Raw genomic sequence first — 72089 nt, forward strand, 5'->3', positions numbered from 1 at the left:
TGACTCCATTTGTTAATTTTTCATACATTTACTAAATTTTTGTGAGCTAAATGACCCTAAAATTGAAAAGCATTTTAAATGAACTCTGAAAAGGTTGAAAGTTGGCATGGTACCATCATTTCATCCACATAGCATGTGCAAGAAAGTAGGGAGGGTTATGGCAAAAACTGGATGCACTTCGTGTACAAAACGGATAATATCTTTCGAAGTATGAGGGTTTCATACGAAACTCGTCTGTTACAAAGGGATTTCATTTTTTTGAACTTATTTGAACTCCGGAATGTTTCTGTCTTCAAAATGCACCATTCAAAGCCACATCATCAATTTTCAACCCTTTCTGACTTCATTTGTTATTTTTCATCCATTTGCTGATTTTTGTGTGCTAAATGACCCTGAAATTAAAAAGCATTTCAAATAAACTCTGAAAAGGTTGAAAGTTGGCATGGTATCATCATTTCACCCACATAGCATGTGCAAGAAAGTAGAGAGGGTTACGGCAAAAATTCGATGCACTTCGTGTACAAAACGGACAATCTCTTTTGAAGTATGAGGGTTTCATACGGAAACTCATCTGTTACAAAGGATGTCATCTTTTGAACTTATTTGAACTCCAGAGTTTTTCTGTGTTCAAAATGCACCATTCAAAGCCACATCATCAAATTTCAACCCTTTCTGACTTCATTTATTATTTTTCATGCATTTACTGATTATTTTGAGCTATAAGACCCTGAAATTGAAAAGTATTTCTAATGAACTCTGAAAAGGTTGAAAGTTGGCATGGTATCATCATTTCACCCACATAGCATGCGGAAGAAAGTAGATAGAGTTATAGCAAAAACTGAATGCACTTCGTGTATAAAACGGACAATCTCTTTCGAAGTATGAGGGTTTCATACGAAAACTCGTTTGTTACAAAAGGATTTCATTTTTTAACTTATTTGAACTCCAGACTTTTTTTGTGTTCAAAATGCACCATTCAAAGCCACATCATCAATTTTCAACCCTTTCTGACTTCATTTGTTATTTTTCATGCATTTACTGATTATTTTGAGTTATAAGACACTGAAATTGAAAAGCATTTCAAATGAACTCTGAAAAGGTTGAAAGTTGGCATGTTATCATCATTTCACCCACATAGCATGTGCAAGAAAGTAGAGAGGGTTACGGCAAAAACTGGATGCACTTGTATACAAAATGGACAATCTTTTTCGAAGTATGAGGGTTTCATACGAAAACTCGTCTGTTACAAAGAGATTTCATTTTTTTAACTTGTTTGAACTCCATAGTTTTTCTGTGTTCAAAATGCATCATTCAAAGCCACATCATCAATTTAGTACATATAGCTCTCATGAATAGATAAGTGACCAAATTAATAAAAGTTCATCATCACATTAAAAACAAAGTACATACATAGTTCTCATTGAACAACATATAGCTCTCAAGAGCATCTAGTTAAACCATACATTGAAACTATGTAAAACCTTTCAATGCAACAACAAATGCGATCATAATCACAACCAAGGTAAAAATTGATCCAACGGCATAATGATTCCAAGCCTCGGTATGAATGGCATATTTTCTAATCTTTCTAATCTTCAACCGCATTGCATCCATCTTGATCTTGTGATCATCGACGACATTCGCAACATGCAACTCCACTATCATCTTCTCCTCCTCATTTTTTTATTTTTTCCTTCGAGTAATTGTTTTCTTCTTCAACTAAATTTAACCTCTCGACAATAGGGTCGGTTGGAATTTCTGATTCCACAACCTCCTACATAAATAACATCTATGTCACATTTGTTGGCATAATTGTCAAAAACAATAAATGAAGCAAATAGTTATAAAAAGATAATATATACCACATCTGAATCATAGACAGGATGAGGGCCGACGGGGGCGGATACCAAAACCATCGCACTATATAATAACAAGCAATAATGAAAGTTAGAAAATTAGACAAGTATCTATCTAAAGTAAGAATTATTTTCTTTCAGAAAGAAGATAAGAACAAGAGGCTCACCACGGTGGTGCCGGCGACGAGATCGGCGCGGGCAATCGACGGCCGTGAAGACGGGGACGGGACGGGACGGACCGCTAAACCTATGCAAATCTCAGGGAAAATGGAGCTTGGAGGTTGAGCTTCGAGAGGATAAAGCTTAACTAGCGTAGTTCGGGCATTTCATCAAACACCTCATGTGCATAGGAGGTGAGCTAGAGCACCCAAATGCCCTCTCCACGCCGGCCAGAAAAAACAGAGCACCGTGGAGTGCTCTGCTGCGGCGATGGGGTATATATAGGCAACTCATTTGTCCCGGTTCGTGGTTGGAACCGGGACTAAAGCCCAGCCTTCTGTCCCGGTTCGAGCCAAGAATCGAGACCAATGTTTGTGGGCCAGAAGCGAGGCCCATTGGTCCCGGTTCGTGCCTAGAACCGGGACAAATGGGTCCATACGAACCGGGACCAATGCCCACGAGGCCCCGGCCGGCCCCCCCTGGGCTAAAGAACCGGGACAAATGCCCCCATGGGTCCCGATTCATAACTGAACCGGGACTAATGGGCTTGCCCTGCCCGAACCAAAGCCCTGTTTTCTACCAGTGTCTATGCATGTGTTTGCAGGACAATAAATCTTCCATTTGTGCATTGCTCAATGGAATAGATACTGTCATACTGATATGCATGCCTGTTTTTCTACTGTAACCAAGGCAACGATAATATTGCTCTATCACCGGCAATTATTATTTCATTAAATAGATCCCAGTTCAACTTTCTAACTCATTTATGTGGTGAGTTAGTTGTGTTCTCGCTCATTGGCTCCTTATAATTCGGGAGAGCTTCTGTACAGACGAACAAATATCAATATGAAGCAAAAATAATCCTCCTGGCAGAGTTCCCGAGAATCCTTGCCCAACCACACGGACCCATCCGTCGGCATGAAAGAGCCACTCACAGACAGTGCGACATGGCATATGCGTACATTGTGCAAGGAATTTCTTGTTGTATTACTTAGAGATTTTTCACTCGGCGTATTCTCCAGTAACCAGCTCTACATATATGTCCCACTTCCCCCTAGAGAAGAAAAACGACATGTATTTACAAATTATTATTTTTAGAAAGTTTGCTCGAATTCCGTAAATTTAGATACAGTTTGGCAAATTTGAAATTCCTTTGAATAATACCAGGTGTTATTTTGACTAGTATAATTGGTAGCTGGTCCCACCGCGGGTCACCTGTTATTTTTCCCAACCCCGCCCCCCCCCCCCCCCCCCCCCCCCAAATGTTTGTATTACTTACATAAATTTCCATGAAAATGTATTCAATTTGTTTGAGGTCAATGTGATAGATTACTTGTTTATCTGATGCGGGGCTTATAAAAGTTATGTATTGACATGGCTCAAGATAAAATTCACAAGTTTGAGAAGAAAAACATAGAATTAATTCCATGGAAAAAAAGAAGATAAGCTCAGTACGATCCAAATTTATTAGTACATGTGAATTCAATACAATACCAACATACCAACTTAAGGCAGTGAACAAATCCACCAAAGGAAGTACAAACTATAAACATGCAATAGATTGATACATATTTCTGTCCACCTCTTAACTTCTTACACACTATATTAGAGTCTTCAGTATACGAATCACCTCGTTCTTCTTCTTCATCCATCCAGACGAGAGGATTAAAATATATATGTGAATCCCGAATTCACCGCTGAGAATAATTTGAAACCTTGCCTACCAAAATAAGATTTCAGCATGTCAGGTTTCTGCGGAGCCACACGCACAATATATGCAATAATTATAGTTCGTATACCTAGGTTGGGTTGTTTTGTTTTGTGCTGCTTGATACCTTCAGCGGCGGAGTGGAATGACTTGTAGCTTTAGCTGCTGCACCTGCACACATGCAAAATCACAAGAGACAAACATTAGAGAATCCATTGACTATTTGGTCATGGAAGAAAAGGATTAGCTGAAGTCTTTTGGAGAACAGGGATGCGAAAGCTAGTTCAAAAGGTGGGCAGGGAATCGAAACAAGTCCGACGTGGATGATGGGGCATGCATGCATGCACACGACGATCGAGTATGTAGCTCAGTAGCTGCTCTTACTTGGAGACGTAATAGTAAGCTTGAGTGTTTGAGTAGTTGAGTATACTAACCAGTAGAAGATGCCTCTGCCGGCTGTGCAGGTGCGTTATGTGGTGTCACAACTGCACGGCAATATCAATCAATTAGAGAGTAGTATACGGATACGATCAGTTTAACCAGTTGCATGCATGCATGGGATTAAGATGTTAGGGGGCTGGCTATGCTTATCAATGTAACATGAGGCAAATTTGGAGAGGCTAGCGATGGTGATAGTATCCAACAGGATGAATACCTTTCTTCCCGGCGTCAGAACTTTTCGGTCGGCACATCAGTATGCATCACTGCATAACAAATAATTGATATGAAATTTAATTGGTTAATGAACGGGACTGGGATAGTACTACTCAAATGAGCAATTGAGATCGGATTGACTACATCCGCATCTGCATCCAAGGTCTCACATTGCCGCCAATGGAGCAGAGAAAAAGGAGGAGGGCGACACCCAGGGAGAGGGGCGGTAGGAACACGAGTGAGCGGCTGTTTTAGATGAGGAGGAGCGGAGGCAGCGATGACATGGTGCAGGTGACCTTCCATCTGTTGCTGACCAGTGGAGGAGGAGCAGGAGGACGTCGGCGCCGTCGGTGAGCACTCCTCTCTGTAGATCTGATTGCTTGCCGCATGCTTGTTGAGTATTGCAAACTTGCTCCTCACTGATGATGATGACACAAAGATCTAACTGAATTTCTCGCATGCCTAGTCCTGAATCTTGATTATGTCAATGTTCACAGGAACGTGGAGAACAATCAATTTGCAGGATCAATCCCAGAGAAGATGCTCAGCGTCCCAAAATTAGTGCAGAAGATAGGACAACCACGTAACCATTCAATTTCTACATAAGAAAGGACAACCATTTAACCATTCTGATCCACGGTTCCTCTCCGACGACAGTGAGTTGCTGTTTGTACTCCATGTTCTTTTGCTTGTACTGCTAGTGGTTATGCTTGTGCTGCTATATCTTCTGGTGCTGCTAGATTAATATGAGTAGGAGTAGAGTACATGCAGTAGTTAGAGTGCTTGCTTAGAGTAGGATTTTTGTTAGGAGCAGTTAGAGTACTCTACTGGAAGTCTGAAAGTACTCCTTGTAAGAGTAGTTTTTTTTTAGAAAAGGAGGATGACCCCCGGCCTCTGCATCTAGGAGATGCATACGGCCACTTTATTGATTATTCTCGAGAACCTTACAAAGTATTACAACAATATGCCTGAATTCACCATCTTGGCAACATATGCCGCTATTCCTATCCATACGATGAAGGGGTGCTAGCTGGGCCACTCAGACCACTCACCTAAGCCTAACATCAAAAGCCGGAAGCCCCAGCCGAGCCACATACCGGGTCTGGGGCACAATTCGGTCAGACGCACTCGTGTGTCGTCGCCGCCATCTTCCACAGGTCCATCCACGCACCCCGCCTTGTAAATTCAGAAACTTCAGTAAATTTACAGTAAATTCAGAAACTTCAGTAAATTCAGTACTGTAGGAGTACATTCACTGTTTTTTTTTTGCAAGTGAATAGCATGTGTTTTCCCCGTTGACCATGTGTCATTCTAGAAATAAAATTAGTGCATATCTAATGATAGTAGATGTGCTTAGCTGAAACTTTAGGAGTGATTTTTGTTGATGTTAATGTTAGGAGTGATTTTGCTTGGAGTACTTGTACTACTTGTAGGAACATGGACTAGTTCTTGATCTGGTGGAGTAGTACTGCTAGAGTAACTTGACAAGTTTGGATGAATAGTCTCCTCTCCTTTCCTTGCCTCTCATCTCCTTTCCTTTCCTCTCCTTGCTTTTCCTCTCGTTGCCTTTTCTCTTCTTCTCAAACAAACAAACTCTCCTTTAGTGTACCATAGCTAAAATACAACACACACACACACACACACACACACACACACACACACACACTCATGCACTCACGCACGCACACAAACTTTCCTTGCCTCTCATCACCTTTCCTTACCTCTCCAAACACTACTCCAAAGAACAAGACAACTTGCATATTCCAGAAATTATTCAGAAACTTTCAAAAATTATAAAATTCATATAAATTTCAGAAACGTGCATATAATTTCAGAAACTTGCATAAAATTTCAGAAACTTTCAGAAATTATAAAATTCAGAAACTTGCATATAATTTCAGAAACTTTCACACTCCATTTCAAACAACACATATGGAGTACTCCATTTCAAGCAACACAATATAATCCATTTCATACTTTCTTACAACACATATGGAGTATAATCCATTTCCACAAACAACTTTAAAACAATATAATCCATTTCGACAAAAAAGACTCCATGGATGCATTTCCACAAACAAGTCTCATCATAGCACTACAAGTCTCAACATACTCCACTGCATGCTCAGTCGACATCTTGTCCTAGAATCTCCATGGCATTATCATAAACTTCACGAGGGAAATGTATCATAGGCGGTAGCATTCCTTGCCTTTCCGATCTCTCCTTCCGCAAATGTGGAATTTTATACGAGTTTCCTCCTCGATAGTTCATCACTTCAACCATGATGGTCTGAAGTGTTAGAAATATTCGGTTGAGTTTGTCGACATCATACTCATCGAACTCTTCCTGCACACCTTGAATCAGTTCTTTGATAGTCGTAGGGGCTCTGCAGTCGGTCAAAGACTCAAGGGATCTGAAATATCCAAGATCAAGTGCATTCAGATCTGGAGAATTTGGAGGTTGTTGTATTATTCTAATGTCGAGACCAGTTGTAGCCACAGCTTCTGCAAACTCTGCATCACCGGGAAGAATATGTGTCTTCGCGTTGTCCTGTTGGATCAATATTGGGCCAATATCATCTGTGGGCCACACTTCTTTTATTCCCGGAACCACTTTCTCTATCATATACTGCCGCATTACGTGTCGGTTCACAGTGACGTTCTTGATTTCTAATAATGCCACCTGCTATTGATACTGCTGATAGTGCTGTTGTTGTTGCTGGTCCTCTTGATCAACTGCTCCTCTTGATCAGCTGTTGTGTTAATGATGCTCTTAATGCTTTTGTTGTCCTAATCCTGAGCTATCGATCTCTTGATGTGGAGTAATTTGAAGATCTCTTTTGTTGTCCTACTCCTGTACTCTTGATCTTGATCTGGAGCACACCTGATTCCTTGATCTGGAGCACACCTGATTCCTTGATCTGGAGTAATTTGAAGATCTCCTGATCTGGTGTTGTGCTATGATGAGAAATTATTGCTACTGTGATTTATTGCTGCTCTCGAAGCTACTCCTCTTGATCTTATACTCCACTGTCAAGCACATGGATCTTGTACTCCACTATAGTGGAATTGATTTTGATCTTGTATCTTGCTAATGTATTGCTTCTCCTTGCTCTGGGCGACGCGAGGAGTACCTGGGCGAGGAGCACCTGGGCGCGAGGAGGAGGGCTAGGGCGCGAGGAGGAGGACCTGGGCGCGCGAGCAGGAGGGCCAGGGCGCGAGGAGGACCTGGGCGCGCGAGCAGGAGGGCCAGGGCGCGAGGAGGACCTGGGCGCGCGAGGAGGAGGGCCTGGGCGCGAGGAGGAGGACCAGGGCACGGCAACGGCAAGGCTGGGCGCGTGGAGGGGCCCGGCGGCGACAAGGCTGGGCGCAGCCAGGCGACGGGGACGAGCGGGTGACGACGGGGACCAGCTCCTGGACACAGCCAGGCGACGGCGACGGCAAGGCTGGGGGCGTGGATACGGGGACGACGCGAGGAAGAAGACGACTGGTTCGAAATTCAAAATAAGGGCATAATGGTCTATTTGCACTTTTGTCGGCTGTGTCTGAAAATCCCTCAACGTCTTATAAGAGCATGCTTGGATACGTTTTAGTCCCATGACTAAAAGTAGTGGGACTAAAACTTGCTAGTCTCACCCATGCTTGGATCCAAATACTAAAGAGACTAAAATCTAGTTATTGAGCATTTATTATCCTCCAAACCCTCCAATCCGGAACTAAGGAGAGGAATTAAATGAGGAGAGAGAGAGCTAATACATATTTTAGTAGGTTTCCCATGACTAAAAGATTTTAGCCTCAAGACTAGTCCTAGCTTCTTTTTAGTCAGGGGTGCTTGGAACTTTAGCCTCTAAAAGAGACTATTTTTAGTCAGACTAAAAATAGTCCCTTGTATCCAAGCACCCTCTAAATCTTTCCAGAGGGAGTAATTGATATGAAATTTAATTGGTTAATGAATGGGACTGGGATAATACTACTAGCAATTGAGATCGGCGGCCGGTACTAACCATCGTCAGAAGGCGATGCTGAGCCACCTGGTGGTGGAACATAGGTTGGACCGGTAGGTGATGCAGTTTTCAGTAGAGGCACTGCATGTATATGGCGTGTCAGAAAATATAAATAGAGCTAGTCTGCATGCACGCAATATACGGTTATGATAAGTGGAGGTTAATTAGCTTACCTTCCTTGGTGAACATGTTGTTTGGACTTGGACAGGCCTTGATTCTTAACTGGGCGTCTGCAGCAAGTTTGAGCTATTGATGGCCAAACGTTTGGGAAAAGTTCGTCCTTTATAGGCTTATAAGGATTGTGAAATTGTAGAAATTGCATGTAATTAGGACGATCATGACGTCTCTTGTGGAAAAATTGTATATTCCACTCTATTTGCAGAACTAATTAATTGCGCCGATGTATACATTCTCATCGGTGGCAGCGTCATTGAATCTTTAATTTGACCTAGTTAGATTTGCTAGGATGTGCTCAGTCAAGAAAATTTATATCGCGTATGCAACCAGAAATTACACAGAATAAAACGGATAATTATTTGAAAGTATATTAACAGTTTTTTCACCTTTCAATAATGTGCCTTATATAGTTCAGTTCCATGACAAACCAAGAGGGAAATGTACTATTTTCCGTCACATGTGGAGGTGATCCTCGTGTCCATGGTTCAGGATAGCAAATGTCCACCATATTTCACCTAAAAGGCAGACACCTTTCCAAACTGAAGAAACATGTACTACTCCTTATACGCATGGACAAGAGGAAAAACAGATACCATGGTATTGGCTTTTCATAGTTTAACAAAACATAGTAGAAACTGCGGGTTCATTATTTAGGAAAACCATGTATTTCTCATGGTGTGAACATAATATCCTGCCATAAGGGTCTGGTCGTGTGTAATTTCCTTGATCTTGCCATCAAATTAGCACAAGTCTTAATGTAATAGCTCTCTGGCTAGCTAGGTCTTGATATTCTTCATGGACAGCTATTGGTATGCAGATGGTATAAATAACTGTCATGGCGCAATTTTTCTTGATTTGACTAGATGATGTGTATATATATGGTAGATGTTTCCTTGGTCGTTCCAGATCAGAGTAAAATTTAATTTCTCAATACATCAAGTCAAGCCTTTTACGTGTAGAATTTGGACGATATATGTTCATGATCATTAATTGGTCAGTTAGGGTTTGTCAATGTCGCTATCTTAGCAATGCCCCACAGGAAAATAATTGAGTTGGATGAGAGAGAAATGAGAAAAGATTTGCCTTCTCTTAGTTAAGAGATGATCTCTCACTTAGAAAGATAAGATAGTTCCATCTGTTGTAAAAGATGGCATTTTTAGCTATATATATTTCTAGTTCAGTTTTATTCATTCCACAATTTTAGGAGCATGAAATATTAACTGCCAGATATAACACTAAGAGATAATTCATTGTACAATATGCTTCTATATCTAAATGACATACATGATGTAAGATGAGACAAGCGGTGACCTACCTAATGCCCCAAGTTTAATTAGTACTTCCACCGGTAGATTGCGACCTCCTTGAACACACCCGTGGATGGAGCCGGCGGAGTAGTAGATAGTCTAATATGGTATCATTCTTCCACTCAGAAATTGTATGCAAAGTACACACCATGTTTTCTAGATACACATGACATGATAGTGTCCGGTGCAATGACGCCCCCCCCCCCCCCCCCCCTCCCAAAAAAAAGCTTGTTGGACTGAAATGTTGACATTTCGATTAATAATGCGATAACAGAAACTTTAAATATATATGATTTACTATATGCCTATAAAATATTTATTTAATACAAGTGGCATAATAGATTGAAAATGACTAATCCTTTTTCAATGCATGATGACATATTGAGGTGCCATCTTTACGCGTTAGTATTAAGGATCACCTACTTTAGTATTGAGTAAAATAAATTATGAATGATAATAATTTAGGCTTACAGCCGATGTCCCATTTGCATCGTGGGTTCTGATCTAGTGGCCTTTCGCCATTTCGTTTCACCGCTTCCTCCAACATCGGCGCCTTTCTTGAAACACCTGGACTTCCCGCGCATCCACATCATCGACGTCCCCAACAACAAATTGCCCGCTCGGCTCCCTAGCCTTGCTTACAGGTTCCAACTCTGTCATTGTCTCCCACCATAGCACACATTGTTGACGACGCACGCAATACTGGAGCAAAGCAAGAGGTAGCAGGGCTGCAAGAAGAAGGTGATTGCAACTCTGCAACGGCATCGTTGCCTACCTTCCCGACCACCCCACCAAAATCGCCCTCATCTTCTTCTTCTAGATTGCGCGTATCTAGCTCATAGGCCTCTCCACCACACTTTTACATAGGTCGGTAACCTTTGCACATTTCCATTCGTGCTTGCTGCTATATGTGCGTGTCAGGTTGGAGAACTCGTCACATCAACCTCCCCCAAGGTCCACCTTCCACCTTCCATTTCTCCTCCTATCCATGGAATGTAATAGGTACAAGGGTGTCCCAATCTTTCAAAGAGAAAAACATGTTGATTTGGATGGAGTTGACTTTGAAGATCCGACTAGAATGTGAGACGATGTTGCGCCTATGTAATCGCTAAACTAACTCCATAGTTTTTATTGACCGGGCCGGAGCATGATCAACATCACCATGAAGGTCTAATTTCTTGAAGCAATTGAACTATACTATGTAATCTGGACATTGTGAATATAGATAAAATGGTCTTGGTTTGTGTTAGGCACAAACAAAGTACACACAGTTGCAGTTGTGTCGAGTCTTAAATAAACAAATCCAACCTAAACGAACGTGTGACAATATTTATGGTGGGGCAGGAAAAATTTGGCTAGTCCTAAGAGCGGTCCGAATCCAACCCGTGGTAGGGTTTCTTCATTAATAAGGACTCTAGAAACTGCCTATGGTCATGTATTTCGACAAGGGTCTGGTTCAAATCTAAGGTGATGCAATACCTACAGAAACTTCACTCGACAACGAATCTAAAGATTTTTTTTAACATATAGCATATCTTTCGTTAGTCAAAATGAAGAAAAAACCCATCATTCGACTTATAAACCCGAATGGAGACAGTACAATTGTGCGAATATTTTCAGATTTTTTGACGCACCATATAAAAATATGGAACACAGCCTACTGCCACAACCTCTATATCCATCAACTCCCTTTCTATGTAGTATTTGGCGTCTTAGAAGACGAGAAGGAATAGTATGCTCGGCAGAACGTTCCCTAGAATGCGAGTGGTCGATGACTCCTTGATTAGTTGCATACATGTGACTTCTACTCCCTCCGTTTCTAAATATAAGTCCTTTAAGAGATCCCACTATGGAGTACATATGGAGCAAAATGAGTGAATCTACACTCTAAAATATGTCTATATACATCCGTATGTAATTTGTAGTGGAATCTCTACAAAGACTTATATTTAGGAACGGAGTGAGTACAACTTATTATTACGGTTCATTTTTTTTTCCATTTCAATAATGCGACATGATCGAGTCAATGCATGCTTTGTTGGACAGGGAACCATCCACTTGTCCATGGATCAATGGAATAAATACTGATTTGCATACCTATTTTTCTACTGTAATAATAATCAGGCCAATAATAATAAGATTTGTCGGTCATTGGCAATCTTTGCCCCATTAATTGATCTCAGCTGAACTTTCTGTGCTGAGCTGGTTGTGATTTCACTTGCTGACTTCATACTCCACGGCTGTGCACACGTACACACGTCGAATTTGATATACATTCCACTTGAACGTGAGATACATTCCACTTGAACGTGAGAAGATGGAGTTTTCTAAGTGGCCTCTACAACTTTGGGGCGTAAAACCAGGTGGAATGCATATGTATCTATTTGGACGTGTGTACGTGTGCACAGCCGCGGAATATGAAGTCAAGCGAGTGAAATCACAACCAGCTCAGCACAGAACGTTCAACTGAGATCAATTAATGGGACAAAGATTGCCAATGACAGAGAAATCTTATTATTATTGGCTTGATTATTGTTACAGTAGAAAAACAGGTATGCAAATCAGTATTTAATCCATTGATGTATGGACAAGTGGATGGTTCCCAGTCCGACAAACCATGCATTGACTTGAACATGACGCGTGTTGTTTTTCTTCTCCTATGAGGCCTGCCCTTCGCTCACATCTCAAAAGTCCAGAGGAACACAAAGATCAGCGCACCAGCCGTCAGCAGCTCAAGTTTTTTTTAAGGGAAACAGCAGGACTCTGCTGCGTATTTTTATTAATTTTCAAATAAAAGAATACAAATGGTCCAAGAAAGAGAAAAAAACTATACATGAGGGAAACAGCCGTCAGCAGCTCAAGTTCACCGACTCAGGAAAGATATATGGGCACCAGTGCAAATCAAAATAGTGTTTCTGGCTGTTGCTATCATGATATTGTGATCAAGTAAAGGCTGTATTCCCCCTTCCGATATGGTTGAATGGCTGGAGGGGGCAACTTTGTTTGTAGGTGCCAATATTCATGTGTCCCTTTGCTGAGAGCCTGAGAGCTTGAGCTGGTCATCTGTCGTCTTGGACATGAGCTTCATAGTATTTTAGGATACTTCCATGACGCCAAATATCTCCGGTAGTCAATTTACATGGCTTTGCTCCCTCCTCTCCTTTTACATGTTGCTGCTGTACATGTGCTCTTCAGTGACGCCAAATATCTCCGGAAGTCAATTTACATGGCTTTGCTTCCTCCTCTCCTTTTACATGTTGCTGCTGTACATGTGCTTGCGTATTTTGTTCGATGTCTTTCCATTTTGCCATGACCAATTGCATGTGCTTACAAGGACAGGGAGTCTGTAAAAACATGAGTTTTTTTGAGGTTGTAAAAACATTACTTTGTGGCAGCGTGTGGTTGAAAAAAGTTGGAAGGTGCTTATGGAAACAAAGGTTGTCCTGGTATATGATCCGATTGCTTCTCTTGATGATGGCAACGGGCTGCGGCGGTAGGCGCCCTAGCAGTGAGGCACATAGACGTGTGGTTCATATAATCAACCGGCGGTGGATCTGTATGGCTAACGGCGAGGACAATGTTTGGTCTCGCAATTTTTTGCGTGAGACTGATTATCATTCCAGGTTTTCTAACGAAGCTACAGTAGTACATGAGCACAGGGAGTCAGTTGGAGAGGCTCATAGCTTAGTTAAAGCTGTTGGAGCCTTATATGTGGCTGAGTGGTTTACCCGATATTTGTTGTAGTCCGTTGAATGTTTTGAATGAAAAATAACCCTGTTCTACTAAAAACATGAATTAGTCTTCCCGTTAGGGCACATACACAGGAGTCCTTCTATATGACACGCAGGCGTCAGGTAGACAAGGAAACACCCACATCGGCCAAAATGGGCCGGAAGTGTAGCAGCTCATTTACGTTGTGCAAATTTTCGTGCAAATATATATATCAACTAAATATAATTAAAAAATCGATGCAGTATATTTATACAAATATATACTGATGAAATAGTTTAAAAAATTATAAAGCATATTTCAAAAATATATATTTATAAATTCTTCACCTTGTGTTTGAAAAAATGTCAATGTGTAAGAAAATGTGCACCGTGTATTACAAAATCTTCATTTTGTGTTTCTTAAATATAAAAAGTATTCCCATACATTAAAATAAATCCATTGTATGTTACAAAAATGTTCATCATACATTGAAAATAGTCCGCCGTGTTTAAAAAAATTGTTCATGTACAAAAAGTAGATTTATAAATGAAAATAAAAAATAAACATAAAAAGGAAATTAAAGAAAAAACGCAGCAAAAAATCGAAATGAACGGAAAGGAAAAACACGGAAATGAAAATCCATGCATAGAACCTTCTAAAATATTCAAAAAAACAGGTTGGACGAGTATAAAAACAAAGGAGGATAGGGGAGTACAAAAACAAAACCAGAACAAAAAAACTACAAACATAAAAACAAACTCTTAGTTGCTGCGCACGAGCGGAACATGATGAAACCTGTTATTCGTATGCCTCAATTCGGTTGCTTGCGAGCATCGCCGAAACAAAATAAATGCAAACAGATAACTTAAAAAACGCTGCAGTTGCTGTGCATCAACAAAACAGTACGAAAATTTGTACTGCACCAGCCCAGTTCCGTTGCCTGGGAGCGTCACGTTCCCCATTTGACGCCTACGGGCGTCAAATAAGATTCGCCCATATACAGCGCAATTGTGAGTGGGAACGAGTGCTCGCCTACACATGCCAATTTTTGAGCTGCGGTCTGTTAAGCCACTTCGTTCATTTCCTTGCGTGTGGGCCCACTTTGTTTGGAGTCGGGGCCAGATTTAATCAGCTGCGATGGCGTTCCACACCTCTTTATGCTTTTAGTATTTTTATTTACTAGCATTCTGTTTCGCTTCGAGATTCAAAGAACCACAGATGCCCTGTGAGACTATTATGCCCAGAATTAGCGAAGAGCCTAAGACATACTAAAAACATTTTTTAGCTAAGATAGTTACGAAAAAAGAGACTTTGTTAATCAGTACTGAAATGCATAACATTGATGCTAGAATCTTATTTTTCGTTGTATATAATATGAACAACATGATTTTTTTTCTAGGTCATAGATTGCTTGGAAAAATGCAACATTGATGCTAGAACCCGAGGAGACTATGGCCGATGATGGAGATTATTTTGTATGCTCATGGTGCCGTGGCGGCTGCACAGCGGAGGGCTGCACGCTCGACTTCGACATCGGCGTCTTCAACAAGGAGAAGATCTCCCTCGCCAGCCACGACGAGGTCTGCACCTGCACTCCCGTTCCTATTCCTTCTCCCTCTCCAGATATTGGTTTATGATGTTTTTGTTTTGTTTTGTGTGTGCCTCTGCAGTATGTGGTGGCGGGCGGGTGCAACCTCTTCCCACTGCCCCCGGAGGCGTCAAGGGCGTCATGTCCTCTGTCGTGATCGGATGGGGCTCCCAGGTTCAGTCCCATCTTCGCTTCGCTCCCTCACTGCGTAGTTTCTCTCCTATCTGTTGAGATTTGTCTCTCTACTGCTATTCTATTGAATATTGTTCTTGGAGCATCATAGCTGATTGCTTTACTGGTGAACATGTGTAGGAGGATTTGTGGTTTAGCGTTATTAGACCTCTGTAAATACATGTATAGGAGGATTCTTGGAGCTCTGTACAATCAATAAGGCCATCAAAGCTAATTGCTTTACTGGTGAACATGTATAGGAGGATTCATTATTAGACCTCTGTACATACATGTTTGCTCTGTGCTACAAAAAAAATACTCTCCTTTGGTGGTGAGAATAAAAAGGAAGAAATTTGCTTCTCGCAATAAAATTTAATTGGGTGAACTGTAGAAGCTGACTTTGCTACAGAAAGGTTCAGAACCCACCCTTTCTTTCTTGCAGGATTGAGAAGATTGTGAGTTTAGAACCTTTTAGATGTACGGAAAGAAAGCAGATTGTGCTTGTAGATAATGATGGTGAGAAGATCAAATTTATGGTATGGGGAGAGTGGTTTCACATATTGTACTTGTACAGAAAGAGAGCAGAATGTGTTTCTTTTCAGAAGATAACTTTTGCCAGCCATTGTGTTGCTTGTAAGCAGAATACTTACTGATTTAGTTCTCTCACCACTGATTCTGCTGAAGCATTTGTATTGAGTTATGTATATTGTCAATCCTAACATTAGTATATGCAACCTAACATGATGAGCAGAATGTGTTCCATGCTTTTCACTCTCTTTTAGTGATTATTTTGTGATTCTGTAAATAAAGGGAAGCTGTTTTCGGACCCCTCCCCCCCCCCCCTGCACCGCACTCATCATGCAGTTTGATACAACTTGTGATATACTTTGCACGTTTGAAACCATTATATTGTACTGTTGAATTAATGGGTTTTGTTAATTCTGTATGGTTGTCTGCTTGAGAAGTCCACTATGTGCATGCTAGATATGAGATAGTTATGTCTTAACTAGAATGACTCAAGAAATTTCTTTCTACGATTATACATGCGTTGCACGTGCACGCTTACTAGTAACTTAAAAAACGCTGCAGTTGCTGTGCATCAACAAAACAGTACGAAAATTTGTACTGCACCAGCCCAGTTCCGTTGCCTGGGAGCGTCACGTTCCCCATTTGACGCCTACGGGTGTCAAATAAGATTCGCCCATATACAGCGCAATTGTGAGTGGGAACGAGTGCTCGCCTACACATGCCAATTTTTGAGCTGCGGTCTGTTAAGCCACTTCGTTCATTTCCTTGAGTGTGGGCCCGCTTTGTTTGGAGTCGGGGCCAGATTTAAGGTGTGATGGCTGGTTCGTTGGAGCAACTAACTAAGGCTTTGTACGATGAAAGATGTTTAGGGAGATGCTTAGAAAAATAAACCGAGTTTTTCTTAAGCATTGGTGTCTATTTCTACAGGACAGACGCTTAGTTAAGCGTATATCCTGTACAAATAAGCACCGGTGCTTAAGAAAAACCTGATTTATTTTTCTAAGCACCTTCCTTAAGAACCTTGCATTGTACAAGGCCTAAAGGTTACGCCTTTACCCTGGGAGCACCCCAAGCAGTGCACCGAGCCGCCGCCATGTGTTGGGCACTCCCTCTTTTTATTGTTTCTATTTTATTTTTCTACACACCTTTTTAGTATTTTTTGGTTTATTCGTCTTTTCGGTTTTTGCTCAGTTTTGGAGTAAAAAAATTGTTTCATAAGAAATGCTTCTCTGCAAAAGGCACAACATGTGTTTCTACGAGAAACATAGTCGTGCTTTCCGTAAAAGGAAAAAGCAAATCCCGCGCTTCCACAAGAAGCACAACCTATGCTTCCTCGAGAAGCACATACTAACTAAAATTTAACAAACAATAAATATTTTGGAAATTATACTATGAACATTTTTAAATGTATGATTAAAAAATATCAACACAAGATCAATTTTTAAAAAAATATACAATGATCATCTTTAATACATCATGCATAAAATTTAAAATAGACATCAAACATTTTTCAAACACACAAGAAAATAACTTTTAACACATGCATTTTTAAAATTTATATACATTTTAATACACGGAATTTTTTTGTACATTTAGTAGAATAAAATAATTATTTTAAAATAATTACTACATATAAAAGAGGAAAATGTTTTTTTAGAAATGCTACATCCTTTTAGAGCTAGCAAAACTTCACATAGTATTTTTAGAGCTAACAAAACTGTACATACCCTAAAAAAACAGTTTGTAGCGTATCAAACTAGAGATCATACTCGAATCTTCGTTGGAAGAAAAACTAGCGATCATACGCCATGCTCGGCCGGCCCACCCTGTCCGATGTGGGCAACCACTCCCTCTAGAGGCGAGATACAGACATTGCCCATATTTTGAGGCATATGTATGTACTACTACCTCCGCCCGAGTACTAGCCCCTCCTATTTTTGGGTCAAAATTTGGCCATATAATTGACTAGCGAATGTTAATGCATGTCACAAAAATTATAATGTTGGATTCCTATTTGAATGTAGTTTCTATTTTATTTTTCTACATATGACTTATATTTTATTAGTTAAAATTATGATCAAAATATGACCGAAAATACGGAGGGGACCAGTAAATCAGGATGGAGGTAGTACATCATGCCGTGAAACTTTGAGGGCCACATATTACACATATTTTATTAGTCAAATTTAAAACCCTCGCACACTATACAAATCTTGATGGAGTACTTATTATAGTTTTTTTCCTCGTCCCAATAATCTGACATGATTGAGTCAATGCATGTTTTGTAGTAGGACAGCGAATCTTTCATTTGTGCATTGGTCAATTGGATAGGTACATGCATGCCTCTTTTTTCTATTGTAATCATTGTTTCATTAATAGATCGCGGCTGAACGAACTTTCTACTAACTCATTTTTGTGGTGAGCTGGCTGTGTTCTCACTCGCTGGCTCCTTACTCCATGAGAAGAATTTTCTTAGCGGCATTTGTAGCTTAGAGGTGTACAATTAAAGGCATGCCTAGTGCACACATTTGACGACGACATACCTGGTTGGGTCTCACTTGGCCACCTCGCTCGATCCATCTCGGCATAGCTACACCCGCTTGTTTCACTCTTAATCAATCGTGACATCAAGCCAATACAACCATAGCATGTACTCCCTCTGTCCCATAATATAAGAACATTTTTGAAACTAGTCTAGTGTCCAAAACGTTCTTATATTATGGACAGAGGGAGTACAAAACATGGACTCTGTTTAGTGAGATGCATATTTGTATGCTATATTGGACACATGAAGTTATGTCATGCTACCCGGTAAAGTGAATTTCCCACCATAATATGTTTTTTACACATATATGGAAAAAAGGGGTGAACTAGCGGAAGCTTAGATAGACTTGCACAGTTGCACTAGTAGCAAATGTGTAGACATTGCACTTATATGATATATGCAACACAATAAATAACTATGGTTGTTATAGTCCCCACAAAAAACAAAATAAAAATAAGATTGTGGTTACATGTAGAAAGGTACCAAACGGCGAAGTTCTTTTTTGCAGAGAATTAAGAAGTTTTATTCCAGTACTGCGTTTAGAACAACCAAAAATTGCCAAACAATTAGCCAACCTGTTCTGATCTCAGGCTACTTTCTAGGGCATAAACTCCCATTCTTGTATCCACCTTTTGATCTCAGCAACTAGATGCCCATACGCCGAGCGGTCTAGCGTATTGTCTCACAAGGCAAATAGGGCCACTGAAGAATCAGTTTGAACGATAAATGGGAGATCTATCCATTGAAGCGCCAGGGCCATGGTTTGCATTATCACATGGATCTCCACTCCGAGAGCTTCATTATCGACATGAAGTGAAAACAATCCTCCTGGTAGAGTTCCAAAGAATCATGCCCAACCCTGCGGAACCATCCGCCGGCATGAAAGTGCCACCGAAAGAGAGCGTGGCATGGCACATGCGTACTTGTGCAAGGAATTTCTTGTGTATTACGAAGATATTTTTGTCTCGGATAATCTCCGGTAACTACCTTGTGTTTACCTTTTTTTTACAAAGTTTGTTCAAATTCAATAAATTTAGATAAATTTTGGAAAAATTGAAGTTCCTTCGAATAATTCCAAGTTGTATTTGACTAGTATTACTGGAGAGCGGTCCTACCTCATCCCACTGGTTATTTTTCCTAACCCCAAAAAATGTTGATATTAATTACATAATTTTCATGAAAGTATATTCGTTCGTTTGAGGTCACAATGTGATAGATTACTTGTTTATCTGAAGCAGAGTTTATTAATGCTCCAGTTTGACACTGCTCAAGATAAAATTCACAGGTTTGGGAAAAAGAGATAAAATTCACTCCATGGCAAGAAAGAAGATACAACTCAATACCATCCAAATTTACCAATACATGAGAATTCAATACAATACCAGTACATGAACTTAGGACAGTGGCGAAATCCACCGAGGACGTACAAACTATTAACATGCAATAGATCGATCCATATTTCTTTTCCACCTCTTAACTTCTTAGATACTATTAGAGTCTTCGGTATATGTATTATTTAGTAGACAAAGCACGCCAAATGATGTACATGTCATTATTCTTCTTCATCAATCCACACAAGAGGTTTAAAATGTACTCCCTCCGTAAACTAATATAAGAGCGTTTGGATTACTATTTTAGTTATCTAAACACTCTTATATTAGTTTACAGAGGGAGTATATATGAATCCGGAATTCACCGCTTTGGAGCCTTGCCGCCTAACAAAATAAAATTTCAGTGTGTCAGGTTTCTGTGGAGCCACACGCACAACATATATGCAGATGAACAATTATAGTTCGTATACCTGGGTTGGCTGGCTTTTCATGTTTGCTGTTTGGTGCAAACGTCGGCAGTTGGGTAGTACTTGGCGCTTTAGCTTTAGGTGCTGCACAGAAATGTGAAATCACAAGGGATCGATAAACTTTATAGAATCCGTTGATTATTTGGTCATGAAAACTTGTACTAAAGAAAAGCTTCAGCTTTGGGAGACAGGGAAAAAAGCTACTCCATCCGCTTCTAAATATAAGTCTTTTTAGAGATTTCAATATAGACGACATACGAATGTATATAGACGTAGTTTAGAGTGTAGATTCACTCATTTTGCTTCTTATGTAATCCATATTAAAATCTTTAAAAAGACTTATGTTTAGAAATGCGATCGTCGAGTACGCGTAGCTCAGTAGCTGCTCTGCTTGGAGACTATAGCAAGCTCGAATGCTGGAGTACTAACCAGTAGAAGATGCGTCTTGCTGCACATGCGCATGTTTCCCTGCACGACAATATCAATCAATCAGTCGACGATGGTGCACGTACATTTAATTAGTCATGCATGCATGTGATTATGATGTTAGAAGGCTGGCTATGTCTTCCAGTGTAAAATGAGGCCAAATTTGAAGAGGCTAGCAATGGTGATTGTATCCAGCAGGATGAATAGGAAACTACTCTACACACGACAGTTCAGAGACGATTTTTGGATGATTCTAATGGATGCAGTAGTCCATCGTGCAGAAATCGCGCAGATAGCTATTGTCTGTCTAGCAATGCTCGGATGACTACTACCTTTCGTCCTAGCCTCAGAATTTTTCAATCCAGGCGCACCGTTAGTATCCATGGCTGCATGCAAAAAAAATGATACAAAATTTAGTTTACTTGGTTAATGAATGGGACTATAATAACTGGAGGATAATTAGCTCACCTTTCGGCTTTGACGTCATGTTGTTTGGATTTGGAGAGGCCTTGATTCTTAACTGGCTCTCTCCAGCAAGTTTGAGTTGTTGATGACCAAATGCTTGGAAAAACTTCTCCTCTTATAGGATTACACGGATTGCGAAGTCATATAAATTGCATGTCATTAGGATGATCATGACATCTCTCGAGGAAAAATTGTATATTCCACTCTACTTACAGAACTAATTAATTGCACTGATGTATACATTCTGATGGATTCCAATGTCACTGAATCTTTTAATTTGACCCAGTTAGATTTGCCAAGATTCTCCCGATCAGGATAATTTGCAGTCCGTCTTGGCTGAGCAGGCTGAGTTGCTTCCCCTTGAGTTGCAAGGTTGCCTGGTGCGGGTTAGGAGTTTTCTCGTGAGGGTGGAAGCTACCCTTGGTAGGCTCATAGTTGCGCCTGATGTCACTCACCCGACCGAGCTCCATGTTGATTGTGTGGACAGAGCGGAAGTTGGCCTCTATGGATGTTTTCCCCCTCGTGTTAGCCCTTCGTGTCACCATTGCATGTTGCGTCAACCGCCTCTAGGAGTGAGGACATCATCGAGGTTCTTGCTCTGATGCTGCAGATCATGCCCGAGCTACAAACGATGTGTGGGGAGCATGCTTCGCCTTTGTCAATGGTACATGCAGACTCGCTTGTGACCTCGATAGTGGTTGCACCGCCTCCCACACCACCATCGCCAGAGACTAGCAAGGTACTTATCTTCGTGGAGCATGGAGGTTTGGGCGGTGTTGTCTTCCAATTGCCTAAGCCCATCGTCCAGGTGGTTCCTGTGAGTAATGAGGTTGTGACATCCATTGCGTCATCGCATGTTTTTTAGGCTCTCTCCACTATTTTTTTGAGAATTAATGGCCATATTGGAGATTGCTAACCCTAGATCTAGCAAGATGGTCGGTTGCTTCCTGAAGGAGAAGGCAACCAGGGACAAGAGCAAGAGGGTGTGCGCTAGCCATCGTTCTGGCACCCCGAAGGAGAAATCATTTCGGAGCAGAATCAAGAAGAGTGGCGCCATAGGCAAGGTGTCTGTGACTGCTTGATGGATTGTTCTCATATTTTCGGGTTGTTGTGTCTTGTCTGATGTATTTGTTGATGTGTTTTCAATGTTGGTTCTTTCGAAATGTTGTGATCCATGGGCCTGAGGTTTGTGGTTGTAGTGGGGACGTTTGCTTGTCTGGTGGGGTGATCGTGGAAATTCATGCTTTGGGAGTAATCCACATGTGTCCATGTTGTAATGGGCTTCGCCTAGTTTTTCATCAATCTACTTGACAGTTCTCTTCTACTTAATTTATCGATGTGGAAAATATTTTGCCTCAGCTTCAGAAAGAAAAAGGAAAATACATATAGTGTATGCCGCCTGGAATTACACATAATAAGATGGATAATTATGTTAAATTGCATTAAGGGATTTTGTCCCTTTCAATAATGCACCCTATATAGTTCAGTTCTGTGATAAACCAAGAGGGAAATGTACTATTTTCCGTCACATATGGATGTGACCCTCTTGTCCATGGTTCAGGATGGAAGTGTCCACCATATTTTACTTAAAAGCAGATACCTTTCCAAACTTAAGGGAAATGTACAATTGGATTTTTCATAGCTTAAGAAAATAGTAGAAACTGCAGATTCGTTATTTAGGAAAACTATGTACTTCAAGGTGTGAACACAATATCCTGCAATAAGTGCCTGACCGTGTGTAATTTTCTTGACCTTGCCATTCAAATAGCACAAGTCTTTTGAGAGTTAATGTAGTAGCTCTCTAGCTAGCTAGGTCTTGATATTCTACATAAACAGCTATCGATATTCAGATGGTATAATTGCCTTGGCGGATTTTTCTTGACTTGACTAGCTAGTGTGTATATATATGGTAGATTTTTCCTTGGTCATTCTAAATCAGAGTTAACTTTAACTTCTCAATACATCAAGTCAAGTATTTTACGTGTAGAATTTGGACAATATACATTCCTGCTCATTAATTGGGCAATAGGGTGTGTCAATGGTTCTATCTTAGCAATGTCCCGTAGAATAATTGTTGAGTTGGATGAGTGAGAAATGAGAAAAAGAGATTGTCTTCTCTTAGCCCTCTCTTATTAAGAAATACTCCATTAATCTACAAATTTAGGAGTGAGAAGTGAGTATAAGACAGTTCTATCTGTTGTAAGATGTCATTTCTTAGCTATATATTTTCTAGTATAATTTTAATCATTCCACAAATTTAGGAGCATGCAATGATTAACTGTTAGAGATAACATTAAGATATAATCCATTGTATAATATGTTTTTAAACAAAATAACATTAACATGCATGGCATAACATAAGACATGCGTTGACCTACCTAATGCCCTGAGTGTTGGAAATATGCCCAAGAGGCAACAATAAAGTGGTTATTATTATATTTCCGTGTTCATGATAATTGCCTATTGTTCATGCTATAATTGTATTAAACGGAAACCGTAATACATGTGTGAATACATAGATCGTAATATGTCCCTAGTAAGCCTCTAGTTAACTAGCTCGTTGATCAATAGATGGTTATGGTTTCCTGACCAAGGACATTGGATGTCATTGACAACGGGGTCACATCATTGGGAGAATGATGTGATGGACAAGACCCAATTCTAAGCGTAGCACAAGATCATGTAGTTCGTTTGCTAAAGCTTTTCTAATATAAAGTATCATTTCCTTAGAACATGAGATTGTGCAACTCCCGGATACCGTAGGAATGCTTTGGGTGTACCAAACGTCACAACATAACTGGGTGGCTATAAAGGTGCACTACAGGTATCTCTGAAAGTGTCTGTTGGGTTGGCATGAATCGAGACTGGGATTTGTCACTCCGTATGATGGAGAGGTATCTCTGGGCCCACTCGGTAATGCATCATCATCACGAGCTCAATGTGACTAAGGAGTTGGTCATGGGATCATGCGTTACGGAACGAGTAAAGAGACTTGCCGGTAACGAGATTGAACGAGGTATGGGGATACCGACGATCGAATCTCGGGCAAGTAACACACTGATGGACAAAGGGAATTGTATACGGGATTGATTGAATCCTCGACATCGTGGTTCATCCGATGAGATCATCGTGGAACATGTGGAAGCTAACATGGGTATCCAGATCCTGCTGTTGGTTATTGGCCGGAAAGATGTCTTGGTCATGTCTGCATGGTTCCCGAACCCGTAGGGTCTACACACTTAAGGTTCGGTGACGCTAGAGTTGTTATGGAAAATAGTATGTGGTTACCAAAGGTTGTTTGGAGTCCCGGATGAGATCCCGGATGTCGCGAGGAGTTCCGAAATGGTACGGAGGTGAATATTTATATATGGGAAGTCCAGTTTCAGTCGACGGAATGGTTTCAGGGGTTATCGGTATTGTACCGGGACCACCGAAAGGTGTCCGGAGGTCCACTGGGTGGGGCCACCTACCCTGGTGGGCCAAGTGGGCTGAACAAGGGTGGGAACCAGCCCTTAGTGGCTGGTGTGCCCCTCCAAGGGCCCAAGGCGCCTAGTGTTGAAAACCCTAGGGAGTGGGGGCGCCTCCCAACTGACTTGGGGGGCAAGTCCCCCCTTGCCCCCCCCCTTGTAGATGGGATCTAGGGGGCCGACCCCCTCTCCCTTTCCCCCTATAAATAGTGGGCGGAGTGGGGTTTGAGGGCTGCTATACCCTTCCCCTGGCGCAGCCCTCCCCCTCTCCAACACCTCCTCCTCCTTCGTGGTGCTTAGCGAAACCCTGCCAGAGAACTGCAAGCTCCACCACCACGCCGTCATGCTGCCGGAGCTCTCCCTCAACTTCTCCTCTCCCCTTGCTAGATCAAGAAGGAGGAGACGTCCCCGGGCTGTACATGTGTTGAACGTGGAGGCGCCGTCCGTTCGGCGCTGGATCGGATCTTCCGCGATTTGAATCTCCGCGAGTACGACTCCATCATCCGTGTTCCTTGTAACGCTTCCGCTTAGAGATCTTCAAGGGTATGAAGATGCATTCCCTCTCTCTTGTTGCTAGCATCTCCTAGATTGATCTTGGTGACACATAAGAAAATTTTAAATTATTGCTATGTTCCCCAACAGTGGCATCATGAGCTAGGTCTATGTGTAGATTCTATGCACGAGTAGAACACAAAGTAGTTGTGGGCAATGATTTGTTCAATTTGCTTACCGTTACTAGTCTTATCTTGATTCGGCAGCATTGTGGGATGAAGCGGCCCGGACCGACCTTACACGTACGCTGACGTGACACTACTAGGAAAAAGACAACCAGCAGTGCGGGTAAAATGGCTATTAGCAGCGCGGGTAACCACGCTACTAGTATCGCGCTACAGCTAATAGTTAGTAGTAGCGTGGGTTAAACCCGCGATACTACTAACAAAGTTAGTAGTAGCGTGTGCGACCCACGCTACTGCTTTCGCCACTACTAACGAAATAGTAGTAGCGTGTGCATACTACCAACGCTACTAGTATTTAGTAGCGCGTAGTTTTTTCCCACGCCACTACTAATTAATTTATAATAAAAAAATAAAATCCACCAATTCCATTTTATGCATACAGTTCCCAGTAAACACAATATTGAGCACAATAGTGAGCACTGATGGGCTCCTATTTCATGGATAACCGGAAACTGAAGGAAATAAATCAGCCAAAACCTCATTATGCATTGCTACTCACAAATGACCACTTCAAAGAACATGCAAGTATCTATGTCATTAACAATTGCAAACATAAGTTCTTTTTTACTACAGTTGTTGTACTCCCTCCGGTCCTTTTTACTTCACATATAAGATTTGTCTGAAGTCAAACCTCGTAAACTTTGACCAAGTTTACAGAAAAAATACCAACATTCTGATTGTGAAATCAATTACATTAGATGCATCATGACTTTAGTTTTCGCATTGTATAAATTTAGCATTGTAGATCTTAATATTTTTCATATAAATATGGTCAAACTGGACGAAGTTTGACTTCAGACAATTCTTATATGAAGTGTAAAAAGGACCGGAGGGAGTATGTACTATCACACAGTTCCTCATTCTGTTCTCACTCAATAATAAGAAAAATGAAAAGAAAAGATAGAGATAATCTGCCACAATTGCACTTCGGTGTCATGGATTCAGTCCGCCGCTTCAACATCTCATTATCCTGCAGCACTCTGTTGCTATCTTCTACATATGAATAAAAACATACCTTACTTGTCAGAGAAGCAAATGTGAAACCTTATTACAACATCTATGCCAAGTCGCTAACCCATAGAGACAGCTAGGACAAATGTGAAAACTTTCCATGTTGACGAGTAAGTATATGAGCACCCCTCAAAACATCAATTAGCAAGTACTTGACACATACAAACTTGTACAGAAAAAATAACACTTCAGAATTTAATTGGCTTCAAAGATTGCAAGGAAGGCATACTGATGAGCTGCAATGCAATCTTCAATTTTCAGTACTTGTACACGCTATGCTCCTGCGGTGCAACCCCTAGCTCATGTGGCTTCACAAAGTCTACATTGTATAGGACATTTTTTAGCAAAGGGTGAAACTGCATACATATACATCTCAAATCATATGTAGTATGTGCATGTCTAGTCATCCTACGATTGCCCGAGCTCAAAATTGTATTTCTTATAAAAACTTTAGACATGTTCAGGAAACACATGTAGTTAACGACAAGTGTACATATCACCCATTTTATAGGTTTAAAGACAGATAACAAAAATTAACTAGACAAAGTTAGATGACAGTGAAGCTTAAAGCTGCAGTAAGAAATATTAGATATATACATTTTGAAAATCAACCTCATAGGCATATCTCATAGTTTAAAATAAAGGCACTCAATAGTTTAAAATAAACATAGGCATATCTCATAGTTTAAAATAAAGGCACTCAACAGAAAAGTGCATAAAATATTTCAAATTAACTCAACAAGCTGCTTCAGCTAGCATCATAGGAGGGGATGTACATGTATAAAAATTGAGAGATCAAAGACCAAAGACCTTGTTGCGCTGTGCAGTCTCTTTTTCTTCTCTCTGCGAGAATTTGTGCCGTCTCTTTGCGCTATGCAGCGTAGCATGCAGCCTGATGTTGCTGAACCTGTGATGTTGCTGAACAGAGGAACATGCTTCTTTAGCTGATCATTTATTCCTGCATAAGCTGAAAATTTGGTTTGGTGGAACTTGACTTGCACAAATGTCTGAACCTAACCTCATATGGAGTACTACACTACACGTAAAATACAGGTCGGGGATACTTCTTGGCTTTTAAGAGCTTCTAGTAACCAGACCAAGTGAATTTGTCAGATTCAAATGAGCAGTAAATAAAATACAGAGGATGCATCCCACCAAAAAGATCTAAAACTACACAGCATTGCAAAATCATGAACAGACAAAGAACAGAGCAAAGAACTTACTGTAAGTCAGAGAGAATTCCGACATTTTTCTAGTAACCACACCAAACTGAATTTGTCAGATTCAAACAATTGCTAGATACAATGATTCATCCCACCATGTAGATGTAAAACTCCAAGCATATTAAATCATGAACAGATGGGTAACAAAGAATGAATTTACCATAAGACATAAATTCATATCTGATGTCTACTACACAACCTTCTTCTTGTAGACGTTGTTGGGCCTGTTGGAAATATGCCCTAGAGGCAATAATAAAATGGTTATTATTATATTTCTTTGTTCATGATAATTGTCTATTGTTCATGCTATAATTGTGTTATCCGGAAATCGTAATACATGTGTGAATACATAGATCACAACACGTCCCTCGTGAGCCTCTAGTTGACTAGCACATTGATCAAAAGATAGTCATGGTTTCCTGACTATGGACATTAGATGTCATTGATAACGGGATCACATCATTAGGAGAATGATGTGATGGACAAGACCCAATCCTAAGCATAGCTCAAAGATCGTGTAGTTCGTTTCCTGTAGCTTTTCTGAATGTCAAGTATCATTTCCTTAGACCATGAGATTGTGCAACTCCCGGATACCGTAGGAGTGCCTTGGGTGTGCCAAACGTCACAACGTAACTGGGTGACTATAAAGGTACATTACAGGTATCTCCGAAAGTGTCTGTTGGGTTGGCACGAATCGAGACTGGGATTTGTCACTCCGTATGACGGAGAGGTATCTCTAGGCCCACTCAGCAATGCATCATCATAATAAGCTCAATGTGATCAAGTGATTGATCACGGGATCATGCATTATGGTACGAGTAAAGTGACTTGCCGGTAACGAGACTGAATAAGGTATTGGGATACCGACGATCGAGTCTCGGGCAAGTAACGTACCGATTGACAAAGGGAATTGTATACGGATTGATTGAATCCTCGACATCATGGTTCATCCGACGAGATCATCGTCGAGCATGTGGGAGCCAACATGGGTATCTAGATCCCGCTGTTGGTTATTGACCGGAGAGGCTTCTCGGTCATGTCTGCATGTCTCCCGATAGGCCTGTGCGTTCGGTAGAAACCGAAAATTCGGTTTCTACTGTTCGGTTTTTTTACAAATTCGGTTAGTGAAAGTGAAAACCAAAATAGACACAAAAATTCAACTAACCGAAAGTTCGGTTAACCGATTTTTCGGTTCGGTTTTCAGTATTAACCGAACTAGGCACCAAGTACAGAAAACATATTTTTTTTCATCATGCACTGAATTAACAGTAGAAAGAATAAATTCAAAATGACACTGCATTAAGTGTTTACTCGACGCAGGCTAACTGTTTTGTGCGTTGTACCCATCGTACCCTGTCTTCTTAAGTAGCCAAGCTCACTGTGTCATCCCGTCTAGCTAGCCGAGGTGGGATAAATCCAAGTGAAATATCGTACTGTACTGCCAGAGAGAAACTATTGTGCAAAAGTGTGGGCCTTGGATAGTTGTGTGTACGTGGAAGGCCCAGGGGAGGTACAAGGCCGTCCATGACACGAACATGCGGCCACGCGAAGTACCTGGGCGCTGGGATTTTGCGTGTTCGATCACGTTACTTCGGTTTCTGTTCCGGTTATCGGTATAACACCGAACAGTTCGAATTAAATTCGGTTAGTATAATTGAAAACCGAATTTTACTGTAGCAGTGACAAAAACCGAAAATTCAGTTTTTACGGTTTCGGTATCGGTTCGGTCTTCGGTTCGTCGGTTTTTATGCCCACCCCTATCTCCCGAACCCGTAGGGTCTACACACTTAAGGTTCGGTGACGCTAGGGTTGTAGAGATATTAGCACACGGTAACCCGAAGGTTGTTCGGAGTCCCGGATGAGATCCCGGACGTCATGAGGAGTTCCGGAATGGTCCGGAGGTAAAGATTTATATATAGGAAGTCCAATTTCGGCCATCGGGAAGGTTTCGGGGGTCACCGGTATTGTACCGGGACCACCGGAAGGGTCCCGGGGGTCCACCGGGTGGGGCCACCTATCCCGGAGGGCCCCATAGGCCGAAGTGGGAGGGGAACCAGCCCCTAGTGTGATGGTGCGCCCCCCCTTGGGCCTTCCCTGCGCCTAGGGTTAGAAACCCTAGGGGTGGGGGCGCCACCCTTGCCTTGGGGGGGGGGGGGGGGGCAAGGCACCCCCTTGGCCGCCGCCCCCCCTAGGAGATTGGATCTCCTAGGGCCGGCGCCCCCCTAGGAGATTGGATCTCCTAGGGCCGGCGCCCCCCCCTAGGCACCCTATATATAGTGGGGGGAGGGAGGGCTGCGCACCCAAGCCCCTGGCCTCTCCCTCTCCCTCCCGTGACACTCCTCCGTCTCCCAGCGCTTGGCTAAGCCCTGCCGAGATTACCGTTGCTTCCGCCACCATGCTGTCGTGCTGCTGGATCTTCATCAACCTCTACTTTCCCCTTGCTGGATCAAGTTGAAGGAGACGTCTTCCCAACCGTACATGTGTTGAACGCGGAGGTGTTGTCCGTTCGACACTTGGTCATCGGTGATTTGAATCACGTCAAGTACGACTCCATCAACCCCGTTCTCTTGAACGCTTCCGCTCGTGATCTACAAGGGTATGTAGATGCACTCCTCTTTCCCTCGTTGCTAGATGACTCCATAGATTGATCTTGGTGATGCATAGAAAATTTTAAAATTCTGCTACGTTCCCCAACAGTGGTATCAGAGCTAGGTCTATGCGTAGTTACTATGCACGAGTAGAACACAAAGTAGTTGTGGGCGTCGAAATTGTCAATTATCTTGCCGTTACTAGTCTTATCTTGATTCGGCGTCATTGCGGGATGAAGCGGCCCGGACCAACCTTACACGTACGCTTACGTGAGACCGGTTCCACCGACTGACATGCACTAGTTGCATAAGGTGGTTGGCGGGTGTCTGTCTCTCCCACTTTAGTCGGATCGGATTCGATGAACAGGGTCCTTATGAAGGGTAAATAGAAATTGGCAATTCACGTTGTGGTTTTGGCGTAGGTAAGAAATGTTCTTGCTAGAAACCTATAGCAGCCACGTAAAAACTTGCAACAACAATTAGAGGACGTCTAACTTGTTTTTGCAGCAAGTGTTTTGTGATGTGATATGGCCAAAGGATGTGATGAATGATATATGTGATGTATGAGATGATCATGTTCTTGTAATAGGAATCACGACTTGCATGTCGATGAGTATGACAACCGGCAGGAGCCATAGGAGTTGTCTTTATTTATTTATGACTTGCGTGTCAACATAAACGTCATGTAATTACTTTACTTTATTTCTAAAGCATTAGCCATAGTAGTAGAAGTAATAGATGACGTGACAACTTCAAGAAGAAACGATGATGGAGATCATGGTGTCATGCCGGTGACAACGATGATCGTGGAGCCCCGAAGATGGAGATCAAAAGGAGCAAATGATATTGGCCATATCATGTCACTATTTGATTGCATGTGATGTTTATCATGTTTTACATCTTATTTGCTTAGAACGACGGTAGATTAAATAAGATGATCCCTCATAATAATTTCAAGAAAGTGTTCCCCCTAACTGTGCACCGTTGCGAAGGATCGTTGTTTCGAAGCACCATGTGATGAGCGGGTGTGATAGATTTTAACGTTCGAATACAACGGGTGTAAGCCAGATTTACACATGCAATACACTTAGGTTGACTTGACGAGCCTAGCATGTACAGACATGGCCTCGGAACACAGAAGACCGAAAGGTCGAGCATGAGTCGTATAGAAGATACGATCAACATGAAGATGTTCACTGATGTTGACTAGTCCGTCTCACGTGATGATCGGACACTGCCTAGTTAACTCGGATCATGTTATACTTAGATGACTAGAGGGATGTCTATCTGAGTGGGAGTTCATTGAATAATTTGATTAGATGAACTTAATTATCATGAACTTAGTCTAAAATCTTTAGAATATGTCTTGTAGATCAAATGGCCCACGTTGTCCTCAACTTCAATGCGTTCCTAGAGAAAACCAAGCTGAAAGACGACGGCAGCAACTATACGGACTGGGTCCGGAACCTGAGGATCATCCTCATAGCTGCCAAGAAATATTATGTCCTAGAAGCACCGCTAGATGATGCACCCGTCCCACAGAACCAAGACGTTATGAACGCTTGGCAGACACATGCTGATGATTACTCCCTCCTTCAGTGCGTCATGCTTTACAGCTTAGAACCGGGGCTCCAAAAGCGTTTTGAGAGACATGGAGCATATGAGATGTTCGAAGAGCTGAAAATGGTTTTCCAAGCTCATGCCCGGGTCGAGAGATATGAAGTCTCCGACAAGTTCTTCAGCTGTAAGATGGAGGAAAATAGTTCTGTCAGTGAGCACATACTCAAAATGTCTGGGTTGCATAACCGCTTGACTCAGCTGGGAGTTAATCTCCCGGATGACGCGGTCATTGACAGAATCCTTTAGTCGCTTCCACCAAGCTACAAGAGCTTTGTGATGAACTTCAATATGCAGGGGATGGAAAAGACCATTCCTGAGGTATATTCAATGCTGAAATCAGTAGAGGTAGAAGTCAAAAAGGAACATCAAGTGTTGATGGTGAATAAAACCACTAAGTTCAAGAAAGGCAAGGGTAAGAAGAACTTCAAGAAGGACGGCAAGGGAGTTGCCGCGCCCGGTAAGCAAGCTGCCGGGAAGAAGCCAAAGAATGGACCCAAGCCCGAGACCGAGTGCTTTTATTGCAAGGGAAGTGGTCACTGGAAGCGGAACTGCCCCAAATACTTAGCGGATAAGAAGGCCGGCAACACTAAAGGTATATGTGATATACATGTAATTGATGTGTACCTTACCAGTACTCATAGTAGCTCCTAGGTATTTGATACCGGTGCGGTTGCTCATATTTGTAACTCAAAGCAGGAGCTGCGGAATAAGCAGAGACTAGCGGAGGACGAGGTGACGATGCGCGTCGAGAATGGTTCCAAGGTCGATGTGATCGCCGTCAGCATGCTGCCTCTACATTTACCTATGGGATTAGTTTTAAACCTCAATAATTGTTATTTAGTGCCAGCTTTGAGCATGAAATTGTATCAGGATCTCGTTTAATTCGAGATGGCTACTCATTTAAATCCGAGAATAATGGTTGTTCTACTTATATGAGAGATATGTTTTATGGTCATGCTCCAATGGTGAATGGTTTATTCTTAATGAATCTCGAGCGTAATGCTACACATATTCATAGTGTGAATACCAAAAGATGTAAGGTTGATAATGATAGTCCCACATACTTGTGGCACTGCCGCCTTGGTCACATAGGTGTCAAACGCATGAAGAAGCTCCATGCAGATGGACTTTTAGAGTCTCTTGATTACGAATCATTTGACACGTGCGAACCATGCCTCATGGGTAAAATGACCAAGACTCCGTTCTCAGGAACAATGGAGCGAGCAACCAACTTATTGGAAATCATACATACTGATGTGTGCGGTCCAATGAGTGTTGAGGCTCGCGGTGGCTATCGTTATGTTCTCACCCTCACTGATGACTTGAGTAGATATGGGTATGTCTACTTAATGAAACACAAGTCTGAGACCTTTGAAAAGTTCAAGGAATTTCAGAGCGAGGTTGAGAATCAACGTGACAAGAAAATCAAGTTCTTGCGATTAGATCGTGGGGGAGAATACTTGAGTCACGAATTTGGCCAACACTTAAGAAAATGTGGAATAGTTTCACAACTCACGCCGCCTGGAACACCTCAGCGAAATGGTGTGTCCGAACGTCGTAATCGCACTCTATTGGATATGGTGCGATCTATGATGTCTCTTACCGATCTACCGCTATCATTTTGGGGCTATGCTTTAGAGACTGCCGCATTCACTTTAAATAGGGCTCCATCGAAATCTGTTGAGACGACACCGTATGAATTATGGTTTAGGAAGAAACCTAAGCTGTCGTTTCTAAAAGTTTGGGGATGTGATGCTTATGTCAAGAAACTTCAACCTGAAAAGCTCGAACCCAAATCGTAAAAATGCGTCTTCATAGGATACCCTAAAGAAACTGTTGGGTATACCTTCTACCTCAGATCCGAAGGCAAGATCTTTGGTTTCGGTCCAAAATGGGCGTCGACTTCTGCCCGCACTATGGCATTGGTTTGCTCGTCGGTCCTGTCGTAAGCCCTCTCAGGAAGAGGAGTAGTGAGGTTTGGACCATATTTATATCGCTTGCCTCCGCCTGTACTTCCTGTACTATGACCTCGACTCGTACCGCTACGCACAATAGCTGTGGGGTGTCTCTTCTGCGATTGCTTAGGAGGCGGAGACGGCTGACAGGGCTGAGTTGGACGAGGAGGAGTGGCCTGAAGCTGTGCCAGACTTGGAGGAGGAGTGGCCTGAGGTTGTGCCGGACTTGGAGGAGGAGTGGACGTCTGACGCTGTGTCGGACTTGGAGGAGGAGTGGCCTGACACTTTGCCGGATTGGAGGAGGAGGAGTGGCCTCACGCGTTGGTGGACATGGAGGGGTGGGAGTCTACTGACTCGGTGGCGGACTTCGACGAGGAGTCGGGTGACGCGGTGTTGGTGGCCTTCGATAGATGATGCAATCCTTTCTCCATAGGATGATATGATGTTTGGCATCTCCGAGTGTGTGCTCCTCGTCACCTCCAGGAATGTCAAGCTCTAGCCCCGAATATTGGTCCACCACCTCATCAACCACGACACGAGCATAGCCTGCTGGAATCGGGTTGCAATGGAAGGTTGCATCGTGGGAATTTGTATAAGCAACGCCGTCCGCCACCTTCAAGGATATGTTCTTAATTTTGTAGTGTAGCTCGCAGTTAGTGTTCTCCGCGATGTCATCCACGGGGTATCTATCCAGCATTGCGTCAAACGGGGCGGAACCCATGCTGCTTCTCGGCATGGATGGGGCGGTGGTATCCAATGCTGGATCATCCGCTAGCTGCTGCAGCTGCTGAGACCCTCTTTGCTGGCTAAGTGAGTCGATCTGCTCCTGCTGCCGCTGGAATTTGACTACCAAGTCCGCGTGCGCTGATTCTAGGCCTTGAAGGCGTTCATAGACCAGCTTCCTCTTCTCCTCCTCCATCTTCCTCTGCTTCTCCTCCGCAATCTTCCTTATCACACGGGTTCTGTAGTCGGTGTTCCAGTCCGAAAACCCCTCATACCATGGAATAGCGCCCTTGCCTCGTATTCTTCCCGGGTGTTCAGGATTTCCCAGGGCACGCGTAAGCTCGTCGTTCTCTCTGTTGGGCTAGAACACCCGTGTTCGAACGTCTTCTATTGCAACAAGTAAATTATCGTCGGCTCCGTTCAGACATGCCTTCGTCGAAACTTTGCCTGTCTTCGGGTCCAACTCCCCCCATGCGCATAGAACCAAGTCCTACACCTGGGGGGCCATCTCTTAGTAACCGGAGTGACATCTGCATCCTCCATCTCTTTCTCAGACTTATCCCACTTAGGCATTGCCACCGCGTAGCCACCTGGCCCCAGCTTATGGAACTTATCCTTTTTTTGGCATTCTTCTTGTTTATTCTCGACCATTCCTTAGCTAATTCTGAATCCTTGAATTTCACGAAATCGTCCCAATGAGCACTTTGATTCTCTAGTGTTCCCTCGAATACTGGAGTCTTCCTTCCTCCCTTGACGTACTTGTCCCATTCACGATTCTTGTGGTTCTTGAATGCAACCGCCATCTCCCTAAGAGCAGCATCCTTGACTTTCTGCACATCTGCTTCTGTGAAATGATCTGGTAGGGTGACATGTTCCATGAGAGTATCCCAAAGCAGACTTTTTTGTCTGTCGTCAACAAAAGTAAGATCTGGACGTGGCTTTGCTGGCTCTCTCCATTCTTTAAGGAAGATCGGGAGTTGGTCCTTCACAAGAACTCCGCACTGACAAACGAACTTGTCCGCAATCTTCTTAGGCGCTAATGGTTCGCCATTAGGTTTGATTGCCTCGATATTATACTTTACACCCTCCTTCAACTTTTTGTTCGGACCTCGTTTCGTCCTGTTGCCTGAAGATTTGCTCGATCCAGATGGCTGAAAGAAGAAAGATCGACTCGTTAATATATCTTCAACTCATTTAAAACATGTGATGATCATCAGATGCCTACTTATATAAATATATATACCTCGCCGGTCTTTGTTGTTTCAGGATCAACATGTTCTTCGTCATTGTCATAATCGTAGTTCATGACTTCATCCATTCGGTCGTCGCGATCGAATATCATATCACCCTCTCCGGTGTTGTTTAGAAATTCGGAGCCGTCATAATCTTCTTCATTCTGATCATCATCTGGCCCACGTATGATATCGAACATGCTCTGTTCTCCCTCTCTGTCGGTATTGTCCGGCATAACTTTTATTTAACTAATCCAAAATAAATATAAAACAATTTAGTATTCAAATTACATCGTCTCGAATAATAGATATAATCTCGAATACATCGTCTCGAATAATAGATATAATCTCGAATACATCGTCTCGAATAATAGATATAATCTCGAATACATCGTCTCGAATAATAGATATAATATCGAATACATCACTGGCTAGGTAGCTAATAAAGATCGAATACTACAGAAGTATCTAGGACACTCGCAGTTCCTGCGGCGCGGGCGGTGGACACCCAAAGAGAAGGAACCCTCACAGGATCATAGCTGAAGTGAGATCCCTGTAGAAACTGCCAGGTATTGGAGAACCTGCCGCCCTCTAACGCAACCATGTAGAGATGGACGTGCTCGTCCTCCTCCCTGACACGGCGACGTACCACCTCCGGCGGAGCCGGCTCCCTCCGCACTGAAACTAGCCCACGCGAACGCCACCAAACATGATCAGGGTCGACGACGGGACCCGGGGCCGGGTTCCTCATCAAGCGGCGCGCCCCTCCAGGCAGCACCTCGCAGTGCCAGCCCGGCGGAGCCCAGTCCCGGACATGGGTCAGCCGGACGTCGTCGCGGACGTGTCGACGGCGAGGATGCGGGCCGGGCATCGTCGAGAACAAATATTAGCTATATGCCCACAAAAAGTAACATTTTTTTAATGATTGGATTTTGATAACTAAAATTTCTAACATTTCTATATAACTAACATTTCTATAACATTTCTAACAATGCTATATATAACTAACATTTCTAATATTTCTATAACTAAAAAATAGAAAAAAAAATTATAACATTTATATATATATAACTAACATTTGTATAACATTTCTAATATTTCTAGAACTAAAAAAAAGAAAAATTTCTAACTTTTTTATAACTATTTCTATAACTAAAAAACAGAAAAATTTCTAACAATTCTAACTTTTTTATAACTATTTCTATAACTAAAAAACAGAAAAATTTCTAACAATTCTAATTGTTCTAACAATTCTAACATTTCTAACTATTCTAACAATTCTAACTATTCTAACAATTTCTAACAATTCTAAAAATTTCTAACAATTCTAACAATTCTAACTATTCTAACAATTCTAACATTTCTAACAATTCTAACATTTCTAACAATTCTAACATTTCTAACTATTTCTAAAAAACAGAAAAATTTCTAACAATTTCTAAAAAACAGAAAAATTTCTAACTATTTGTATAACTAAAAAACAAAAAATGTATGTGTGTGTGCGCGCGCTCACCGGCGAGGCGAGAGGCGACGGGGGCGGCGACGGGGCGGCGGTGACGGGGACGCCGACGGGCGTGGCGACGACGGGGATGACGACGACGGGGACAGGGACGGGGAGGCGACGACGGGGACGGGGACGTACGGGGCGGCGACGACAGGGACGGGGACGACGCAGGACGGGCCGGGACGGGGCGGCGGTGACGACGGGGACAGGGACGACGGGGCGGCGACGAGGGCGGTGCAGCGACGAGGGATATGGAGACGTACGGGGGCGGCGGGCGACGATGCAGAGGAGAAGAAGCAGATGAGAAACTGAAATTTTCATAAGTGTTGTTTATATAGGAGGGGCCTTTAGTACTGATTGGAGCCACCAACCGGTACTAAAGGCCTGCTTTGGCCAGGCCAAGCGGCGGGAAGGCACCCCCTTTAGTACCGGTTGGAGCCACCAACCGGTACTAAAGGGGGTGCGCTGGCGCAGGTGCGGTGCGGCAAGTTTAGTCCCACCTCGCTAGCCGAGGGGCGTCCACACTTGTTTATAAACCCCGGTGCGATAGCTCTCTCGAGATCCTCTCCAAAGCAGGCCTACTGGCCCTATGTCATCTGTGCTGCCCTGTGGGCCTACAGGGCCTTTGCGGGCCTGCGTCCTGGCCCAACAACAGGTTAGGTTTCTAGTCGTATGCAAGCTGCTCTGGCCTAGTAGGCGGGCTTTTTTTTATTTTTTTTTGCTTTATTTATTTTTGAGTTTTTTTTGTGTATTTAGAGTTTCTTTGTGAATATTTTTGCTTTACGTACAAAAAATTACAAACTTTCTGTTAGTTCCCGTAGTTTTCAAATTTGAATAGTTTAAGTTTTGAATTATTTGAAATTAGTGTGAATCAGTAGTTTGTGAATAAATTAACTTTAAAAATCAGTAAAGGCATGAAAGAATTTGTTTGCACATAAAATTTCTTCGTGTTTCAAATGCCAAAACACATAACTACCCTAACTATTACAAAGGTTCCCTTCTGGGTGTGAAACACAGAAGAAAGTGATGATAGTGAAGCCGATCACATCCGAGATCTTTGGGTGTGAAACTTTTTCTTCGCGTGTGTCCCTTTGCGCCGTAACCATGGAAAATCTTCATCATTTAACGGGATGCTCAGGTCAATATTCACTGTGAATGGAGCAATTTCATCAAACTTTTCATAATCTTCTGACTTGTCTGTCTTGTCATCCACTCCCACGATGTTTCTCTTCCCAGAAAGAACTATGTGCCGCTTTGGCTCATCGTACGATGCATTCGCTTCCTTATCTTTTCTTTTTCTTGGCTTGGTAGACATGTCCTTCACATAGAAAACCTATGCCACATCATTGGCTAGGACGAGTGGTTCGTCTGCATACGCAAGATTGTTGAGATCCACTGTTGTCATTCCGTACTGCGGGTCTTCCGTTACCCCACCTCGTGTCATATTGACCCATTTGCACCGAAACAAAGGGACCTTCAAACCACGTCAATAGTCAAGTTCCCATATGTCCTGTATATAACCATAATATGTTTCCTTTCCCATCTTGGTTTCTGCATCAAAGCGGACACCACTGTTTTGGTTGGTGCTCTTCTTATCTTGGGCGATCGTGCAAAATGTATTACCATTTATCTCATACCATTTGAAAGTCATTATATTCGAAGATGGTAACTGGGACAGCAAGTACAGGTCATCTTCAATAGAGGTGTCATGCATGGTACGTGTCTGCAACCAGCTGGCGAAACTCCTGGTTTGTTCACGTGTAATCCAGTCATTAGACCGCTCCGGGTGTTTGGAGCGTAGCAAATTCTTGTGTTCATCCATATACGGAGCCACCAAGGCGGAATTCTGTAGAACTGTGTAGTGTGCTTCAACGAGAGAATGTCCGTCCATACATATTATTTGTTCCCCTCCTAGCGTGCCTTTTCCATCCAGTCTGCCCTTATGCCGCGATTCAGGAACACCAATCGGCTTAAGGTCAGGAATAAAGTCAATACAAAACTCAATGACCTCCTCATTTTCATGGCCCTTGGAGATGCTTCCTTCTGGCCTAGCACGGTTATGAACATATTTTTTTAAGACTCCCATGAACCTCTCAAAGGGTAACATATTGTGTAGAAATACAGGACCCAAAATGTTAATCTCTTCGCATAGGTGAACTAGGACGTGCATCATGATGTTGAAGAAGGATGGTGGGAACACCAACTCGAAACTGACAAGACATTGCACCAAATCATTCTCTAACCTTGGTATGATTTCTAGATCGATTACCTTCTGAGAGATTGCATTGAGAAATGCACATAGCTTCACAATGGCTAATCGAACATTTTTTGGTAGAAGCCCCCTCAATGCAACCGGAAGCACTTGCGTCATAATCACGTGGCAGTCATGAGACTTTAGGTTCTGGAACGTTTTCTCTGCCATGTTTATTATTCCCTTTATATTCGACGAGAAGCCAGACGGTACATTAATACTGAGCAGGCATTCAAAGAAGATTTCCTTCTCTTCTTTGGTAAGAGCGTAGCTTGCATGACCCTGATGTATGCCGTCTTTTCCGTGCATACGTTGCTGGTCCTCCCGTGCCTCGGGTGTATCTTTTGTCTTCTCATACACTCCCAAGAAGCCAAGCAGGGTCACACAAAGATTCTTCGTCACGTGCATCACGTCGATTGCGGAGCGGACCTCTAGGTCTTTCCAATAGGGCAGGTCCCAAAATATAGATTTCTTCTTCCACATGGGTGCGCATCCGTCAGCGTCATTCGGAACAGGTTGTCCACCAGGACCCTTTCCAAAGACCACCTTCAAATCCTTGACCATATCATGTACATCAGCACCAGTACGGTGGCGAGGCTTCGTCCGGTGATCCGCCTCACCTTTGAAATGCTTGCCTTTCTTTCTTACGGGATGCCTGCTCGGAAGAAATCGACGATGTCCCAGTTACACATTCTTCTTACAATTAGCCAAATATATACTGTCGGTATCGTCCAAACAGTGCATGCATGCGCGGTATCCCTTGTTTGTCTGTCCTGAAAGGTTACTGAGAGCAGGCCAATCATTGATGGTCACGAACAGCAATGCCTTTAGGTCAAATTCTTCCCCCATGTGCTCATCCCACGCACGTACACCTGTTCCATTCCACAGTTGTAAGAGTTCTTCAACTAATGGCCTTAGGTACAGATCAATGTCGTTGCCGGGTTGCTTAGGGCCTTGGATGAGCACTGGCATCATAATGAACTTCCGCTTCATGCACAACCAAGGAGGAAGATTATACAAACATAGAGTCACAGGCCAGGTGCTATGGTTGCTGCTCTGCTCCCCAAAAGGATTAATGCCATCTGCGCTTAGACCAAACCATACGCTCCTTGCGTCATCTACAAACTCCTTCCCGTACTTTCTTTCGATTTTTCTCCACTGCGACCCGTCAGCGGGTACTCTCAACTTTCCGTCTTTCTTACGGTCTTCTCTGTGCCATCGCATCGCCTTGGCATGCTCTTTGTTTTGGAACAAACATTTCAACCGTGGTATTATAGGAGCATACCACATCACCTTGGCAGGAATCTTCTTCCTGGGGCGCTCTCCCTCGACATCACCAGGGTCATCGCGGCTGATCTTATAGCACAATGAACCACATACCGGGCAAGCGTTCAAATCTTCGTACTCACCATGGTAGAGGATGCAATCATTAGGGCATGCATGTATCTTCTGCACCTCTAACCCTAGAGGGTAGACAGCCTTCTTTGCTTCATACGTACTCTCGGGCAATTCTTGTCCTTTGGAAGCATATCATTTATCATTACCAGCAACTTTCCAAATCCCTTGTCAGATACACCATTCTCTGCCTTCCATTGCAGCAATTCCAGTGTGGTGCCAAGCTTTTTCTTGTCACCTACGCAATTCGGGTACAACAATTTTTTGTGATCCTCTAACATGCGTTGCAACTTCTTCTTCTCCAAATCACTTGCACAGTTTTTCTTTGCATCGGCAATGGCCCGACCTAGATCATCAACGGGCTCATCTGATGCCTCTTCTTCAGCTTCTTCCCGCATTGCCGGCTCAGCTTCTTCCCGCATTACTGGCTCAACTTCTTCCCCCATTGTTGTATCATCGTATTCAGGGAACCCATGGCCAGGATAGCTGTCGTCGTCCTCTTCTTCTTTATTGTCTTCCATCATAACCCCTCTTTCTCCGTGCTTGGTCCAAACATTATAGTGGGGCATGAAACCGGACTTAAACAGGTGGACGTGAATGGTTCTTGACGTAGAGTAATTGTGACCATTCTTACAGCCAGCACATGGACAAGGCATAAAACCATCCGCCCGCTTGTTTGCCTCAGCCGCAAGCAGAAAAGTATGCACGCCCTCAACGAACTGGGGAGAGCATCGGTCATCGTACATCCATTGCCGGCTCATCTTCATTACACAACACCGAATAGACCAAATTAATACAAGTTCATACATAAAGTTCATACAACACTTAAATGCAACAAACAAATAACTCTCTAGCTAAAGCATTTAAATGCAACAACAAATACGATCAAGATCGCAACTAAGGTAACAATGGATCCAACAGCATAATGATACCAAGCCTCACTATCGATGGCATATTTTCTAATCTTTCTAATCTTCAAGCGCATTTTCTCCATCTTGATCTTGTGATCATCGACGACATCGGCAACATGCAACTCCAATTCCATCTTCTCCCCCTCAATTCTTTTCAATTTTTCTTTCAAGTACTCGTTTTCTCTTTCAACTAAATTTAACCTCTCGACAATAGGGTCGGTTGGAATTTCCGGTTCACATACCTCCTAGAAAAAATTTCTATGTCAACTTGATGGGCATAATTTGTCATAAACACGAAATGCAACTAGTTTTAAAAGAGAATATATATACCACATCCGAATCATAACAAGGACGAGGGCCGACGGGGACGGATATCAAAACCATGGCACTATATGTATAACAAACAACGTACGGGTAAGATAATTATACGAGTAACTATATATCCAAATCACACAAACATCAATTTTTATATAAAATTTCATGAACAAGAGGCTCACCACAAGGTGGTGCCGGCGACGGGACGGTGCGGGCGATCGACGGTGGTTACGACGGAGATTTAGAAGGCACTAAGTAAACCACACCTACATATGCAAACTAAGTGTTATTTTTGACCTCAAATTGCATATAAATCAAATACTAGCACATATATATATATATATATCCTCCCAAATTACTAAACTCACAAATTAATCACTATATAAAGCATTGCAAGAGCTAATCTAGCAATGAGAGATGAAAGGACAAAGTTGCTAACCTTTGTGATCATTTGAATGGATGGGGGCCTTCAAATCTTGACAAATTTTGGGCAAAATGTGTGATGAGCTCGAGAGGAAGAGGGGAAGAACAGAGAGGAGAGGGGAAAGGGGAAGAACAGAGCGAGCTCGGGTGGACGAAGGGTTTATGTAGGACGACCTTTAGTACCGGTTCGTGCCAAGAACCGGTTCTAAAGGGGCTGGAGGGGCCCCAGTCTGACAACATCCTGCCACCACTCTCATTAGTACCGGTTCGTGGCACGAACCGGTGCTAAAGGTTCGCCACGAACCGGTACTAATGAAAGCGGTCCGGCTAGCCGTTGGAACCGGCACTAATGTATACATTAGTGCCGGCTCAAATACAAACCAGCACTAATGTGCTTCACGTTTGACCCTTTTTCTACTAGTGCCAAACCAAATGAATTCCACCATTTTTTTGTTTGGATCAAATCTTTAAAAGTAGACGGTGATTTGGTGTGTTTGTAAGGTTTTACTCTCTACCACATTTTTGTTGCAACATTTCTTTGCATTTCTACACCAATTTATACTTTTCATAATGTATCATTCTATAACATTTGTAAAGTTGTTTCTACAATGTTCTCTCGACGATATTGTTCCGGTACACTTTTTTAATTAGCTTTTATACTATGATTTTATACTAGTTTTTTTCTACTACATATTTGAACTATCTATAGAAACAAAATTGAAAACGAAGGAACTATGTACAAGTAGTAAATATAACCATCATTGTTTTAGAAAGGGCATTTACAGGTTAATAAACTTGTATGCATGTACTAGGAAAGCAACCCCTATTGTATTGTTGGTCACCACACTAGAAACATTTTAGGTCAATTAGAAACATATGATAATGTATGATAGCCAATGTGTTTATTCCGAAATAACAACCATGACCCTTACAAAAAGAATAACCATAATATATCCAGCGCCCTTGGATGAGCTTTATTTATTATGTTGGAGACTCGAACTCTCAATTTATGCTCTTCCTTGAATAATGTGTGCATAGGTATGATGTTTCTTTGGAGTCAAATTCCTTGGGGGTTGCCAACATGTGCCATTTTGCGAGAAGGTGTGCTAATCTCAAAATGCTACTTCATGTTTCCACTGGTGCGTACGTGAGGATATATGCCGCTCATGCTTTTTGGATCATTTTTGGTAAAGTAGTGCATGAACATTATAGTTAGTTATGTCATACAGATATTAATTAATGAAGAAACACTATACATACCCTTTCTTTTTTTAATGCACAAATATTACATATACTAACAAAAACTATTGTTCTTGTCTCGACCAGCTTTTGTAGCAAGAGAGCAAGAAGGTCTGATACTAGAAAAACCTTTAAATATGGGAGAAACGAGAAGGAGCGGTTACCACTTGGACATTAAATCTGAGCTAAAACTAGTTGACAATGTTAAGTCAAAACTCATGGTGGAATCCTCTCCTGAAATGTTAGTAAAGAAGACAATGAAGGAACTTGGATTAAAAAGGTTTGGAAGTAGACGAATACCCCTTCCATTTCGAATATAATGCACTTTTTTCCTAAGTCAAACACATTAAATACTAACCAAGTCTAAAAAAAATCACCACCTACAATACCAAATAAATGCAATATAAATGTATTTAGTTTTTGATCTAATGATATTGATTTTATTGTATATGTTGGTTACATTTTTTGTCAAATCTATAAGTTTAGATTTAAGATAAATAATATACACTATGTTTTTTTAAGTGGAGTGGGTACACAAAAATTTCATTCAATGCATAAATAGATGCATGCAAAAGCATTAGAAGACATAATTAACATAAGTACTTGATCGATTTTTTTCAAGGTCTAAGCACTTTGGTAGGCCTAATGTGTATTCACTCACAAAGGCTTTGGGAGAGATGTTTCTTGGGAACTTGGCACAAGACCTTCCAGTTGTAATAGTCAGGCCAAGCATCATAACAAGCACTTTTCGGGATCCAATGCCTGGATGGATAGACGGGACTAGGTAAATATAATAAAATGAGATGTTTGTCCATGATACTAGCTAACTCGTTATATATATCTACATCAGTACTCACTTTTCAGACATGTATGTTCATATATTATATTCCTTAGGTTATAGGACAATTGATATGTTGTATGTTGCCTACAATGACCAGACGATTCCATGTTTCTTCGCCAACCGCAGTGTCATATGTGATCTGGTGAGTATGATAAAATAATAATTATCAATCCAACTGACTTGTAATATACAAATGGAGTTGTTTGATTAAAGTTAGTCAAACATTTTTATATTTAACCATTTTTCCTGGAAAACTCTACTTACTAAAAATGTATTGATATTTCTGAATCAGTACACAAACAACAAATTTCAGATAGGCCAAACTAAAATAAAGCTAGTTAGGAAGAATATCACGATATGTTACAATCATCTAGACCATTACAAAAAGATGAGACCATTTCTTTCCGAGAAGTTGCATGAAATTTGCATATAATCATTCCGTTAAGATAGAATAAAAACATAAGGAAAAGGGAAACCTTAATAAACAGAGTGATCTACTCCTCAGGACCTCACTAATATGAATCCATGGTGCCACCACCAAGAACAATGACTAACATGTATGTATGTGTACAAAGTGTCATGGTTTTTTCTTTTTGGTTCTTCTTCTAGGTACGAGAATCATTTTTAATTATAAAATTGCAACATTTGACAGATACCAGGAGATATGGTGATTAATGCAATCATTGTAACCATGGCCACTCATTGGGATAAGCCTCGATCTCAAGTAATTTATCATGTTGCCTCGGGCCTTCGAAACCCTGTGCATTATTCAGTCACGGAGGAATCGCTATATGAATACTTCAACAGAAATCCTCGTGTAACAAAGGATGGAAGGATTGTGAAAAATAAAAGGACACTCTTGTTCAAGAAATACACACACTTCCACCTATACATGATCCTACGGTATAAGCTCCCCCTAGAGGTACATGCATTTTTCCTCGGAAGTTACCAATAAAATAGACTTTATATTGTTCATTTGTTTGACCTCCAAAACACTTTTATGTTTAGTTCACATTATGATAATGTACTTAGAATTGGATAAGTATGAAGTAAATATTGAAAGAATAATTCACAAAAAAGGAAGAGAAAGGTATGATGTGTAGTAAAGTCATATAATTGGATATTTATTCTCAATAACCATGTGTTTCAAAAGATATGTGGAATATGTGAATCATGTGATGACTCAGGAGAATATTTTGATACACAGATGTTGCATGCGCTAAATGTATTTGGAGGTTTGTTTTCCCAACATTACAAGAAGCTCAACCGCGGTTACTACTTCTTGATGTTAGTTGCCAAGTTGTACGCTCCATATGTGTTCTTCAAAGGGTGGTGAGCAGCTTCTACTTAAGTAGTGTAGATACAACCGAATTATGTTTTTATTTATATTACTAAAGTACGTACCACTGTCATCACTAGTTACCTCCCATTATGTCTCATATTTCATAGAATAGGTTTTCTTTTTAAAATATTTGATTCTTTAATTGGCATGCAAAGGTTTTCTATATGCAAGAAACATGTGCACGTAGTTCCGTCTCACATACTCCTCTTCACCCAATTTAGTAAACTTCACAAGATCTATCATAGTTTCAAGTTGTACTAGGTTTTAAATAACATATTTTCGGAATTGGTTAAGCTTATGTATTCCTCGACAATCAAATGTTTAGAAAGGATGGACATATTAAGTGACTGATTAATTTTTATGTATTATTAGATACAACATTTGTAGTTCCTTTAAAGTTCAATAGAGGTTAACATTATAATTCCTGGATTGCATACAATATGTATCAAGATCCCCTTCTTTAGACATGTAAACACAATTAAATGTGTTGTGGTTGGTGTCAATCTTGTATTTTTTCCATAACAAACATAAACATTGGATGGTTACTGTATATACTCAAACACAACTAAACCCTATTACCAACACTATCAGGTGCATCCAAAAAATGCATGCATGTGCATCAGAACAATTGTTTGTTTGGAAAGGGGATGTCCTTGATATTCACATGGGTTGATGCACGAAGCAATACAAAACATATTATGACCACTTCAGTACATTAAACACTATGATATATAGCAAGTATTTTCTATCCTAGCAAATATTAATAAATATAAATTATTTTGTTTAAGAGTGTTATTGGTTCAGTTATTAGCCATTCATTGGCATCTACACTACTTATTCAAAAAATTCGTCTGTATCCTACCCAGCTTTGATGACACAAATATGACCAAGTTGTGGGAGGCAACCGCTACTAGCCAAAATGATGCTTCTACCTTTTGTTGTGATCCTGGGTGCATTAATTGGGGCGTATACCTTGTGAACACACACATCCCCGCTGTTCTGGAGTATGCTCACAATAATCATCAAATGAAGAAAGAAGGTCAGAGTGGGTAAGGGGCGGAACAGGTCAATATAGTCTCTTCCTAGAATGTGAACATGATATGTCATGTTTGTATGTGTTTTACTATATAATATCCTAGTGTGTTCCATGTACATACATCAAACATCATGCATAGACGAAATACATGCATGTCTACACCATGTCTAGGGAGCAATATATCTACATTATAGCTACGGTGATAGAGGGTGATATCATACGCTTATGTGATGTATAGAACATGTATGATATGAAATATTTGTGTGTACCCCAGGTTTTATATTATATATTTGTAGTATATTGTAACTATTAATACATTTGTGCTACTGTGGAATAGTGAGAAAAATGCAGAAAAGTAACAACATTACACTATATTTGTAAAATTGTCATTTATTATTTGTAGATGCATTAGGGAACAGTTCTAACTTTGGAAGTCCTGCTCAAATGTAATTGACTATTGTTTTATTCACATGAACTGTCTCACTTCCCACAACTTGTAGGATTTATTTTAGACCCATAGTCCTGACTTTCGTATATTGATCGATGCAAACAAGTGAATTGTAGTTATTCTAGTGTCCATAAGATATTGTTCCTGAGTGCATGAACCTATAAGAAGGACAACATGTAGATGATCGAATAATTTCCTTTCACATGACTAGTATCCAGTCTTGATTGATGGATTAAAGATACCACAGTGCACAAGAATCACAACCCATGGAAGATCCAATTAGAAAGTTGGTTCACACTGAAACTATGGTACAACTGAAGGAAATATGCCCTATAGGCAATAATAAAGTTGTTATTTATATTTCCTTATATCATGATAAATGTTTATTATTCATGCTAGAATTGTATTAACCAGAAACTTAGTACATGTGTGGATACATAGACAAACAGAGTGTCACTAGTTTGCCTCTACTTGACTAGCTTGTTGAATCAATGATGATTATGTTTCCTGACCATAGACATGATTTGTCATTTGATTAACGGGATCACATCATTAGAGAATGATGTGATTGACTTGACCCATCCATTAGCTTAGCACGATGATCGTTTAGTTTGTTGCTATTGCTTTCTCCATAACTATACATGTTCCTATGACTATGAGATCATGCAACTCCCGAATACCGGAGGAACACTTTGTGTGCTACCAAACGTCACAACATAACTGGGTGATTATAAAGGTGCTCTACAGGTGTCTCCGATGGTGTTTGTTGAGTTGGCATGGATCAAGATTAGGATTTGTCACTCCGATTGTCGAAGAGGTATCTCTGGGCCCTCTCGGTAATGTACATCACATTAAGACATGCAAGCAATGTAACTAATGAGTTAGTTACGGGATGTAGCATTACAGAACGAGTAAAGAGACTTGTCGGTAACGAGATTGAACTAGGTATTGAGATACCGACGATCGAATCTCGGGCAAGTAACATACCGATGACAAAGGGAACAACTGCGGTTTGACCGATAAAGTTCTTCACAGAATATGTAGGAACCAATATGAGCATCTAGATTCCGCTATTGGTTATTGACCGGAGACATGTCTCGGTCATGTCTACATAGTTCTCGAACCCGTAAGATCCGCACGCTTAACGTTCGGGGACGATCGATATTACGAGTTTATGTGTTTTGATGTACCAAAGGTAGTTCGGAATCCCGGATTTGATCACGGACATAACGAGGAGTCTCAAAATGGTTGAGACATAAAGATTGATATATTGGAAGCCTATGTTTGGACATCGGAATGGTTCAGGGTGAAATTGGGAGTATACCGGAGCACCGGGAGGTTACCGGAACCCCCCGGGAGGTGTATGGGCCTTATTGGGCCTTAGTGGAAGAGAGGGAGAAGAAGCAAAGGAGGGGGCGCGCCCCCCAAGCCCAATCTGAATTGGGAGGTGGGCTGGCCCCCCCTTTCCTTCCTTCTTCCTCCTCCTTACTTCTCTCCTAAATCCAAACAAGGGAAGGGGGAATCCTACTCCCGGTGGGAGTAGGACTCCCTTGGGCGCGCCGAGAGAGGCCGTCCCCCTCCCCCTCCTCCACTCCTTTATATACGGGGGAGGGGGCACCCCATGGACACACAATTTGATCATTGATCTTTAGCCATGCGGTGCCCCCCTCCACCATAATCCACCTCGGTAATACCGTAGCGGTGGTTAGGCGAAGCCCTGTTTCGGTAGCAACATCATCACCATCATCACGCCGTCGTGCTGACGAAGCTCTCCCTCGAAGCTCTACTGGATCGTGAGTTCACGGGACGTCACCGAGCCGAACATGTGTAGATCGCGGAGGTGTCGTATCTTCGGTACTAGACCGATCGATCATGAAGACATACGACTACATCAACCACGTTGTCATAACGCTTCTGCTTACGGTCTACAAGGGTACATAGACGATACTCTCCCCTCTCGTTGCTATGCATCACCATGATCTTGCGTGTGTGTAGGAATTTTTTTAAATTACTATGTTACACAACAGTGGCATCCGAGCCAGGTTTATGCATAGATATTATATGCACGAATAGAGCACAAAGGAGTTGTGGGCGTGGGTATATACATATTGCTTGCCATCACTAGTTGATTCTTGATTCAGCGGCCCAGACCGGCATTACGCCTATGCTTACGCGAGACTGGTTCTACCGACGTGCTTCGCACACATGTGGCTAGTGGGTGTCTGTTTCTCTAGCTTTAGTTGAATTGGATTCAATGAATAGGGTTCTTTCTGAAGATCAAAAAGCAATCACTATACCACGTTGTGGTTTTTGATGCGTAGGTAAGAACGGTTCTTGCTCAGCCCATAGCAGCCACGTAAAACTTGCAACAACAAAGTAGAGGACGTCTAACTTGTTTTTGCAGGGCATGTTGTGATGTGGTATGGTCAAGACAAGATGCTAAATTTTATTGTATGAGATGATCATGTTTTGTAACACAGTTATCGACAACTGGCAGGAGCCATATGGTTGTCGCTTTATTGTATGAAATGCAATCGCCATGTAATTGCTTTACTTTATCACTAAGTGGTAGTGATAGTCGTAGAAGCAATAGTTGGCGAGACGACAATGATGCTTCGATGGAGATCAAGGTGTCCAGCCAGTGACGATGGTGATCATGACAATGCTTTGGAGATGGAGATCAAAGGCACAACATGATGATGGCCATATCATATCACTTATATTGATTGCATGTGATGCTTATCCTTTATGCATCTTATTTTGCTTAGTTCAGCGATAGCATTATAAGATGATCTCTCACTAAATTTCAAGGTATCAGCGTTCTCCCTGAGTATGCACCGTTGCTACAGTTCGTCGTGTTGAGACACCACGTGATGATCAGGTGTGATAAGCTCTACATTCACATACAACGGGTGCAAGCCAGTTTTGCACACGCGGAATACTCGGGTTAAACTTGACGAGCCTAGCATATGCAGATATGGCCTCGGAACACTGGAGACTGAAAGGTCGAGTCATATAGTAGATATGATCATCATAGTGATGTTCACCATCGAAAACTACTCCATCTCACGTGATGATCGGACATGGTTTAGTTGATATGGATCACGTGATCACTTAGATGATTAGAGGGATGTCTATCTAAGTGGGAGTTCTTAAGTAATTTGATTAACTGAACTTTAATTTATCATGAACTTAGTACCTGATAGTATTTTGCATGTCTATGTTGTTGTAGATAGATGGCCTGTGATGTTGTTCCGTTGAATTTTAATGCGTTCTTAGAGAAAGCTAAGTTGAAAGATGATGGTAGCAACTAGACGGACTGGGTTTGTAACTTGAGGATTATCCTCATTGTTGCACAGAAGAATTACATCCTGGAAGCACTGCTAGGTGACAAACCCGCTGCAGGAGCAACGCTAGATGTTATGAACACCTGGCAGAGCAAAGCTGATGACTACTCGATAGTTCAGTGTGCCATGCTTTACGGCTTAGAACCGGGACTTCAACGACGTTTTGAACGTCATGGAGCATATGAGATGTTCCAGGAGTTGAAGTTAATATTTCAAGCAAATGCCCGGATTGAGAGATATGAAGTCTCCAATAAGTTCTATAGCTACAAGATGGAGGAGAATAGTTATGTCAGTGAACATATACTCAGAATGTCTGGGTACCACAACCACTTGACTCAACTGGGAGTTAATCTTCCTGATGATAGTGTCATTAACAGAGTTCTTTAATCACTGCCACCAAGCTACAAAAGCTTCGTGATAAATTATAATATGCAAGGGATGGATAAGACGATTCCTGCGCTCTTTGCGATGCTAAAGGCTACTGAGGTAGAAATCAAGAAGGAGCATCAAGTGTTGATGGTCAACAAGACCACCAGTTTCAAGAAAAAGGGTAAAGGGAAGAAGGGGAACTTCAAGAAGAACAACAAGCCAGTTGCTACTCAAGTGAAGAAACCCAATTCTAGACCTAAGCCTGAGGCTGAGTGCTTCTACTGCAAAGGAACTAGTCACTGGAAGCGGAACTGCCCCAAGTATTTGGCGGAGAAGAAGGATGGCAAAGTGAAAGATATATTTGATATACATGTTATTGATGTGTACCTTACTAATGCTCGCAGTAGTGCCTGGGTATTTGATACTGGTTCAGTTGCTAACATTTGCAACTCAAAACAAGGGCTATGGATTAAGCGAAGATTGGCTAAGGACGAGGTGACGATGCGCGTGGAAAATGGTTCCAAAGTCGATGTGATCAGCATCGGCACGCTACCTCTACATCTACCTTGGGGATTAGTTTTAGACCTGGATAATTGTTATTTTGTGCCAGCGTTGAGCATGAACATTATATCTGGATCTTGTTTGATGTAGACGGTTATTCATTTAAGTCATAGAATAAAGGTTGTTCTACTTATATGAGTAATATCTTTTATGGTCATGCACCCTTGATGAGTGGTCTATTTTTTCTAAATCTTGATAGTAGTGATACACATGTTCATAGTATTGAAGCCAAAAGATGCAGAGTTGATAATGATGGTGCAACTTATTTGTGGCACTGCAGTTTAGGTCATATTGGTGCAAAGCGCATGAAGAAAAACCATTCTGATGGACTTCTCGAATCACTTGATTATGAATCACCTGGTACTTGCGAACCATGCCTCATGGGCAAGATGACTAAAACTCTGTTCTCCGGAACAATGGAGCGAGCAACAGAGTTATTGGAAATCATACATACTGATGTATGTGGTCCAATGAAGATTGAAGCTCGCGGCGGATATCGTTATTTTCTCACCTTCATAGATGATTTGAGCAGATATGGGTATATCTACTTGATGAAACATAAGTCTAAAACATTTGAAAAGTTCATAGAATTTCGGAGTAAAGTGGAAAATCATCGTAATAAGAAAATCAAGTTTCTATGATCTGATCGTGGAGGTGAGTATTTGAGTTATGAGTTTGGAATTCATTTGAAACAATGCGGAATAGTTTCGCAACTCATGCCACACCACAACGTAATGGTGCGTCCGAATGTCATAATCATACTTTACTAGATATGGTGCGATCTATGATGTCTCTCACTAATTTACCGCTATCATTTTGGGTTTATGCTTTAGATACAACTGCATTCACATTAAATAGGGCACCATCTAAATCCGTCGAGACGACACCTTATGAACTGTGATTTGGCAAGAAACCAAATTGTTGTTTCTTAAAGTTTGGGGTTGCGATGCTTATGTGAAAAAGCTTCAACTTAATAAGCTCAAACCCAAATCGAAGAAATGTGTCTTCATAGGATACCCAAAGGAGACTGTTGGGTACACCTACTATCACAGATCCGAAGGCAAGATATTCGTTGCTAAGAATGGATCCTTTCTAGAGAAGGAGTTTCTCTCGAAAGAATTGAGTGGGAGGAAAGTAGAACTTGACGAGGTAATTGTACCTTCTCCCTTATTGGAAAGTAGTTCATCACTGAAATCAGTTCCAGTGATTCCTACACTAGTAAGTGAGGAAACTAATGATGATGATCATGAAACTTCTGATCATTAAACTACCGAACCTCGTAGGTCAACCAAAGTAAGATCCGCACCAGAGTGGTACGGTAATCCTGTTCTAGAAGTCATGTTACTTGACCATGACAAACCTACGAACTATGAGGAAGCGATGATGAGCCTAGATTTCGCAAAATGGCTTGAGGCCATGAAATCTGAGATGGGATCCATGTATGAGAACAAAGTATGGACTTTGGTTGACTTGCCCGATGATCGGCGGGCCATAGAGAATTAATGGATCTTCAAGAAGAAGACTGACGTTGACGGTAATGTTACTGTCTACAAAGCTCGAATTGTTGCAAAAGGTTTTCGACAAGTTCAAGGAGTTGACTACGATGAGACCTTGTCACCCGTAGCGATGCTTAAGTCCATCCGAATCATGTTAGCAATTGCCGCATTTTATGATTATGAAATTTGGCAAATGGATGTCAAAACTGCATTCCTTAATGGATACCTGAAAGAAGAGTCGTATATGATGCAACCAAAAGGCTTTATCGATCCAAAAGGTGCTAACAAAGTGTGCAAGCTCTAGTGATCCATTTATGGATTGGTGCAGGCCCCTCGGAGTTGGAATATACGCTTTGATAGTGTGATCAAAGCTTAGGTCTTGTAGAGACTTTGGAGAAGCCTGTATTTAGAAGAAAGTGAGTGGGAGCTCCGTAGCATTTTTGATATTATATGTAGATGACATATTATTGATCGTTAATGATACTGAATTTCTGAATAGCATAAAAGGATACTTGAATACGAATTTTTCTATGAAAGACCTCGGTGAAGCTGCTTCTATATTGGGCATCAAGGTCTATCGAGATGCTTGATTGGAGTTTCACAAAGCACATACCTTTATAAAGTTTTGAAGAAGTTCAAAATGGATCAAGCAAAGAAAGGGTTCTTGCCTGTATTACAAGGTGTGAAGTTGAGTCAGACTCAATGCCCGACCACTGCTGAAGATAGAGAGAAAATGAAAGGTGTTCCCTATGCTTCAGCCATAGGCTCTATCATGTATGCAATGTTGTGTACCAGACCTGATGTGTGCCTTGCTATAAGTTTAGCAGGGAGGTACCAAAGTAATCCAGGAGTGGATCGCTGGACAGTGGTCAAGAACATCCTGAAATACCTAAAAAGGACTAAGGATATGTTTCTCGTATATGGAGGTGACAAAGAGCTCATCGTAAACGGTTACGTTGATGCAAGCTTTGACACTGATCCAGATGACTCTAAGTCACAAACCAGATATGTGTTTTTATTGAATGGTGGAGCTGCCAGTTGGTGCAGTTCCCAGCAGAGCGTCGTGGCGGGATCTACATGTGAAGCGGAATACATAGCTGCTTCGAAAGCAGGAAATGAAGGAGTCTAGATGAAGGAGTTCATATCCGATCTAGGTGTCATACCTAGTGCATTGGGTCCAATGAAAATATTTTGTGAAAATACTAGTGCAATTGCCTTGGCAAAGGAATCCAGATTTCACAAGAGAACCAAGCACATCAAGAGATGGTTCAATTCCATCCGCGATCAAGTAAAGGAGGGAGACATAGAGATTTGCAAGATACATATGGATCTGAATGTTGCAGACCCATTGACTAAGCCTCTCTCACGAACAAAACATGATCAACACCAATACTCCATGGGTGTTAGAATCATTACAATGTAATCTAGATTATTGACTCTAGTGCAAGTGGGAGACTGAAGGAAATATGCCCTAGAGGTAATAATAAAGTTGTTATTTATATTTCCTTATATGATGATAAATGTTTATTATTCATGCTATAATTGTATTAACCAGAAACTTAGTACATGTGTGAATACATAGACAAACAGAGTGTCACTAGTTTGCCTCTACTTGACTAGCTCATTGAATCAATGATGGTTATGTTTCCTGACCATAGACATGAGTTGTCATTTTATTAACGGGATCACATCATTAGAGAATGATGTGATTGACTTGACCCATCTGTTAGCTTAGCACGATGATAGTTTAGTTTGTTGCTATTGCGTTCTCCATAACTATACATGTTCCTATGACTATGAGATCATGCAACTCCCGAATACCGGAGGAACACTTTGTGTGCTACCAAACATCACAATGTAACTGGGTGATTATAAAGGTTCTCTACAGGTGTATTCGATGGTGTTTGTTGAGTTGTCATGGATCAAGATTAGGATTTTTCACTCCGATTGTCGGAGAGCTATCTCTGGGCCCTCTCGGTAATGTACATCACATTAAGCCTTGCAAGCAATGTAAGTAATGAGTTAGTTACGGGATGTAGCATTAAAGAATGAGTAAAGAGACTTTCTGGTAATGATATTGAACTAGGTATTGAGATACCGACGATCGAATCTCGGGCAAGTAACATATCGATGACAAAGGGAACAACGTATATCGTTTACGGTTTGACCGATAAAGATCTTCATAGAATAAGTAGGAACCAATATGAGCATCTAGGTTCCGCTACTGGTTATTGACCGGAGACAAGTCTCGGTCATGTCTACATAGTTCTCGAACTCGTAGGGTCCGCACGCTTAATGTTTGGTGACGATCGGTATTACGAGTTTATGTGTTTTGATGTACCGAAGGTATTTCGGAGTCCCGGATTTGATCACGGACATGATGAGGAGTCTCGAAATGGTCAAGACATAAAGATCGATATATTGGAAGCCTATGTTTGGATATTGGAATGCTTCTGGGTGAAATCGGGAGTATACCGGAGCACCGGGAGGTTACCGGAACTCCCCGGGAGGTGTATGGGCCTTATTGGTCCTTAGTGAAGAGAGGGAGAAGAAGCAAAGGAGGGGGCGCCCCCGCCCTCAAGCCCAATCCGAATTGGGAAGGGGGCCGCCCCCCTTTTCCTTCCTTCTCTCCTAAATCCAAACAAGGAACGGGGGGAATCCTACTCCCGGTGGGAGTAGGACTCCCTTGGGCGCACCTAGAGAGGCCGTCCCCCTCCCCCTCCTCCACTCCTTTATATACGGGGGAGGGGGGCACCCCATGGACACACAAGTTTATCATTGATCTTTAGCTGTGTGCGGTGCCCCCTCCACCATAATCCACCTCACTAATATCGTAGCGGTGCTTAGGCGAAGCCCTGTTTCGGTAGCAACATCATCACCGTCATCACACTGTCGTGCTAACGAAGCTCTCCCTCGAAGCTCTACTAGATCGTGAGTTTGCGAGACGTCACCGAGCCGAACGTGTGTAGATCGCGGAGGTGTCGTATCTTCGGTACTAGATCGGTCGATCGTGAAGACATACAACTACATAAACCGCGTAGTCATAACGCTTCCGCTTACGGTCTACAAGGGTACATAGACGATACTGTACCCTCTTGTTGCTATGCATCACCATGATCTTGCGTGTGCGTAGGAATTTTTTTGAAATTACTACGTTCCCTAACAAAGACGGCTCACAACACTACGTTTACCCTTGAGGGGTGTCTATTTCTCGACCTAGAAAATTGGGGAGAAAGAGTAGCGGGCGAATCATAAAGCAATGGCCCATCCTCCATAATAAACAAAAATAGCGGCAGACGAATGTGTGGGAGAGGAGTAGCACCATTGTGTGTGGACTATGGATGCAAATCCATAAGGAGGAAGCGGCGGAAAGCAGGTAGCATGACCGTTGAGAAAGCAGCGTACATGATGGGGGCAGTGGTGGCACCATTCATAGGGAAACTGGTAGTGGCTGTAATGTCCCTTACCCACGAGACACAAATTTCTCCACCGTTGTGTCACAATGCACCACATGTCGTTTATGATTAGAACCTCCTAAGATAAATAAATCCAGGTGTAAATGAAAATCCAGCATATTCGGGTTATCGAAATACCGGATTTCCAAACATGGCTAACTTAAGCCCGAAAGGGAATTTTACGTTGGTGTTTGATACAGTTAGCATAGTGGCATGCACGCATGCGCGAGAAAAAAATTATATTTTTTAGTTGGAAATAATCATCTGTTATCATTTGTTTAATAAATCTTATTTGAGATGACACCATTTTGTGGAATATACTAATTTTTTTTTGATTATATGTCAATGAAAAAAGAACTATTTACAAAAACCCTTTCATAGGATAAAACTGTTGGAAATATGCCCTAGGGGCAATAATAAATTGGTTATTATCATATTTCCTTGTTCATGATGAAGGTTTATTATTCATGCTAGAATTGTATTGACTGGAAACTTAAATACGTGTGTGAATACATAAACAAATACTATGTCCCTAGTGGGCCTCTACTAGACTAGCTCGTTGATCAAAGATGGTTAAGGTTTCCTAACCATAGACATGAGTTGTCATTTGATAATGTGATGACATCATTAGGAGAATGATGTGATGGACAAGACCCAATCGTAAGCTTAGAAGTTGATTGTATCAGTTTATTGTTATAGATTTCTTCATGTCAAGTATCTATTCCTAAGACCATGAGATCATGCAACTCTCTGACACTGGAGGAATACTTAGTGTGTATCCAAATGTCACTTCGTAACTGGGTGATCATAAAGGTGCTCTACAGGTATCACCGAAGGTGTTTGTTGGGTTGGCACAGATTGAGACTGGGATTTGTCACTTCGTATGATGGAGAGAAATCTTTGGGCCCTCTCGGTAATACAACATCGTAAAGAGCTAGCTTGCAAGCAATGTGGCTAATGAGTTAATCATGAGATCTTGTATTACAGAGCGAGTAAAGAGACATGCCTATAACGAGAGTGAACTTGGTATGGAGATACCGACGATCGAATCTCGGGCAAGTAATATATCGCCGGAGAAAGGTAATTGCATACAGGTTGCGTTGTTATCAATTTTCCATGCTCAAAGTGGACTGAAGTTGCGTTGTTATCAATTTTCCTTGCTCCATGCTTCATCCTATAGGTTGAATGGGAGATTAACAACTCTAGCCCAGACCTGCAACATGTCAAACTTAAGTTTCGATAGGAACATACACTAATCAAAATCTGACAGGATCACCGCATGTTTATGGATGTGCCATGGAGATACTTCACATATGTGATCCCGATCTTGTTGCATAGCGAACTCCACAACGAACATGTTTTCTAGCAGAAAGTATGAACTTACGTGTTGCTTATTGAGTTGAGCAAGATGCTGGAGGCCTTCAATCCGCAGTATATCACCGGCTGGTCGGCGTCGTGGAGAAGGCAAGGCCCTTGGCCGCATCGACAGCGATCTTCATCCTTGTCATCCATGGGAGGGGGTTGTTATACCTAAAGGAAATATGATGTTTTAGGTTAGTTTCCTCCCCCACATTGACCAAGAGTTGTAACTTGCAAACACCAAGAAGTTGGTCAGATAATTAATTCTCTAATCCAAAATATCTAGTACCCTTTTTTAGTAAAAGAAAGGGTTGTCCCTTTGGAAGGCTGAGAGCAGCTCAGCTACATCATGTATGCCATTAATTCCTGAACAGTAGCCAGCCTTGTACCACTCTCCGAGAACAGTACCCAGCCTTATACCGCATTGTACGCGATAACAATGATACTCTTTGATGTGTCCATTTTGCATCATGCTTTTATATTGATATTTATTGCATTATGGGCTGTTATTACACATTATATCACAATACTTATGTCTTTTATCTCTTATTTTATAAGGTTTACATGAAGAGGGAGAATGCCGGCAGCTGGAATTCTGGACTAGAAAATGAGCAAATATTAGAGACCTATTCTGCACAACTCCAAAACTCCTGAAACTTCACGGAGAATATTTTTGGAATATATAAAAAATATTGGGCAAAGAAAGCACCAGAGGGAGGGCCACCTTCCAGTCACAAGGGTGGAGGGCGGGCCCTACCTCCTGGGCGCGCCCCCGTCCTTGTGGGCCCCTTGGCAGGCCCCCAACGCCCGTCTTCTACTATATTGTGTGTTTTGACCTGGAAAAATGAGGAGCAAGCTTTCGGGACGAAGCACCGCCATCTCGAGGCGGAACCTGGGCAGAACCAATCTAGGGCTTCGGCGGAGCTGTTTTGTCGGGGAAACGTCCTTCCGAGAGGGGGAAATCAAAGCCATCGTCATCACCAATGATCCTCTCATCGAGAGGGGGTCAATATCCGTCAACATCTTCACCAGAACCATCTCCTCTCAAACCCTAGTTCATCTCATGTATTCAATCTTGGTCCCAAAACATCAGATTGGTACCTGTGGGTTGCTAGTAGTGTTGATTACTCCTTGTAGTTGATGCTAGTTGGTTTATCTGATGGAAGATTATATTTTCAGATCCTTAATGATAATTAATACTCCTATGATCTTGATCATAACTATGTTCTGTGAGTAGTCACATTTGTTCCCGAGGACATGGGAGAAGTCTTGTTATAAGTAATCATGTGAATTTGGTATTTGTTCAATATTTTGATGAGATGTATGTTGTCTCTCCTCTAGTGGTGTTATGTGAACATCGACTACATGACACTTCACCATTATTCAGGCCTAGGGGAAGGCATTGGGGAGTAATAAGTAGATGATGGGTTTCTAGAGTGACAGAAGCTTAAACCCTAGTTTATGCATTGCTTCGTAAGGGGCTAATTTGGATCCATATGTTTCATGCTATGGTTAGGTTTACCTTAATTCTTCTTTCATAGTTGTGGATGCTTGTGAGAGGGGTTAATCATAAGTGGGAGGCTTGTCCAAGGAAGGGAAGCACCCTAGCACTGGTCCACCCACATATAAAATTATCAAAGTAACGAACGCGAATCATATGAGCATGATGAAAACTAATTTGACAACAATTCCCATGTGTCCCCGGGAGCGCTTGCTTTATATAAGAGTTCGTCCAAGCTTGTCCTTTGCTACAAAAAGGTTTGGGCCACCTTGCTTCACCTTAGTTACTTTCTTTACTTGTTACCCGTTATGATTTATCTTACCACAAAACTATCTGTTATCGATAATTTCAGTGCTTGCAGAGAATACCTTGCTGAAAACCACTTGTCATTTCCTTCTGCTCCTCATTGGGTTCAACACTCTTACTTATCGAAAGGACTATGATAGACCCCCTATACTTGTGGGTCATCGAGACTCTTTTCTGGCACCGTTGCCGGGGAGTGAAGCGCCTTTGGTAAGTGGAATTTGGTAAGGAAACATTTATATAATGTGCTGAAATTTACCGTCACTTGTTACTATGGAAAATAATCCTTTGAGGGGCTTGTTCGGGGTATCTTCACCCCGACCGGAAGAGCAAAGAGTTTCTCCTCAACCTACTGCACCTACTGAAAATATTTATTATGAAATTCCTTCGGGTATGATAGAGAAACTGCTAGCTAATCCTTATGAAGGAGATGGAACATTACATCCTGATATGCACCTAATCTATGTGGATGAAGTTTGTGGATTATTTAAGCTTGCAGGTATGCCCGAGGATGATGTCAAGAAGAAGGTCTTCCCTTTATCTTTGAAGGGAAAGGCATTGATATGGTATAGGTTATATGATGATATTGGATCATGGAACTACAACCGATTGAAATTGGAATTTCGTCGGAAGTTTTATCCTATGCATCTGGTTCATTGTGATCGGAATTATATATATATATATATATATATATATATATATATATATATATATATATATATATATATATATATATATATATAAACACTATTCTGATCACAGGATCAGAATATATTCTGATCACAACCTGACCTGCCTCGCTAGAAGTACGTTGAACTTCCCTGTGAACTAGGTTGAACTTCCGCCAACATTGCCGAAATGGGGCTTGCGATATACTATGGGAAAGCTACGGACACCAATATCATGACCCAAATTAAATTTTTGGCAAAATATAAGCGGTTCAAGAGCAGTTTTGAAAACCGTTTTTTCTTCGCACAAAAACATGAATAGTATTTTCGATCGCATTTCTAAACCGTTTACCGGAATGAGGCATATAATATGGCATTGGAAACCTGCTGCAAAACTGCTCCTTCCACATGTTGAAAGTTTTCTATAATTCCATATAGTTAAAGAGTAATTTGAAAAAACGTAAAATTTCGTAAACCGAACAGCTGAGTTCGTTTTTTCGATGCCATTTCTAAACGGCTAATCCAATTGAGGCATATGATATGACGTTGGAAAGCTTATGAAAACGCGCTACTTTTTCATCTTGAAAGTTTGTTTCTAATTTTGAATGGTTTAAGAGTAATTTAGAAATGGTCCAAGTCCTACCGAGTTGGTATTTTCGAGCTAATTTTTTAACCGTGCGTCCGAATGCAGCAAATGATATGGCGTTGGAAAGCTTGAACAAATGCGAAACTTTTTGGTATGTATTGTTTCTCCCAATTCTTTACGGTTTTAAGTCAGTTTCGGAAATTGCGAAAACATATTTTCGCCATAATTTCTACAAACTTTATCGGAATTGGGCAAATAATATACCGTTGAAAAGCTACGAAAAATGCGAAACTTTTTCATGTTGATGGTCTTTTCTGATTCTTAGCTATGTTCAAGTAATTTCGAAAACGGCGGGATCATATGTTCTGCCTATATCGCGAAACATATTCTTCGAAAATGCACCGCGTGAAGAACCTGAACTTCTCGGCGCGTGTACCTGAACTTCACTCTGTTTTTCACGTGATTCTTTTGCTCGTAGGTCTCCATCCACTGCTCGTAACTCTCCATCCACTCACCGGAATTGAGCAAGTGATATACCGGTGGAAAGCTGCTATAAGCACTTAACTTTCCCGTGTTGATCATTTTTTCATACTCGCGATGGTTTTAGAAGTTTTTCATCTGAAATTCATTCAGCGTAGTAGTTGAACTTCCTGGTGTTTTCATGTTGAACTTCTGTGATGTATTTTCGTTTGTAATTTCCTCATACATTCGTCAATGTCACATAAATGATATTTATTTTGTACAAACCTCTCTCGCAATAAATTTTTCAACTTTCTCCGACCGAGTTACACGCGTGAACTTCCCTCTGTAGGAACCCGACCTTTGGGCTATCTACAAAGGTGTCTCCCCGCGCGAATTTTTTTGGTTACTCATGTTCTATGTGATGTAAGTATAATCTACAAAGGTTTTTAGCAACTAAATGCATGTTTAAAATAGGAATCTCGCTCATTGGCGGATTTGCTCTCGGGTCGTGATGAAACATGTCTGTGTTGCAATTTTACTACCTGAGTTGTTCGACCTGAACTTCTGTTAACATTGCCCAAATGGGGCTTGCAATATACCGTTGGAAAGCTATGGACACTAGTATCATGACCCAAGTTGAATTTTTGGCAAATTGTAAGCGGTTTAAGAGCAGTTTTGAAAATAATTTTTTCATCACACAAAAAATGTGAATCGTATTTTCGATCACATTTCTAAATCATTTATCGGAATGAGGCAAATAATATGGCATTGGAAAGCTGCTGTAAATCCGCTCCTTCCACATGTTGAAAGTTTTCTCTAATTCCTTATGGTTAAATAGTAATTTGGAAAATCGTAAAATTTCACAAACCGAACAGTAGAGTTCATATTTTCGATGTCATTTCTAAACGGCTAATCCAATTGAGGCAAATGATATGGCGTTGGAAAGCTTATGAAAATGTGCTAATTTTACATGTAGAAAGTTTTTTTCTAATTTTAAACGGTTTAAGAGTAATTTATAAAACGGTACAAGTTCCACCGAGTTCGTATTTACGATCTATTTTTTTAACTGTATGTCCGAATGCAGCAAATGATATGGCGTTGGAAAGCTTGAGGAAATACAATTTTTTTGGTGTATATTGTTTCTCCCAATTTCTTACTGTTTTAAGTCAATTTTAAAAATGGCTAAAAACTTATTTTCGCCGTAATTTCCACAAACTTTACCGGAATGGGGCAAATAATATACCTTCAAAAGCTAAGGAAAATGCGGACTTTTTCATGTTGATGGTTTTCTGTGATTCCTAGCCGTTTTCAAGTAATTTCCAAAATGGAGAGATCATTTGTTCTGCCTTTATCGCGAAATAGATTTTTCAAAAATGCACCACGTGAAGAACCTGAACTTCTCGGCATGTCTACTTGAACTTCACTCTGTTTTTCACGTGTTTTTTTGCTCGTAGATCTTCATCCACTGCTCGTAACTCTCCACCAACTCACCGAAATTGAGCAAGTCATATACCGATGGAAAGCTGTTGTAAACACACAACTTTCCCTTGTTGATCATTTTTCATACTCGTGACAATTTTAAAAGTTTTTCATCTGATATTCATTCAGTGTAGTAGGTGAACTTCCTGTTGTTTTCACGTTGAACTTCGGTGGCGTATTTTTCATTTGTAATTTTTTCATCATTTCATTATTGTAACACAAATGACATTTCTTTTGTACAAACCTCTCTCACAATAATTTTTTTAACTTTCTCCGACGGAAGACTTGAACTTATAACAACAAAAAGTTTAGCCTTTTCTTTTTTATTATTTTTTTAAAACCAAAATGACACCGTGTAGTACGTGAACTTCTGGCAGTTATCAATCTGAACTTCTCTCGGTTACATGAATATTCTGAGTTTTTTTATGAATTTTTATTATGATTTTTTAAATCTTTTTTATGAATATTGAAGTTCTATTTTTAAAAGTTGAATTTCTTGTTATTTTATTTTTGAACTTCTTGTTTCCATTCCTTAATAACGAGGAAAAAAATCTGAGTTTTCTATAGTCATCGAACTTCTCCATCTTTTTCATATGGACTTCCTAGTTTTATTTCTTAATTTTGTTTATGAAATTTTGAAGCGCTCTATTTTTCAAAGTTGAACTTCTTTTTATTTTATTTTTGAACTTCTTGTTTCCATTCTTTAATAACGAGGAAATTCTGAGTTTTCTATAATCATCGAACTTCTCCATCTTTTTAATATGGACTTCCTGGTTTTATTTCTTAATCTTTATAATTTGAATTATTTTTTTATTTTTGAAATCAAATTGCTCCCAAATAATAAATGAACTTCTTTGTGGATTGAAAGAATTATTTTAAAACGCAAAAATACAATTTCTTTTTTGTGTTTTTGAACATGGAAATACAAGGTGCATCTCTCTCGCAAGAACTTTTGAACTTCCCGTGGCAGAGCACTTGAACTGCTTTCAACTAACCTTTTAAGCTTTTATTTTTCTATAATTTTATTCTCACCTGAAATGCATTCCTTACAGTACTTGAACTTCTCATAGTTTTCACTATGAACTTCTGTCACATTTTTGTGTATACGCTGAATTAAATGTAAATGAATGTTGGGCGTTACTTTTTGCCATTTTCAAACTTGTAATTGGAGGTCGAATGTCCCACAATATAAATAATAAACCATGCACGGAGGAGCACGTGAACTTCTTGCAACAAATCTTTGTTTTTATATAATTGGAACTTTTCTGTTATTTTTATTTCAACTTCTTAGTCATATTCTTAGAAAGGAAATATGTTCTTAAATAAGTATCAAACATTTTTTTATAAATTGAACTTCATATTTTTATTTTTCTAAGAAACGGTAATAATTTGAGTTTCCCGTATACATCAATCTACTCCCTATTTTAATTTGCACTTCGTCATTTTTATTCTTTAGTAACAAGGAAATCTGAGTTTTTTTATATAAATTTCTAACTTGTCTATTTTTGTAATTTGTACTTCTTGGTTTATTTCTTTCACTGACGGCAAAATCCTAGTTTTGTAATAAATATTGAACAGACATGTTATTTAAATTTGAACTTGTAGAGTTTTTTTAGAAATGGTGATAACCCCATTTTTACGATTTTTTGTACTGCTCTATGTTTAAAATTCGAACTTCTTATTTTTTAATTAGCAATGGTGAAATGTCCATTTCAATGTGCTCTCTTATTTTTTGTACTATTGTGTTATTTTTGTCTGAACTTCTTATGTTCTTCCCACCAACAGATTAGGATTTTCCATTTTTTATACATCATACTATTGTGTTACTTTATTTTTGAAATTCTTGTTTCCATTCTGAAATAACGAGGAAAATCATAGTTTCTATAATGATCGAACTTCTCCATCTTTTTACTTTGGACTTCTTGGTTTTATTTCTTAGTAGCAGAAAACAAAATCTAGTCTTGTAATAAACATCGAACCACTTTTTGAAAATAGTATGCTTGTTGGCAATATCAATGAACACGTATAGAGCAGAAGCACAATTGATTTAACGAAACATTTCTGAGGATTTTGTAAAGAGTAAACTACATTCCCTTTTTTATTAGTTTTTGTTTTTTGTTTGAGACCAAAGAGAACATTCTTTTTCCTGTTAATATTTTGAAGTGAATTTTATAGACTTAAATTTTGCTTATGCTCTTTTTCAATTTGATTATCACTTCAAGTTCTAAAAAAATTGCAAATCTCCCCTGTTTTTTTTGCATGTTTAAATTATTTGAACTTGCAGAGATACACATAACACACTTGACCTTCTCGAACACAACATTTTGACCTTCACAAATCGAAATTTAAATCGAAATTTTTGCACAATAGTACAAGACAAATAGAGCAACACCCCACACACACCTAGTTGGAAAAATTAGTGGTCAATACTCAATAGTGGTCAAACGCGGTGAATGTTGACCCTCATGTGGCTGACCTGCGGCGACACATGATTTAACCTTTTTCCCTAGAACAAATTGAACTAAATTTCTTCTTCCTGAACTTGCAAGAAGATATAACCTTTTTTACCACGTCAGTATGGAAATTAAACAATCTGTAGTAAGGGTAGAACAGAAAAGCTAAACTAATTTTAGTAGTGTTGCACATCTCCCTGGACTGAAAATGGTCCATGCTGAAATCTTGTACTGAACTTGAATTGTCCACTGATTACTAAGATTTCTGCCAAAGCATACCGCCAAACACCCCCCCGTTGTTTTGTTGTTGAACTTTGTTAAAAAGCAGTATATAGTTATCCTTTTATACATATTTGCTAACCGAAGCACAGAGAAAGAACAGAGAGTAGCACTGACAGAGATGCACCTACTACTTGTAGCTAGGAGAGATAGAAGGAAAGTCAACAAGAAGAGAGAGACAATGTACAAGAGCAGACGCAATGCCACTGCCATGCGATGAGCATCTCCTTCTGGCTGCTCGTGCTCATGCTCTGCCCAGATGCGTGGGGCATCAAACTAATCAACCAGCAACATCTCCTCCATATGGACTGGCGGCTCTGGCGAGGTCGAACGGTGTGGGCGTACGAGGTCGAACTGCGCAGAGTGGAGGACCGGGGCATGGCATAGGTGACGGCCGACCTTGGCGAGGTAGGAGGTGGAATGCTGGGAGGGGAGGCGCTCGGCCAAGACCAGGGGAGGGCCGGTCTTGATCCAAGAAAAGGTCGTGGTCCAGCGACGGAAGTGCAGGGTTGGAGGCAACGACGGCCGTTAGGTGGTTACTGGCGGCGGCACACCTGGTGGCGGGGAGGTGGTTGGGGCGGAGGGCGGCTGCCGTGGGGGAGGAGGCGCGCCGGTGTTGGAGGAAGAGGGGCACCGGCCGCGGGGGAGGTGGCACGCGGCGGCGGGGATGGAGGCACGCCGGCCGTGGCGGAGGTGGCGCGCGGCGGCGGGGATGGATGCGCGCCGGCCGTAGCGGAGGTGGCACGCTAGCCGTAGAAGAAGAGGCGCGCGGCGGCATGGATGGGGCCGGCGTCGGCGTGGGTGCGTTGGGAGGGGCGCGTGGGAGAGGGAGGCGGGTGGATCCAGAGACGTGGGGGGAGGTGGAGGTTTGGTGCGGGAGTAGGTGGAGGAGACTTTTTTCATCAATTCGAGAGTTCGGGAAGTCCAGCGTGCGCCCTTATAGGGTGATCGTGATCCGAATAACTATTCTAATCCTGGGATTAGAATAGTGTTGTCCTATATATATATATATATATATATATATATATATACATATATATAGGCCTCATGAAGGAGAAACTATTGCTCCAGCTTGGGGGAGGCTTAAGTATATGTTATATTCATGCCCCAATCATGAGCTCTCAAGAGAAATTATTATACAAATTTTTTATGCTCGACTTTCTCATAATGATCGATCCATGCTCGACAATTCTTGTACTGGTTCCTATATGAAGAAGGATATTGAATTCAAACGGGATTTATTGGAGAGAATTAAATGCAACTCTGAAGATTGGGAACTCGGCGAAGGTAAGGAGTCAGGTATAAACCTTAAGTTTGATTGTGTTAAATCTTTTATGGATACCGCTGCTTTTCATGATTTTAGCACTAAATATGGACTTGACTCTGAGGTAGTAGCTTCTTTCTTTGAATCTTTTTCTACACATGTTGATATCCTAAGGAGAAGTGGTTTAGATATCATCCTCCCATTGAAGTTAAACTAGAAGAACCTATTAAAGTACAAGAAGAAACCATAACTTATAATGTTGATCATATTGTTCCTACTACTTATATTGAGAAACCATCTTTTCTTGTTAGAATAAAGGATCATGCTAAAGCTTCAACTGTGGTTCGCAAGAATTATACTAGAACACCTACACTCTCTGAACAAATTAAAGTTGAATCTAGTATTGCTATGGTTAAAGATCTCTTGGTTGATAATATTTATGGGCATGTTATTTATTTTTGTGATGAAGCTGCTAGATTTGCTAAACCCGATATGAAAGATAAACATAGATCTGTTGTTGGCATACATGTTGTTTCTGTTAAAATAGGAGATCATTATTATCATGGTTTATGTAATGTGGGTGCTAGTGTGAGTGAAATTCCTTATACCTTATATAAAGAAATTATGAATGATATTACACCTGCTGAGATAGAAGATATTGATATTACTATTAAGCTTGCTAATAGAGATACTATATCACCCATTGGGATTGTTAGAGATGTTGAAGTCCTCTATGGGAAAAATAAATATCCTACTGATTTTGTTGTTCTTGCTTCCCACAAGATAATTTTTGTCCCATTATATTTGGTAGACCTTTCTTGAATACTGTTAATGCTAAGATAGACTTCAAGACAGATATTGTTACTGTTGGTTTAGGGGATATGTCTCATGATTTTAATTTCTCTAAATTTCGTAGACAACTGATACGTCCATTTTGCATCATGTTTTCCTACTGTTATTTATGATGTTTTATGCATAATAATGCTTTTTGGAGTAATTCTAATGCCTTTTCTCTCATAATTTGCAAGGTACACACAAAGAGGGAGAATTCTGGCAGATGGAAATCTGGACCTGGAAAAGCTACGTCAGGCTACCTATTCTGCACAACTCCAAACAAGCTGAAACTTTACGGAGAATTTTTATGGAATATATGAAGAATATTGGAGCAAATAAGTACTAGAGGGGGCCCACTAGGTGGGCACAACCCAACTGGGCGTGCTAGGGAGCCCAGGCGCACCCTGGTGGGTTGTGCTCACCCAGGCCCACCTCCGGTGCCCATCTTCTGGTATATAAGTCATTTTGACCTAAAAAAATAAGGAGCGATTCCGCCGGAGGAACTTCCCTCCCGGAGGCGGAAATCATCGTCATCATCATCACCAACAACTCTCCCATCTATGGGAGGGCAATCTCCATCAACATCTTCAACAACACCATCTCATCTCAAACCCTAGTTCATCTCTTGTATTCAATCTTGTTACCAGAACTATAGATTGGTGCTTGTGGGTGACTTGTAGTGTTGATTACATCTTGTAGTTGATTACTATATGGTTTATTGGTGGAAGATTATACATTCAAATCCATTATGCTATTTAATACCCTCTGATCTTGAGCATGTCTATCACTTGTGAGTAGTTACTTTTGTTCTTGAGGTCACACGACAAATCATGTTGCAAGTAATCATGTGAACTTGATATGTGTTCGATATTTTGGTAGTATGTACGTTGTGATTTCCTTAGTGGTGTCATGTGAACGTAGAATACATGACACTTCACCATATTTTGGCCTAAGGGAATGCATTGTGGAGTAGTTATTAGATGATGGGTTGCGAGAGTGACAGAAGCATAAAACCTAGTTTATGCGCTATTCTGTAAGGGACCGATTGGATCCAAAAGTTTAATGCTATGGTTAGGATTTATCCTTAATACTTTTCTCGTAGTTGCGGATGCTTGTGAGGTGGTTACTCATAAGTAGGAGGTTTCTTCAAGTAAGAACAGCACCTAAGCACCGGTCCACCCACATATCAAATTATCAAATTAGCGAACACGAATTGAATCAACATGATGAAAGTGACTAGATGAAATTCCCGTGTACCCTCAAGAATGCTTTGCTTACTATAAGAGACCATTTTGTCCTGGCCTTTGACTCAAAAGGATTAGGCTACCTTGCTGCACTTTTGTTACTATTATCATTGCTTGCTCGTTACAAAATATCTTGCTAACAAACTGCTCTGTTACTTACAATTTCAGTACTTGCAGGCATTACCTTAGCGAAAACCACTTGTCATTTCCTTCTACTCCTCGTTGGGTTCGACATTCTTACTTATCAAAAAGAGCTACAATCGATCCCCTATACTTGTGGGTCATCAAGGCTATTTTCTGGCGCCATTGCCAGGGAGTAAAGCGCCTCTGGTAAGTGGAATTTGGTAAGGAAACATTTATACAGTGTGCTGAAATTTACTATCACTTGTTACTATGGAAAACAATCCTTTCAAGGGTTTCTTCGAGGTATCTTCACCTTGATCAGAACCACAATTAGCTACCCCTCAACCGACTGCACCTACTGAAAATAGTGAATACGAAATTCCTTCGGGTATGATAGAACAACTACTAGCTAATCCTTATGCAGGAGATGGAACCGAACATCCTAATATGCACTTGATATATGTGTAACAAATTTGTGGATTGTTTGAGCTTGCAGGTTTACCCGGAGATGAAGTTAAGAAGAAGGTTTCCCCTTTATCTTTGAAGTGAAAAGCATTGGCATGGTATAGGCCATGCGATGATATTAGATCTTGGAATTGGAATCGATTGAAATTGCAATTTCACCAAAAAATAATCATCCCATGCATCTGTTGGGGAACGTTGCAGAATTTTAAAATTTTCTACGCATCACCAAGATCAATCTATGCAGTCATTTAGCAACGAGGGAGAGAGGAGTGCATTAACATACACTAGTAGAAAACAGGGCTTTGGTCCAGGCCGGGTCAGCCCATTAGTCCCGGTTCAGTCCAGAACCGGGACCAATGTGGGCATTGGTCCCGGTTCGTGAGCCTAGGGGGGCGGCCGGGCCACATGGGCCATTGGTCCTGGTTCATCTGGACCTTTTAGTCCCGGTTGGTGGGATGAACCGGGACCAATGGGCCTCGCTCCTGGCCCACCACCATTGGTCCCGGTTGGTGGCTTGAACCGGGACCAAAGGCTCCCCTTTAGTCCCGGCTCATGTCACCAACTGGGACCAATGAGGTGCCTATATATACCCCTCGCTCGCGAGCAGAGCACCCCAGTGCTCTATTTTTCTATGGCCGAGGGGGAGAGGGCTTGGTGGTGCTCTAGCTCACCTCCTATGCACACAAGCTGTTCGATGGAATGCCCGAGCCACACTACTTAAGCTTTCTCCTCTCCAAGCTCGACCTCCAAGCTCCATTTTCCATAATATTTGTCTAGGTTTAGCAGTCCGTCATGCCCCATCCCCGTCTTCACCGCCGTCGATCACCCGCGTCGAGCTCATCGCCGGCACCACCGTGGTGAGCCTATTGTTCTTATCTTCTTTCTGAAAGGAAAAATATTCTTACTTGTATGTTTACATAGATAATTGTATTATTTTCTTACTTTTATTATTGCATCTTATATAGTGTGATGGTTTTGGTATCCGCCCCCGTCGGCCCTCGTCCTGTCTATGATTCGGATGTGGTATATATATTCTCTTTATAACTATTGGTTCATTTATTGTTTCTGAAAATTATGCCGACCAACGTGACATAGATTTTATTTATGTAGGATGTATGTGAATCGGAAATGCCAACCGACCCTATTGTCGAGAGGTTAAATTTAGTTGAAGAAGAAAACAATTTTTTGAAGGAAAAAATAAAAAAAATTGAGGACGAGAAGATGATATTGGAGTTGCATGTTGCGGATGTCGTTGATGATCACAAGATCAAGATGGATGCAATGCACTTGAAGATTAGAAAGATTAGAAAATATGTCATTCATACCGAGGCTTGGTATCATTATGTCGTTGGATCAATTGTTACCTTGGTTGCGTTTATGATCGCATTTGTTTTCGCATTGAAATGTTTTACATAGTTTCAATGTATGGTTTAATTAATTAGATGCTCTGGAGAGCTATATGTTGTTAGATGAGAACTATGTATGCACTTTGGTTTTAATGTGATGATGAACTTCTATTAATTTGGACACTTAATTATATATAATGCACGCAGATGAACCGGCAATGGATGTACGGTGATAGACACACCTGCGAGTACATTAAGGGTGTGCATGAGTTTCTCGATGCGACTGAGGCAAACAAGCAGAATGGTTTTATGTGATGTCCATGCACTGAATGTGGGAATACGAGGTCTTACTCTAACCAGAAAATCCTTCACTCCCACCTGCTTTACAGGGGCTTCATGCCACACTATAATGTTTGGACGAGGCACGGAGAAATAGGGGTTATGATGGAAGACGACGAAGAAGAAGAGTACGATGACAACTATGTGCCCCCTGAATACGATGATGCTGCAACGGGGGGAGCTAGTGAAGATCAAGAGGAACCAGACGATGTGCCCAATGATGCTGCAATGGGTGAAGCTGTTGAAGATCAAGAGGAACCAGATGATGTGCCCGATGATGATGATCACCGCTGGGTCATTGTCGATGCAAGGACGCAATGCGAAAGTCAAAAGGAGAAGCTGAAGTTCGATCGCATGTTAGAGGATCACAAAAAAGGGTTATACCCCAATTGCGAAGATGGCAACACAAAGCTCGGTACCGTACTGGAATTGCTGCAGTGGAAGGCAGAGAATGCTGTGGCTGACAAAGGATTTGAGAAGCTACTGAAAATATTGAAGAAGAAGCTTCCAAAGGATAACGAATTGCCCGACAGTACATACGCAGCAAAGAAGGTCGTATGCCCTCTAGGATTGGAGGTGGAGAAGATACATGCATGCCCTAATGACTGCATCCTCTACCGCGGTGCATACAAGGATCTGAACACATGCCCGGTATGCGGTGCATTGCGGTATAAGATCAGATGAGATGACCCTGGTGATGTTGACGGCGAGCCCCCCAGGAAGAGGGTTCCTGGGAGGGTGATGTGGTATGCTCCTATAATACCACGGTTGAAACGTCTATTCAGAAACGAAGAGCAT

At 41.3% G+C, this 72089-nt stretch overlaps 1 protein-coding gene across 1 annotated transcript; it reads left to right on the forward strand.

Moving 5' to 3' along the window:
• The first annotated feature begins 15027 nt into the window (after positions 1–15027).
• On the forward strand, positions 15028–46927 carry LOC123121622 (alcohol-forming fatty acyl-CoA reductase-like). Its single transcript, XM_044541980.1, has 9 exons — positions 15028–15156; positions 15247–15317; positions 43491–43591; positions 43779–43971; positions 44314–44475; positions 44593–44674; positions 45185–45454; positions 45740–45864; positions 46741–46927. Exons 1-9 carry the CDS (start codon positions 15028–15030, stop codon positions 46925–46927), a joined length of 1320 nt encoding a protein of 439 aa, XP_044397915.1.
• Positions 46928–72089: the final 25162 nt, after the last annotated feature.

The sequence above is a fragment of the Triticum aestivum genome, chromosome 1A (genome assembly GCF_018294505.1).
Source record: "Triticum aestivum cultivar Chinese Spring chromosome 1A, IWGSC CS RefSeq v2.1, whole genome shotgun sequence".
In the NCBI taxonomy this organism is placed as follows: domain Eukaryota; kingdom Viridiplantae; phylum Streptophyta; class Magnoliopsida; order Poales; family Poaceae; genus Triticum; species Triticum aestivum.

What these genes read in the sequence shown, in the direction of transcription:
- LOC123121622 (XM_044541980.1), top strand. Translation starts at nt 15,028, where the DNA reads ATGGCCGATGATGGAGATTATTTTGTATGCTCATGGTGCCGTGGCGGC. An exon ending in CCCTCGCCAGCCACGACGAG is followed by an intron (nt 15,157 to 15,246) that starts GTCTGCACCTGC and finishes GTGCCTCTGCAG; the next exon opens with TATGTGGTGGCGGGCGGGTG. An exon ending in AAGGAACTTGGATTAAAAAG is followed by an intron (nt 43,972 to 44,313) that starts GTTTGGAAGTAG and finishes ATTTTTTTCAAG; the next exon opens with GTCTAAGCACTTTGGTAGGC.